At 37.7% G+C, this 72,089-nt stretch overlaps 3 protein-coding genes across 3 annotated transcripts; 2 read left to right on the top strand and 1 right to left on the bottom strand.

Annotated features, from left to right (window-relative positions):
- The first annotated feature begins 17,606 nt into the window (after positions 1–17,606).
- Positions 17,607–25,850, top strand: aqp3b (aquaporin 3b). The gene is made up of 6 exons (XM_058414887.1): positions 17,607–17,834; positions 20,782–20,908; positions 21,262–21,399; positions 22,473–22,591; positions 22,815–23,032; positions 23,570–25,850. The coding sequence occupies exons 1-6, from the start codon at positions 17,727–17,729 to the stop codon at positions 23,745–23,747; spliced, it is 888 nt and encodes a 295-aa protein (XP_058270870.1). The 5' UTR covers positions 17,607–17,726; the 3' UTR covers positions 23,748–25,850.
- A 4,429-nt stretch (positions 25,851–30,279) lies between these two features.
- nars1 (asparaginyl-tRNA synthetase 1) lies at positions 30,280–43,514 on the bottom strand. The gene is made up of 15 exons (XM_058415702.1): positions 43,332–43,514; positions 42,140–42,222; positions 41,906–41,971; positions 41,693–41,785; positions 41,501–41,590; positions 38,788–38,866; positions 37,558–37,628; positions 37,020–37,106; positions 36,294–36,515; positions 34,975–35,174; positions 34,669–34,804; positions 33,888–34,001; positions 33,432–33,563; positions 31,613–31,744; positions 30,280–30,633 (listed from the first exon to the last, which is right to left on the bottom strand). Exons 1-15 carry the CDS (start codon positions 43,372–43,374, stop codon positions 30,502–30,504), a joined length of 1,680 nt encoding a protein of 559 aa, XP_058271685.1. The 5' UTR covers positions 43,375–43,514; the 3' UTR covers positions 30,280–30,501.
- An 803-nt stretch (positions 43,515–44,317) lies between these two features.
- txnl1 (thioredoxin-like 1) lies at positions 44,318–51,719 on the top strand. The gene is made up of 8 exons (XM_058415703.1): positions 44,318–44,539; positions 45,053–45,149; positions 46,984–47,157; positions 47,394–47,516; positions 49,568–49,637; positions 50,942–51,114; positions 51,319–51,423; positions 51,527–51,719. Exons 1-8 carry the CDS (start codon positions 44,442–44,444, stop codon positions 51,554–51,556), a joined length of 870 nt encoding a protein of 289 aa, XP_058271686.1. The 5' UTR covers positions 44,318–44,441; the 3' UTR covers positions 51,557–51,719.
- The last annotated feature ends 20,370 nt before the right edge of the window (positions 51,720–72,089 follow it).

The following is a 72,089-nucleotide window of genomic DNA, read 5'->3' on the forward strand; positions in this document are numbered from 1 at the left end:
AATTGTAACCTACTGGATCTCTAATTTAAGGATAATTAGTAGTTAGTTAATGAGATATAACTCTACAGAGACAATTAAACCTTTTGCTAAAAACAATTAAAGCCTGGCTCGGGGACAAGTAACACATTTTTTAACATTTTTGTTAAGTATCCCTTAATTGTGTTTTAGGTAGAAGAGAGAACTCATTATTGGCATTTAGCGGATGTCCTTATCCAGAGCAACTTACAATTTTATCTCTTTTTTTTTAACAATTGAGGGCCTTGCTCAGGGGCCCAGCAGTGGCAGCTTGGTGGACCTGGGATTCAAACTCACAACCAATCAATCCAGCACCTTCACCATGAAGCTACCAACCACATCTCCCAATTATAGCTACAATGGATATCAAATATCTACACACCAGTTAAAATTGTAGGTTTTTTGTGATGTCAAACCATGAACCAATCACATGCAATCTTGTGTTCAAAAGTAATTATTCAGCTGTCATCAATGCAATGATTCCTATAAAGATTTCTGCAGAATCTTCTTGGTCTCATCTGATAGAGCCTATACCGTACCACTGAGCACTGTAAAGGCTCCTTTTATGAAAAGGACAAGAAAAAACTTACAAGGGAGGCTAGCAGTACTGATTTCTCTCTGCATGTGACAACAATCTCTCAGTTTCTTCACATATATTGGCTATAGGGCAACAAGCTGTTTCTCACAGAAAACATCCAAGTTCAACTAAATCACCTCAAATCATTTGGAAAAATGTGTTATGGTCTGATGCCACCAATTCTAAAGGTATAATAAGTCCAAAGGTATGTTTGGTGCAAAAACCAGAAGAACATCATACCTACAGTACAGTGCAACACGATGGTGGCAGCATCGTAGTCAAAAACTAGGGCTGGAAAAAAAAATCTATGAATGAAAAGCCACAAATACCAGTCAATTGTAGTACAAAGCCTTCAGGTGCCTGCTGTTAAGCTTAAAAATGAAAAGGAATTTAAAATTTCATGAAGACAGTGACCCAAAGCATACATCCAAATCAGCAAAGGAACGGCTTAACCGAAAGATTATCAGTGTTTTTGAGCCAAAGCCCAAATGCGAATCCAGCTACAAATCTGTGAGGTGGCATGAAGCAGGCTGTGCACAGGAGATGCCCTTGGATGGCAAGAAAGAGGGAAAATATTGCCAAATCACGAGTGGCTAGAAAAAAATTAATTAATTAATTAAAGCGTGCTTCAACAAAGAATTAAAGGGGTGTACATACCTTTATTATTGTAATAATTGTTCTATTTTCTCAAAAATGTTTCTTTATAATAAGGGTGAAAAGGTTCTGATATGATTCATCTCATTGTAAAAGGGGTGTGTAGACCTTTTATGTCCACCGGATATGTTACACACACAGTCGACAGGTTCATACACATGTAAGTATGCAGTCTGTCAAGAAACTTCTTAAAACAAACTTTAGTGCTACTTTATTCATGCATTTTCAAAAAAATTAAATTAAATTTTAATACACAGACAGAGAGACTAAGCACAGAGCGTATAGAGAAATGTTTATTATTTTATAGGAAAAATATTTTCCCATCCCATCCTTCCTGCCATTCTGTATGAACATAAAGCATGCAAATGAATAGATTTTCTTACAGAAAATCTATTAAATACACCAAAAGCCAGCAAATGCAAAAACATTATTTATTACCTGAAATACACCAGGCAGATCTGCAAGTCCTTCAAATAACCCTAATATCAGAAAAACTTTTTAATTAGTCATTAATAAGTTAATGTCTTATGAGATTCAATCTATGTATAGCTTTAAACGAATTACACAATGTAATGTACTGATGTTAAGATTTAGTGATTAGCTAATTATTACATAAACACTGTTCAAGTGGAAGTTTTTCCAAGAATGGAAAAAAAAAAACATTTTATTTTATTCCTGGTGAAAGATACGTTTTACTTTATAAAAATGATTTGCATTATTTATATTTTGACATCAGAGCGGAAAGAGAGGAAGGTTAAGCAGACGTCATGACGTTTTTGCCCCAGTTGCATTCTCATTTGCATATTTTTCATTTCATTCACACACACTTCACATGGAGTTCTGCCGAAGAGCGTGAATTTCTATATGGTCTACATTAGCTGGATGGCAGTTAATTATTTATTACATGCTATAATGTCTCCAAACTGCCTTTACTTAAAATACTGTTCATTTCTTCCTATTACAAGCTGATACCATTTTTTTAAACCTTTTAAATAAACCATGTGAGTCTGCCTAGTAATAATACTCTGTCAAATCCCACTATATATACTGGAACTATGTCAATTTGCCATAAAAAACATATTAAATCTAATGTTATACTCTAATGTTATATAGGCATGAATGAGAAAACAGACAAAAAGGTTAATTACTAATATAAACCTAATGTATTGCAAGCATCCTGCAAAATGAAACGTTATCAAATGTATCTAATATTTCCTATTATAACATTGCTACTAAACTATGTCGACGTATTTTTATTACCAGTTTCAAGTTTGTTTTATTGGTGAGTTATGTTTCTGTCAGTTATGCCAATAGAATAAGAAGTTTTAAAGTTGGAAAGTAAAAGTGTGGATATTCTTGTATATAGTTTATGCAGTATTATTTTCATGTTGTGACATATGAAAACGTGTCGATAATCGAGACATTTTTGTGTGCTAAGTTTTAATTATTTTTGCAGGCTACAGCACCCAAGCATCTGTCACACAGATACAATACATATTTTTCAGCTCGCCATGGTTTCCAGATATAAACACTGTAAAATACGGGCTGACAGACTCCAACTTAATGTTAAGGGATGCATAAAGAGCAATATTGAGGAAGCTTAATGATGATGTAGAAACTCTCTCAGTTTTGCAGTATGTAACAGTGAAATACCTTAGTGTGGCACTTTGTATCTAAACTTTGCTAATTCAAGAGAAGTAATGTTGTTTATAGCATCTACAAAAGTTTGTCCAACATCACTGTAATGCCTTGGTGTCTGGTGTTACAGTTGGTGCATAAGCAAGCTTGATTTAAACAGAAATATAGAAGATTCTGAGAAGGGATGGAATAAGATTAAATGGTTGGACTGGATCTGAGGTTATTTGTGGTTTTAAGGATCCAGGATGACCAGTTGAATAGTAAGTTCAAGTTTTCTGTAGGTGTGTTCTGTTGTTCCTGGATAATTTTAGGTTTCATCCAGGTAACATGCATGTAGGTGTTTTATCGGGTTGAGGTCAGGACTCTGTGCAGGCCAGTCAAGTTCATCCACACCAGACTCTGTCATCCATGTCTTTATGGACCTTGCTTTGTGCACTGGTGCACAGTCATGTTGGAAGAGGAAGGGGCCAGCTCCAAACTGTTCCCACAAAGTTGGGAGCATGGAATTGTCCAAAATGTCTTGGTATGCTGAAGCATTCAGAGTTCCTTTCACTGGAACTAAGGGGCCAAGCCCAGCTCCTGAAAAACAACCCCACACCATAATCCCCCCTCCACCAAACTTTACACTTGGCACAATGCAGTCAGACAAGTACCGTTCTCCTGGCAACCGCCAAACCCAGACTCGTCCATCAGATTGCCAGATGGAGAAGCGCGATTCGTCACTCCAGAGAACGCGTCTCCACTACTCTAGAGTCCAGTGGCGGCGTGCTTTACACCACTGCATCCGACGCTTTGCATTGCACTTGGTGATGTATGGCTTGGATGCAGCTGCTCGGCCATGGAAACCCATTCCATGAAGCTCTCTGCGCACTGTTCTTGAGCTAATCTGAAGGCCACATGAAGTTTGGAGGTCTGTAGCGATTGACTCTGCAGAAAGTTGGCGACCTCTTCGCACTATGCGCCTCAGCATCCGCTGACCCCGCTCCGTCAGTTTACGTGGCCTACCACTTCGTGGCTGAGTTGCTGTCGTTCCCAAACACTTCCACGTTCTTATAATACAGCTGACAGTTGACTGTGGAATATTTAGGAGTGAGGAAATTTCACGACTGGATTTGTTGCACAGGTGGCATCCTATCACAGTTCCACGCTGGAATTCACTGAGCTCCTGAGAGCGACCCATTCTTTCACAAATGTTTGTAAAAACAGTCTGCATGACTAGGTGCTTGATTTTATACACCTGTGGCCATGGAAGTGATTGGAACACCTGATTCTGATTATTTGGATGAGTGAGCGAATACTTTTGGCAATATAGTGTATCTGTGTCTGGTATCCTGTTATAGACTGAGATCCCACTGAGGGTGTATTCTCACACAAGGCGATGCCCAAGGTTCCTTTGATAGGCTATGGATCCTCCATGACCCCGATCAGGATAAAGTGGCAACAGAAGCAGGAAGCATTTGGCATGGAAAACCAAACATTTGCCCCAGTTGCCACCTAGATGAGAGCAATGTGGGTGGTTGAACATTCAAATGCTCCCTTGATCTGTGAGCTAGCTCTCAAGCTTCATGCAGCCCTTGGCTGTGATTTAAAGTTCTTTGAAGGCTCCCACAGAGTCTGTTTCACAGTTGGATCTTCTGTTTTGCTGCTCCTCTGATATTAAAGGAGCATCTAAGCACATTAATGGAATTGAACATGTCTACTGAATTTTAACCTCTCCTTGTGTCTAGCTTGTGTGCTTATACATGTGAAGATAAGAGCACAGTGTTTGCACTTTACCTTCCTTTGAAACAATGGAGCAACACAAGTCTAATACAGGTTAAAAAAAAAACAAATTTGTGCTCAGATCCTGTACAAAATTAAGATCCTGCAGGCCCTTGGCAAAACCTTTTGTTGGAAAATTGCAATATTTTCATGGATGTTTGATGCAATTTTTTTAAAAAGAAGCTTAGACTCAGTATGCTTGTCTTAAATTGTTCTTTTGGCTTTTGTTACAATGGAAAAATGCTTAAAGCTACCATCAATGTACCATCAACTGTCTTATTTGAGCAGCAAAAACGCTCTCTCCCTCCAAAGCTATTCACATCCGGCTATAAATTGCCACATCAATGTCTTCTGTAACAGTGCAAAAATACTTAGGGATACCATCAACACAGAAATGTCATTCAACAAACAATCTTGCTTGAGCAGCAAAAACACTTTCTCCCTCCACAGCTGTCCACTTCCGGCCATAAATTGCTAAAGCTAATGAGAGATGATTACCAACATCATTCAACTGTATGTGGTAATCAACAATCTGGTGGTCATGGAACCACAGGAAAAGGAGCTAGTCAAGCATTTCTGTGGCTGAAGAGCTGTGAAACACCTGCTGTACAGAATAGTAGAGGGCTGCAAGGGTTTGAATGAATAGTGAACCCTAATATTAAGGCAGACCTCAGCACAAATGGTTGCCCTCAAATGGTGGAACTGGTTATGGATGCCTGTTGACCTTTTCCATGAAGGCTACAAAATGGTCTCACATTTCAGTTGTCTGTTTAGTGCCAGAGTATGTCTGGATTGTATAGGGCTCATTATGTCAAAGAATGCAGATCTAGCCAATTTTAGCCAACTCATTGCTTCGTTCACCTAGCATCACATATACCTGTACTTGTTTCTGTGGATTTCTTCTAGATATACATCCAGATGTCTGAGGCAAAACCAGCATCTCTATTTTATATGTTGGGTTGGGGGCTAGATTTGTTGATATGTTGGGGCAGTGGTGGCTCAAGTGGTTAAGGCTCTGGGTCACTGATCGAGAGATCAGGGGTTCAAGCCCCAGCACTGCCAAGTTGCCACTGTTGGGCCCTTGAGCAAGGCCCTTAACCCTCTCTGCTCCAGGGGCACCGTATCATGGCTGACCCTGTGCTCTGACCCCAACCTCCAAGGATGGGATATGTGAAGAAAGAATTTCACTGTGCTGTAATGTATATGTGACAAATAAAGGCTGTTTTTGTTTCATTTTCTGCAAAGCAATATTTCTGAACAATCACCTGTATCCTATAATAAAAACAATTCTAAGCTCATAGCAGTAGTCTTGTCCAGAAAGCGCCCTCATCCACGAAGTTTGGTTTGAGGATAAAAATGGTGTTGTTCTTTCGGCTGCTCCCTGTTCAGGGTCGCAACAGCAGATCATCTGGTCCACATATTTGGTTTGGCAGACGTTTTTTTATGCCAGATGCCCTTCCCATTTTACTCAGGCTTGAGACCAGCACTGATAGTTAACTCTTCAGTGGCTGGGTTAGCTCCCTGCCCAGGAATCTAACCGAGGGCAAGACAGTGAGAGAGCAGAATCACCGCTGGACCACCAGGAGGTAATTGTGATAAAAAAAAAATTTAAAAAAAGGTGTACACTACAAAAATGTCTCAAAATGTCTAAGAGAACGCTATGGTAGAATGTTCATCTTATACAAGATCTGAGATCTGAGTCCTTCTGTACATATGGAAGTAGCTAGGGTCACCTTGCTCCCTTCTGTGCTCTATGGTAGGTGTGTTGGGCCACTTCAGTGCCCGAGTGTTCTTTGTTCTTACATTCCTTCACCTGATGTGTAGCTCTAGCAAATGGTATCCTCAAAATATAAGAATAGGTGACGTGGAACACAACTGCCTTAGTGTTTGCTGGGTAAATAAACTTGTCTTTCCTTGCTTTGCTCCATCTTACACCATGAACAGTGACTGTGTAGGTAGTTTTTCTATAATGGATTGACCCTTCTGTCTTTGTCAATGAAACGTCTCATGTTGCTGCTTCAATTTCAAGGGACAATTCGACAGATTTCATGGTGCAGTTTACCAGGTTGTTAAATCCAAAACCCTGTTTATAGGAAACCAGTAGGTAATTTGCAAGAGAATCTTCCATGCTAACCATAAGACATATGCAACCATTTCCAGATGGACTGCTCTAATCTTTCTAATCTATTCTGTTGTGGTGACTCAATACTTAATAAGAAGATAAAACTTATCAGTAGGTGTAAAATTTAGGTCTTCTGTTGCATTGAGCATGCTGGAATTTTATGCTAATTATTGTTGGTTGATTGTCATCATTAAAGTGAAGTGGCTCATAATTAGACAGGTCAGTTTTTGGGAGGTGGTTATGATTCTGCTGCATAATTACGGTACACCACTGTGACTGAACATTTTCTTCACATTACTGTTAAAGAATTAATGAATTTTACTGGATTTTGCTGTTGTGGGAAGTGAGGTGGAGAAGATTAAACACTCTTGAATTAGTGGACTGTGACTAGCACATCAAACTGTTATGTGTAACTGGTTAGCGTCTTCAGTGTTGAGTTGATTTGGGGTGTGATTTTGCTGAGACGCTAAACAAGTTTAGGTATATTTGTCAAATGGTGATGTGATGAACCGTAAGTTAGTTCACGATTTTCTTCAAGTTCTAGTGACACAGTTACAGAACCTTCTAGGCAAACACTTCTATGACTTTACATCTTATCTGTGCTTTTTTTTTTGTAGCTTTATTTTTATTTCACATTTTGCATATGCAGTTGTAGTCAGCCTTGGCAAGTACATGAGCTGCAGCCATGCTAGCTAAGGATAATTGGATACAGAAGCCAGTTTATGACAGTATTGCTAAAAGAAGGACTACATGGATGCCATTTTGTACTCCAATTGAATACAATTACAAGCATTTGATTTTGTTTTTGTCTTTCCAATACCAAATTGAGTAACTGTTGTAATTTGTAATTTATCAGTCAGGGCCATCATGGAACATTTTATGCAGTGGGTTTTTGGTCTGTGTTGCTAGCAATGAACTCTGAATGCTGGGTTTTATGTTTAAGATGTTATGGTAGAAGCGTCCTGGGTTCGAGTCTCGCTCCAACTCACTGTGTGTGTGGAGTTTGCATGTTCTCCCCGTGCTTGGTGGGTTTTCTCCGGGTGCTCTGGTTTCCTCCCACAGTCCAAAGACATGCTTCAGTGCTGATTGGAGTCTCTAAATTGCCCATAGTGTGTGATTGCGTGAGTGAATGAGTGTGTGTGTGTGCCCTGCGATGGGTTAGCACTCCGTCCAGGGTTTATCCTGCCTTGATGCCTGATGACAGGCTCCCCATGACCGATAGATAGATCAGATAAGCGGTACAATGAAATGAAAAGAAAAAAAAATGTTATGGTAGATGCTGGGAAAGGAAGCATGTGTGACTCAGTGATCAAACTTGAAGTGCTCTCACATGTGACAGTTTCTCTGCATGCTCATGTCACCGTGTGTTGCGCAATTCACAGCACATTTTTCCCGACCATGTTACTGCTCCATATAGTCATCATACACTTATGTTCACTTACTGCTTTATATGCTCATATAGCCATGGTACACTTACTTACACCTTATACGCTTATATAAAGAAGATACAATCAATTTAAATGATATAAGATGATTTATCAGGTTACTTTATATTTTGTATCTACTTACTTGTTGACATTTTCACATTGTAATATTATCCGTTTCTTTTTTCATTAGTGTCTTAACATACTTTAGGTTTGTGTTATATAACATTATATTATAATATTATTGGTAAAATGTCATTTTTATCACTGTAAATATGTATAAGTCATCGTCAAGGAGACGATGTTTGCAGCAGCATCTTGTGACCATATATTGCAATAGAAATGATTCTGTCCATCACAGAAACACTGTCTGCACTTCATTCCGTTTCATTCTGGTTATTTGCTGCAAAACAAGATCACGAAGGTTGTGAAGTAGTCTTAATCCAGCTTAATGTGGTGTACAAATCGTGAATCTGGCAGCCTTGTCATTAAGTGTCCTGCCTGCTGCTCCTCCACCACTGAAAAGGCTCATAGAGCATGCACGGGGCAGCATAAAGACGAGCAAATCAATGGAACATCGATTTATATCTCTCAGGTAGCAACCTTGTTTTTAATCACTGGTTACTCAGAAGGCGTAATTAGTAATTAGTTCAGCAGAACTGAAATGTATGGAGCTGTAAATGTGACTTTATGGAGATTAGAATTTGCACTTTTGCTCTGGGGATGAGTCATCAATGGATTTTTGCTTCTAACGTTTAACCTGAAGGAATGGCATGTCCTCTTTATGCTCGAACGCTGAACTTTGCATGTAAACACACTTTGCTAGTAGTTAGCCTTTAATTTATTCAGATAACAAATAAAAGTGCATTCACCTTTAAGCAGTGATGACTATATATTATGCTAATGATGGAGAATGTAGCAATTACTCCACTATTTGAAGTAAAACCTTTCGTTTGGTTTGGTTAGTGTGGCTTGGTTTGGATTGGTTGGGGCGTGTTTGCTTTGAATAATGTGTTTTGTTTACTGGTTAGATTTGGCTTGCCTTTGGTTTGGCTGAGTTTGGTTGTTTTGTTTTGGCTTGGTTTTGCGTTATTTGTTTGTTTTGCTTTGGTTTGGCTTGGTTTTGCGTTATTTGTTTGTTTTGCTTTGTTTTGGCTTGGTTTGGCTTTGTTTGTTTGTTTTGTTTTGTTGTGGCTTGGTTTGGCTTTGTTAGGTTGTTTTGTTTGTTTTGTTTTGTTGTGGCTGGGTTTGGCTTTGTTAGGTTGTTTTGTTTTGTTTTGTTGTAGATTGACTTGGTTTGTTTTGTCTTGCTTGGTGCGGTTTTTATATAGTATATATTTATTCACTACATTTGACACAGTGGGGTGTCATTAAAGCACAAACACACTGTAGTTCTCTGGGATAATTTGGATACCATGAAGATCCATAACTGTTTAGAGCATTATATACCATTTGCCCCTACTTATCTATTGTTAGGGTATTGCCACAACACTCTGCTGCCACCTAGAGATCAAACTGGATAAAAGTCTTGTTTTTAAATTATTTATTAACTAGTTCAATAAACAGCTAGTGGGGGAGATAACAAAACACTTAAAATCCATAAATCATTTCAGAAACAGTTTGATGCTTCTATGTTTAGAATGTGTGAGAATGCTAACTTTTTTTTTTGCCTCTAAAAACAGATTTTAACTGTTGATAAAATCACTATTAAGATAAATGAGAGCTATTAAGTTCATTTTTTTTTATCCTGCTTTTGATTTCATGTAACCCCTGAAGGATTAACACATGACATACGCATTCATAGCAAACGGCTTGAAGACCCTCCCAAAACTTTCTTGAAAATGGAAAAATGTTTCAAAAATACTTGTGCTTTAGTGGCATTTTTTTGTTTCAGAAAATAATTTACAGAAGGTCATGCATCAAGTAAAAAACACATGGTGCTTACTTTGTAGCCTCAATAAACTTCAATATGTTAATTATTGTTAAATATACACAGTGTCACCTCAGAGGCACAGTAATGTAGATTATTTTTTTTAGAATGGTTTTATTTGGCCTAGGTAGAGGCAAATAGCCATTAGGGAAAGAATTGTATGGCTATAGCTAATGTTAATGCAAACATTTCCCTGGCCTGGTCTCAAGAATGACCAGTAATATTAGTCTAAGTAACATTACTGCAACACACATGGCTCTGTTCACTGTATCCTCAGTGCCCTTTCCAGAACTCTCTCTCTTTGTGCATGCACACTAAAAGAACGAAGCAAAGAAATGAATTCGTGATTCTGCTGGTTCATGTGTTAGTGCTTATTTTCAGTGATGTTTTTTCCCCCCTCCACATTATACAATGACTCAGCTACATTGTGAATTTTCTACATCATGAATCTTGAGTCATCTGAAAACTGGCAATAATATTGAAAAGGCTCATGTTTTATTTATGAAATTGTGAAATACTTCTTTATGGATAAACAAGGAGGATAGATTCATTATACTGCTAATGCTGACAGAAGGGATCATTATTGCCAGGTACAGTATCTACTACAGATATTGAAAGGTGAAATCAAAAAACAATAACAAAACTGAGTTTGTTGATCTAGTCCTGAATATCACATCTTGTCAAATCAGTTTCATCAAATGTGTCGAGCCAATCGTATGTGTTTGGATATTAAGTTATAGGCTTAACCTGACTAAAATCCTTGTTGCATAGTAAAGCATGTGTTTTTAGTGTTAAGAACGCTAGTACAAGGCGGTACAATAAAGAAAGTAGTCCCATTTAGCGGAATATGTTAAATAGGGAGATGATATTAAGTAGCTAGCTATCTGTTTAAACAAATGAAGCTGGTCCCCATGAGGAATAATCCATTAAAAAAAACTGAAAGAATTAAATGGTGTCCTCTTGGTTACTGAGATTAAGATTCAGGTTAGATGTAGGTTTAGGCATAGTATTAATTAACTGCATTAATAATTATGCCAGCTGAAGGTCTTCACAAGGAGAGTAAGATAGATTTACGCAACTGGCTTTCTGCATTTCCGCTAATAACAATATATCAGCTGTTAGTCTTTGCCTAGAGGCTTTCCTGAATTTTTAATTGAGAACAAGACAGTTATTTCTCACTTTTTGCTTTCATTGCCAGTCATTTCCCAGTCATTGCCAGTGTCAGTCTGTCAAACTTTTCCTTAACTTCTGAAACAGCATAAATGATGCCGTATGTCCTATAATAAACAGACAAAAAGCTTTGTTGCATCAGAGACGACAGATAAGTATAGTTTTTTCCTTTTTAGTGAATTCTATTGCAGTACATCTGTTTATGAAGAACGAGAAAAACACCCCTTCCTGTTTTTGCTGTTCTTGAAATGCAGTCATAGTCAGATATACAGAAGTCTTGGAATATTTCAAAAGAGTCTGTTCAATAAAAAGAGCCTTTGAATAAATCACTGTAGACAGCAATATGATCTCCTGCTCTGCTCCCAGACGTGAACCAGAAGAATACAAAGCTATATCTGAGGCTACTGGGTGAGAACTCTGAAAAGTCTTTTTATAAAATAACCAAGGAACAAAGGTACACTTCTCCCTGGAAATTATATGATCTATTTTATATAGTTTTCAGGACAATGGTTGGTAACAACCTGCTGCAATTATTGATACAGTTTTCCTTCTAACAAATACTAGTTAGACTAGTTAGTTAGTAGTTATAACACATTCAGTGAATGACTATAAGAACATATATTGTAATAGCTATAAGGGTCAAGGGTTTTTAACATTGTTAATGCCCCAGCAATGTTGAATTCTTGATTCTGATTGGTCAAGTAGGTGTAGATTATTGACGTTGAGCCAAAGGCCCTCCATCTGCACTCTGATACGTTATCATCACATGGCAGCTGACCTCACCAGCTTCCTAGATTGTCTCTGACCATCCATTTGGTCCCTTTCTCAATTTGAGCAAGGCCTCTACTCGGGATACTTCCACATCAAACAATGCCAGTGCCTGCAACTTCCAGCTCCCAGCTTACTCCATCTCCTCATGGTTCTCTTGGCCCTACCAATGATTGCAATGAAGTCACTGATTTAACTTCTGAGTCACCTGAGCCTACTCTCTCCTATCATTCACCTGGTTACACTCCAACCCTAAAGCTCTAAGTGTGTTCTAGAAGAACCCAAATTATTATACATACATTGGACATGACCCTTGCAACAAGGAGCTTAATTACTGCTTATTCTCATCCAATTCCTTTACCCTCACCACCCTTTTTGGATTCTCAACTCGAGGCCAGCTACCCAAGCCATCTTCTGGGGCCACTCCTAACCTCCCAGGCCACAGATTCAGTTATAAAACAGACTTTGCTTAAACAGGTGTCTGCTTATCTTGTTTTTTGTTGTGGCCAGCCTCTAAAGCCCAGAAGACGTGTGGTCCCAGTTCAGGTTGTTGGGCCTTTTTCTGGCTTGTCGAGGTCCCGGCTTTCGTCACCAATAAATATTGATTCAATTTGACCCGTGTTTCAATTCAAAGTTTTTTAATCTCTCATTCTAATATGCTGTGGACTCCATAGCAACAACTCATTCACTGGGAGAGGTATGGTGGATGCTTCCACTTAGTCCAGACTGATTAATAAGTGGATTAACAAAACGTGAAAAAATAATTTCAATCAATGAGATGATGTGCTATTTAATGGCGCTTTAAATCTATCAGTAGTTGTTTTCTTTTTCTATTTGAATGAGAAAGTTTTCAAGACAGAGTGTTAATTCCTGCTTTCTATTTTCTGAGTAACATGACATGCTATGGGTTTTGTGTCATTTCAAGAAAGGGAAAAAGTGAGACTGTTATTATACGATAATTGATAATATGAACAGATTAGTGGTTTCAAAGTACAACATTTTCTGCAAAGTTTTAATCATTCACTGTGGCATATAAGAGGAATAAAACATTTCAGGTCACGCTGTTAGAGGAAAACAATTAACTTCTAGATTGGTAACATCATTACATAGTTTACAAATTTGTCAGATGTCTTTAACACAGTTTTATTCCCTGTGGTTTGTGGTTTTGAGGTGCATTGTGGAATGTGAAGAAAGTAAATTCTCAAGGAACTAGCTTTTTTTTAACTGTTTAACAAGCTCCTGGCCTCAATGTGTTTCCCAAGATTTAAATCAATACATGAATCAATTATTTTCCTGCAGTGTGTGTGTGTGTGTGAGAGAGAGAGAGAGAGAGAGAGAGAGGGAGAGAGAGAGACTTTTTGGAAATCATCTGAATCTTCAATTACATAACTTTAAAAAAAATATATACTCTGACTCAGTTGTGTAGGTGTGAGCAAATATCTACATGAACTGCATTTATTCCAAGTTATTAAAGTGTCACACAGGCTTTTATTATCTCTGACAGCCCACATTTCAAGTCTAATACCGTCTCGAATAACACAACACTTCTGCATGTCAGATAAAAACAATATACAATGAAACAACAATACGACACTTAAGACTGGCCGTTGTGGTCAATAGGCACATCTACAGGTTATATAAATATTTTTGAGTCTGTGTAATCACTCATGCTCTCTTATTTGAGTTGTCCTTTTAAAATACCACCTTTTTCCCCAACCCTTTCACAGAAGAGTCCTCATTAGAGGAAAACTGTCATCATTAGAGGTTAAAATGGGATTTACGAGGTGGGCGAGCATTGCTTCTTCTTTCAAGAGTGCCAACAATGTGGGAACAGTTCACTTTATGGGTTATTATATTTTCTCAGAGTTCTCAATGTTCTCAGTGAAATGTAAATAAAATAAATAAATAAAAAATCTTTCCTTATGCCATCTTCTGATCTAAAGTGAACAAATTGCTTGAAGGTGGTTTCATAACAATTTATTCACATAGAGACAGACTATATTAGGTTGAGATGTGATTTAAAAAAAAATAGAAAAAGAAAAGACAAAAATCTAGGCTGCTTAAAGATGAAGGAATCACGAACTAATTTCGTCAGACTGTTTAATTAATATAAAACAGCAGGAAGAGTTGAAAACATGTTAAAGCAGCATGACTAAAAATCCAGAGGAATATGAATATTGGAATTTGAAAACTTAATATATACCGGTATTTTTTTCTATTAAATATTATATGACATGCTTGAGAGCTAAAACATCACTGGAGGTGTTTTGCACATTGTGTATTTATCACACATTAATAACACTGTCATTTTTTGGCACTTGTTTATTATTATTATTATTTCCATGCACTGATCCCTGTTTTTAATTAATACAGATATCACAGTATTGGAAATCAGCCAGTACTCAATACTTATCAAGTACTGTTTTTTACAAACATCTGTTGCTGAACACACTTTCACACACATGCACTACAGAGATGTCACTGAGCCTCCGGTGCATGCCTGTGGACTTGGGGAACAAGCAGGAGTAGCCTGAGGAAACCCCCGAAGCCCACAGAGCGGAGCTGGCACTCGAACCCCAAACGCCAGAATTCCATATCCTTTCTATTGTATTCTTCCAAGCTATAATAACTCAGTTTCTATTTGTTGACTGTATATCTTCTTTGCTTTATCATTTTCATTATCTGTTAAACAGCATTATTGCCTTGATGGGATCTCCAGGTATATGATGTGTGTGTATTTGATTCAACAACACCTTTTAAGCCTGTATATTAAGCTATGATCATATTACTAGCAAGAACAATATGTTGTTTTCTCTGGGCCTCCCTGCTCAATGCTGGTCATCCTGTTTCTCCAGGGCTTTGAGACCTTTAATCTGCTCCAAATATCCCCTGCAAGACTGGAACTATTGAGTAGAGGTGGAAAGACCAGAGGAAAGTAAAAGTGGGGCAGGGAGCTATTCTTTTCACCTAAGGCATATTTGTAGACATTAAAACAATATACCTCTAAACATTTATTTTAAACTTTAATCCGAAGCCTATATCATGTCCTTGTCCTGTCAGTGACGGTCAATATACACAAATAACTCAAGTTATTTTTCCCAAGCCGTAACTAAATATAATAAAAATTATATATTATATAAAAATAATAAAAATAACTAAAAATATGAAATTTAGTTTATACAATAATTATACATTTGAAATGCTTTTATGGAGTGTCCAACAACCTTACAAGTCTTTCCTCTGTATTACTCTATTGTCATTCTAGAGGTCATTTTCGCCAAGAATTAACCAGAAGATCAAGAGAGTTTTACTAGATAGATAGATAGATAGATAGATAGATAGATAGATAGATAGATAGATAGATAGATAGATAGATAGATAGATAGATAGATAGATAGAAAACAGTCATCTACATATACAAGTAAGTCTTCTTCACTACAAGTTTCAAGAAAACTGATTTGGGTATAAAGCAGCTTAATAGTGATTTGGGTTTATTTTAGAGAAAGTCTAGGAGATCTCAGCCTCTGAATGACCCCACATGTGGAAGAGGCAAGAGTCAGTCTGGCAAAAACATACAGATATTGAAGAAACCTAATTGTACGAAAGCAACAGTGGGGGTTCCAATAATAACCTTTGAGCTGCCATCTGCTGAAAGGATATTGCTGCATAAATCCCTTGGTGCATACAGAGTGCCTTATCATGTTCCTTCATGATTTGTTCAAGAAGACTTGTGCAGGTGAGCAGAAAAGGACGAGAGGCAAAATCTCATAACCTTTGTAATTGTATGGGGCAATTTATCATTTCACCCAGTCCTGTTCAGAATAGATCGGCACCCACATCCAAATGGTCTCTCTTTCTATCACCTTCTTTCCTCAACCCCATAGAGGAATTCTTTTTCTTCCTTTATGAAGGTGAAAGGTTTATGAGCACAGTTTGGATGATCAGATGTCACACTTAGCTGTGGTGCTTGCATATATCTCTGGAAGGTTGCCAAGACATGCAAAGCATTTCATTTCCTGGTATTTAGCTAGAGATAAATTAAGATGCAATGTGTTTTAAATATTAATAAAAGTTTATAGCCAAATGTATATATAGGATAAAATATATACAAGGCATTGTTTAGTCTGTCCAGTTTTGGTGAGTTTTACTGACAGGAGAAACCTGGTGTGTCCTGAGAAGCTTGTTTTGAATTACCATAACCTTCCTGTTAGTGTGGACCAGCCTGGCCATTTTCCTCTGACCTCCCTCATCAACTTAAAGGCCAATGAGATCAGGTTTTTGATGTAAACATAACTGAAGCATCGTGGCTCGTTCGTATGATTGCCTGAATGGGTAATTGCCTGAGTGAGCAGTGGTACAAGTGTCTCTAATAAAATGTTTGAGTGTAGTGGAGTGTAGTCATGTATAAATGAAGCATGGCATGATTTCTGATAGATCCTTGTTACTCATGTACTCTATGGTGGTAACGGGTTGGGTCTTTGTATAACTTTAATGATTTAATATAATCTTTTCCATAATGATACCAGATGAATTTCAGGGACATTGTATGATGAGGGGCAAATAGATCTTGATGAGAGACACTTGTTAGTGTATGATTAAATGATTTGATGTGAGATATATTTAAGGGTTATAATCAGAGTTGGCTACTTAAGTCAAAACCATGCTTGAAGAAATGTGGTAGCTTATTGGTTAAGGTGCTGGACTACTGATTGGATGGTTCTGAGTTCAAATCCCAAATGCACCAAGCTGCCACTGCAGAGCTCTTGCTCAGCAAGGCCCTTAACCCTCTATTGCTCAGCTAAGATGAGATAAAAATGTTAGTCGCTCTGGATAAAGGCATCTGTCAAAAAGACATACATGTGGGGGATGTGGTAGCTCAGTGGTTAAGGTGTTGCACTAGTGTTTGTTGTTGTTGTGTGTTTGAACCCCAGGTCCACCAAGCTGGGCCCCTGAGCAGCGCCCTGTATAAAATACGATAAAATGTAAGTAGCTCTGTATAAGGGTGCTGTAAAGGTGAAGAAATATCTAGGACTAAGTTAAAAGACATGGCTTCTTAGCGTGTGTGTATATATAATTAGGAGTTCCCATAGGTAAGGAATTTATTGGCTGTTATTTGTTGTAGGTGTCCCAACTGCACTAAAAATAATTTATTTCCATGTGTACCATACCTGCACTGCATATCATTCCAGGACCGATATAGACAGAGAAAACTTGAGGCCCCCATGTGCTCTGTATTTCTTAAAATAAGAAAGACTTTTGACTCATCTTCCCTGGATAAGGAGAAGAAAACAAAAATAAAAGAATGAAAAATTAAAACACAAGATGCATAATTAAAAACAAATAACAAAATGAATGCATCAAATAAACGTAATATAGTAGTACTTATGCAGAACCTGGTCTCTCTCTCTCTCTCACAAACACACACACACACATACAAACATATCCACATGAGGGGAAGAAAACAAATGGTGTGTAAAAGATATGGGTGGAGGCAGAGAAGGAAGAAAGGGAGTGCTCAAAGGTATGTGCATGTGTGTGTGTGTGTGTGTTCTCTGTTTAAAAGCAAGGGATGCATGTGCCTCCCTTATGAATTGACAAAGGTATTGTGGGCTGTTTGTCATCTTCATCTTTACCTGAGGTTCTGAATCCTACTGTGTCTGTGGCATCATGGGAAGGCAAAAGGTTTTCATGGACAAAATGATGCAAATGTTTCACATCCGAAACCTACTGATGCGTCAGGCTCTTGCGGAATGCCTGGGCACCCTCATTCTGGTGGTGAGAATTCGACATGTTTTTATCTTACATTTTTATCACTGATGATAGTTTGGCAATGTATAATTGATAACTGACTGTCTCTATTTAGCAGTAAATCATTTCTAAAACCGCCACAGACTGGATTTTGTCCAGGAAAAGAAGGACTTAGACTTTATAAAGTCATATATATTTCTGAGTTAAACTAATTCTCTCGTTTTGTTTGTTTGTTTGCATTTCGTCTGCTAAAAAAAAAGCCCAACTAAAGAAGTCTGGATCGAATGCTAATTATAAATTTAACAAGACTTGGCCTAGATAAAAAAAAAAAACTTGGGTGTGACACCCATTAAAGAAATAAAAAAGACTTCAGAGTACTTCCTTATTACTTCCTTTAAGAGTTCTTTAGAGATCAAGTACAAAAGATTACAAAATGCCCCGAGGAAACAGAAAAGCGTTGCAATTAAATTGAATTAGAGAATGATTGAAATATAATAAGACAGCTCCCACAGGAATAAAGCTGATAGACCTATTTATTTAAATCATTATATTTCAGAGTCGAGACATTTCTTTCTATTATAACACGCATGGTTAACTGCTGCAGATTTATATCAACTAAAATCGGAACCTGACTTTATTAATTCCGTCTCCTGTTGTGTTTTATTACCTCAAATGCTTTCAGTCAAAACGAACACGCTTATTATATTAGCTTAGTCAAGAAGGATTGGTTTCCGTTTGAGAAATATGACCTAATTTTAATTGGTTTCGAATAACATGTGAGGTAAAGACAGTTCTTGCTCATGTCAGGCTGATGTTAATAATATAAAAAAGCATAATGGAAGAAAATGAAAGGTTCGATAATGTGTATTTCAGTTGGTTAAGGGAGAAAAAAAGTATTTCATTTGAGTGTATCCCTTTGTTCTCGTCACCAAGACACACACAAGACTTTCGACTATGCAAAAGAGTCACTGATAACCTATATTTTCTGGTATAAAATAGCTACAGGAATGTTACAGCTTGAAGGAAAGTATGCAGAAAGATTAAAATTGTTCTGATAGTACATTAAACTAAACATTGTCTCTGGCTATATGCTCGTATGTATTTTATTAGCTCATGGGATGAAAGATCTTAATCTAGTTCAGGTGGTGACTGAGACAGTGATATGTTTCGTAAATCCTTTCTCAGCCCATGTTGTTTTCAGTCTGTTAAGGGTGGATTCTTTTGATTTTTTTTTTTATTACACAACTTAGCTGGGGTTTGGAGCCTTTTAGGGGGATAGAACAGGTATTCACACACACACACACACACACACACACTACCTCTTACCTACACATGGTATTTATAGCTTCACTTCACATTCTTCAACTGTCCAGGAAAAACAAAGCATGCCCACTAAGCCAGACATAGCCTTGCAAAATCATAACCATTTCCTGGACTGTAAATGCAGGAATTTTTGCTATATTATAATTCTGGGGATATTTTTATGATGTGTTTCTATCTGAGGAATGTGTAAACAACATTACACTTCGATTTCAAATCAGACTTCATGCTGCTTTAACAATATATCAGATCATGATACGCAAATCTCAACTAATTACACTATAACGACACAATGCTATTTCTGAGTTAAGTTACATATATACATTACTGCACTGTGAAATTCTTTTCTCACATATCCCATCCTTGAATGCTGTGGTCAGAAGCAGGAGCAGGGTGGGTTGGGCAAGGGCCCAACAGTGGCAGCTTGGCGATGCTGGGGCTTAAACCCCAATCTTCCATTCAACGACCCAGAGCCTTAACCACTTGAGCTACCACCGCCCTGTAGGGAATATAATTTCCTTCTGTCATGGATCACCTTAATAGCAAATGCTATCTCACAATATAAACACTAAACACACACACACACACACACACACACATATATATATATATATATATATATATATATATATATATATATATATAAATATATAATGTTATATAACAACATGTAGCAATTGACTTTGATTTTCTCTCTTACTGTATAAAACGTTCTCTCTATACTGTATATATTGAATATGAAATGGAGTAGAAATGCTGCAAATGATTCAATGCTATATTTTCTGCTTTTTTATTCAGTAAGTGCATAAAAAAATACAATGCTAATTCAAAGAATGCAGTAAAAAAATACTGATAAATATTTATAGACATATACATAAAACATCTATCAAGCTCTAAAGACATCCTTCACTGAAATAATGAAAAAATAATGCACTGAATTTCATTTAAATGAGTCATTCATGCTATGTATGTACAGCACAAAGCATAAACACACATTACCACGCTCATTGAGAGATGGGAGGAGACCGAGTTGAAGCCCATGTGAACACAGAACAATCTCTGAACAATCTGTAACCTGAGCTAAGGATCGAACTCTGGATCTGTGAAGCGGCCATACCTTTATTCAGTGTCTTTTTTTTGCACTGAAAACCGATCCACAGTTGAATCCACACTGACAGCTGGCTTGCTAATGTGTGAAGAATTTAGAAAACATGAGTACAGCTTAGAGAAATACATGTGACTAATTGAAAAACATGTAAATAGGAACAAGTTAAACTTAAACTTGTCTGATATGCTAAGTCTGAGTGCAGATATGTGACAATATTTCCTCAAATCAGAACATTTGATCTGAATTTGTACTTTGGTGGAAAAAAATGCTTATGTGTCATATTGTTTGATTAGTTTAGTCCGACATGGAAGAAAGCTCCTCATGCTGAATCACAAACTACATTTTCTTGATTGCATTTAAAATACATTTTCTTGAAATGGTTCACCAATTTTAATTTTAAAACGTCTTCGAATTAAAATCAACTGCTGCTGCATGATACTGCTAATACTGTGAATGAGCAAACAGATCAGAAAGAGTAAAGTAAAGAACATTTTTCACTGAGGTATGTTGAACATAACAGTGTCACCCCCCCCACCCCCAATCCAGATGTTTGGCTGTGGAGCTGTTGCTCAGCTAGTCCTGAGTGAAGGTTCGCATGGAATGTTCCTGACGGTGAATTTCGCATTTGGTTTCGCTGCCACACTTGGGATTTTGGTGTGTGGCCAAGTTTCAGGTGAAGTATTATGCATGCTGTTTGATGCACTGGATACTCTGAATTGCCCCCAGGTATGAATGAATGTTTGAGTGCATGTGTGTGTGTAACTTTTTATATATATATATATATATATATATATATATATAAAGTTACACACACACATGCACTCAAACATTCATTCATATATATATATATATATATATATATATATATATATATATATATATATATATATATATATGTACAGTAAATATTTAACTTTGTTGCTTGATAGTTGTTGCTTTTTTTTTATGAAGGGTGGCAATAATTTTGCTAGTTTGCTAGTAAGATTAACTACAATTACCATTTTATCTTTCTTGAATGTTCTACAGGTGGTCATCTGAACCCAGCTGTGACCTTTGCTCTTTGCATCCTTGGGAGAGAACCATGGAAAAAGTTCCCTGTGTACTTCATATTTCAGACTGTAGGTGCCTTCCTTGGATCTGGAATCATATTTGGCATGTATTTTGGTGAGTAAGAGTTTTAATAAATGGCAAAATAAAAATAAAAAAATGCTTAATGTGTGAAGAGTTCAGAATTGGTATAGTTAATTACAGTAGCTGGTAATTATATATACAAGTATAGTAGTGCCCCGTTTTACGTCGCTTTACACAACCTTATGTCAGTCCCTCTGTCGTATAGTAACAATGAAAAATGGCTAATAAAACCAAACTAAACAAAATTCTTTTTAGAAAATAAGAAAATACATATATTCAATCATAGTGTCATGATAGGGAACATATACAGCACTTTATAGGGGCATTTCCAACTTACAGCGCAATTCAACTTATGTCGCGTCTCTTGGAACCAATTAACGACGTAGGGCGGGGTATGACTGTATCTATAAGCCTAGAAGTACACCGATCAGGCATAACATTATGAACAGTGACAGGTGACGTGAAGAACACTGATTATCTCCTCATCATGGCACCTGTTAGTGGGTGGGATATATTAGGCAGCAAGTGAACATTTTGTCCTCAAAGTTGATGTGTTAGAAGCAGGAAAAATGGGCAAATGTAAGGATTTGGATGAGTGATGGCGCTGATAGACAACTGGATGAGAGCATCTCCAAAACTGCAGCTCTTTTGGGGTGTTCCCGGTCTGCAGTGGTCAGTATCTATCAAAAGTGGTCCAAGGAAGGAACAGTGGTGAACCGGCGACAGGGTCATGGGCAGCCAAGGCTCACTGATGCATGTAAGGGAGACGAAGGCTGGCCCGTGTGATCCGATTTAACAGACGAGCTACTGTTGCTCAAATTGCTGAAGACGTTAATGCTGGTTTTGGTAGAAAGGTGTCAGAATACATAGTGCATGATGGGTCAGGGCTGTTTTGGCAGCAAAAGGGGGACCAACACAATATTAGGCAGGTGGTCATAATGTTATGCCTGGTAGGTGTATATAAACATTTAATAGGTAACCTTTACACTCCCTTTATCAAGTCCTTTTCCCCTCTCACTAGATATCCAGTTTATATCTGTTAGTAGCTCTTCTATAGTCAAGAGATTGTACACCTACCTAACTCTGTTCACTTTTTGCAATGGCAGATGCACTTTGGGAGTATCGGAAAGGCAGTCTGATTGTGTTGGGTGAAAATGCTACAGCTGGAATATTTGCCACATTTCCATCCAAACATCTCAGCCTGGTCAATGGCTTCTTTGACCAAGTAAGACACAAGAATTTCCCCACATTAAATTTTCCAGAAATCTCAGCTTCAGTGTGACTATTTCACAGAAATAATGACTTGACAAATTTGATGCAGTATATTATTATGAGAATATAAGGCATGAGCTGAGAAAATACAGAGTAGCAGTGAATAATAGTGGTTTAAAAAGACTTAAATTCCCATGAATTTCCATTTTAATAAGATCTCTGTCCATTTTGCACAGGTGATTGGCACAGCAGCTCTGATCGTGTGTATACTTGCCATCGTGGACCCGTATAACAACCCAATCCCACGTGGGCTAGAAGCCTTCACTGTGGGCTTTGTGGTTTTGGTTATTGGCCTTTCTATGGGATTTAACTCGGGTTACGCCGTGAACCCAGCCAGAGACCTCGGACCCCGAATCTTTACCTCAATTGCAGGCTGGGGCAGTGAAGTCTTTACGTCAGTACTTAACTAAATTAAATAAATACTACTTTACTAAGTAGACATGATATTTTAATGCTTCATTATTGCTTTATATGCAGTGTCTCATACACAATATTAAGGTACCACTGCACTCAAAAATGAGTTAGGGAGGCTAAAAGACATGGTGACATTTTAAAATTTACATATTAATACATTTTCATGGACACTTGGATTCTTAATTAGGGTAAAGGTGCAGTTTCTTGGGTATGAAATGAAACAAATGAAATACAGTGCATGGTATATAAGGTTTTATGTGGTATATAAAAATATATAGATGCTTTATGCTTCTAGCTTTTGATCATTGCCTGCCTTTTAAGCATTTACACCACTCCATAATTTCTGTTCACATTTTTCTTCTGACTCATTCCCAGCACACTGCAGACATTCATTGATTAAAACCACAATGATGCTGAATCAAACCCTACATTTCTCTGCCTATATCTTGTTATGCTAGGTTTAACCATCTAGAAATATACTAATTGCATCTACTTTCTCATTTCTCTCCTGCTGCAGAGTGAACGATTATTGGTTCTTTGTTCCGATCTTCGCACCATTTATCGGTGCCATGGTGGGCGTTTTGGTGTACCAGCTGATGGTGGGATACCATTTGGAGGGAGAATCCCAAGAGAGGGAAGAAGCAGAAACCCGCAAAGAGAAAGTAAGGCTGAAGTCATGCAAAGCGTCTGGGTAAAATGCCATAGTGTAAAATCTCACTTATAATTCTTTTATTGTTAAAGTCATTTCTTACGGTCCAAATCCCAGACAGTTTGTCTTCATGTTCCCTTTGACATTTAGAGCTCATAGTCCCTCTTCTCTCCATTCGAAATCCCAGACAGCATAAGTCCCATGTTTTCTTTGGCACATAACATTTCACTGCCTGTGTACAGCCGTCTGATTGCCCTGATGTCCTACCTAAATCCCAGAATGTTTGTCCTCTCTTACTCACTGCTTTTAATGTATAACCAGACAAGTCTAGACATGGCTAAATCCTGCACTAAACCCACAAACCACAAGATCCTTATTTCTGACATATTAATCTTGTTCAAGAACAGCTGTGTCTTGAACAGCACTAAAAGCATATCAAAATTCATTTGCATTTTTTTTTTTGCATTGTTACTTATATATTTTTCCCTCTTAAAGTGTGTTGTTTCTTATCTCACATATGTCTGTATTGACATAATTGAGATTAAGAAGAAGATAATGACTTTATATCATATTTCAGGTAACCACAAGAAGACATAATTAGAGAAGCAGAGTAATATACAGTATACCTATGGATAGAATTTCCCACTGATTAAAATATGTCTAAAAATAACCTCCATCTCCACCTATAACTTGTTTATTTTGCATGTTGTACTAATTGTTGCATTTATTATAAGAAGGAATAACAGAAGTCAGGGGTTATCATGGTTAGTATATTTGCCTTGCCTGGGGTGTGCTTTCTTCCCTCTGCCCTCCCCAAGTCCAGAGACATGCGTTGTGGGCTGATTGGCATCTCTAAATTGTCTGTAGTATGTTTTAAAGGATGTCTTTACTTTGCTTTGTGCTCCTAATCCCCTGGGAAAGTCTCCAGGTTCCCTGTGACCCTGTGTAGGAAAAGCGCTACAGAAAATGGATGGATAGATAACAGAAGTCCTAAATTCTAAGTTGGTGGTTACTTGTTATTTCGTCATTGTTATGTTGAATAATCTTTTGTGGTCTGCATATGTTGATCTTTTATTCATTTTTGTTTTTAATTTGTGATAGTTATCATCCAAGCATAAGGAACCTATTTCCATCTGTTGTATTAATTACTAACCTTTTTCCATTTATCGTATTAATGTTATCGATTTATGTATTCATGACACTTATCTGTGTTAATTGAGATGCTTTTTTTTCCCATTACATATACGTATCATTAAAGGAAATGTTGAAATATTAGAGATACAGTTTGTTGCTAAGGTTTGCATTGTCTAAATAGAATATTCGAAGCATTCCTTACATCCTAAGGGCATGTTCATGCATTTAGAGACTTTCACAGTAAATAAAACATGAAAAATGTCCAATGTGGCCCAATACACCAAGGCCGGCATTACGTTTCCTCTCATCTCTGCCAAAAAATTCCCTTTGAGCCTTGAGGCACTCATAAAACGCACTGTTTGAGTCTTTTTCAGCTTCATCAAGCATAAAGTGGACAAGTCGAAGGCCATTTTCAACAATGATGCCATAAATAAAACCTGCTTAGGTGAAGACTTATTTTCAAACAACACTACTACATGGGCACTAAAGTTTTGCCCTCTAATGGATTTTACATCACAGCTTTAAACAGATCTCCAACTTTTGCTTGATATTGATATTGCACCATTGGAAAGATTCTTCTGTGAGAAGGGTTTTTTTGTGCACTTGTGCCCTTAGAGCAAAGTTACACTTTAAATCAATATAAAGTTATTCTGATGGTTCGCCTTAATCCAATTATGAAATATTGATGGGAGTTGTCTTATCCAGCATGACTCCACATGGCACAAGGACACTGTATCGTTTAATGAGCTTGAAAATGGTCTAAATCGTATGTTATGGCCTTCATCGTCACAGGATCTCAATCTAGTTGAAGACCAATGGGAGATTTTGGAGTGATGTGTTAGACAGTGTTCTCGACTACATCATTAAATCTTTTATTGAGGGAATATCTTTTGGAAGGTGGTGTGCAAATACGGTATATGATCAAATGTTTTATGTGAAAAATGTTTACAGTCATAAAATCCCAAATGAAATGATGATATTCTATCTGACATGTTATTAAATTGTTGAGCATTTAATTGAAATATTAATTATTTAATTGACCCTGACAACATCTTATGTTAAACATGTCGTTTTTAATTTTGAATATTGAAAGATTTCTACTTTATATTTCTAATAACTCAGAATGAAGACCAAGGTTACCACTTTGCATGGAAAATTCAGGAATAAAAAGCCATCTAAATAGCCTGGTAAAATAAATAAAATAATCAGTGCATATTAAATAATGATCTAAATATACAGTACCCATAAAAGATACATTTCCATATAGTTCATTGTTGCTTGTATTTGAGTTTATTGGATCTAAGAAACCTAACAAAGACTAAATTTTTTTTTTAAATAAAAATACACAGTGGTGCTAGTTTTTTAGGAACATATTTCTAGCAGTGTGTTTGCTTTCTGTAGCAGTCAGAGCAGAAATTCACCTGTGGACGGATGCTATGAGATGCTGGATGTGTCGTGCCTGAATGTTGTACCTCTCAGGAATGAGCGCATTGTTCAGTTGCTGCAAATTGAAGTTGGTCAGCTGTGATGTTCAGATACACTGTGCTGACCAAATCTTTTTCAGTGAGTATCAGGGCTATAATGTGTTCCAGAAAAACCTTTCTCACACCGTCACATTGCCACAGCCTAAAGAATGGCTTAAAGGGCTTCATGTTGCTTGTGCTAAGCTCTCATCTTTGCGAAAGAAACAGAATGAAACCTTGGATTTTGGAAATTTTTTCACGGTTCATTCTGTGTCATGGGATGTTTTTACAGTATCCTTAGTAACTAGTACCTAGTCAGCATCACGGTGGTCTAAATTTGACTTCTGGTTAGTGAAAAATAAAACAAAAAAGGAAAGAAAATATCAAGTGATATAGCTGAGGTTGAGGAACTGAAGCCAGAGTTCATAGACCATGCTGATATTTCTGACTGACTTGAGTTCATTTCAGTGTTTCTGACATCATCCTTGTGGAGTTCCTGTTGAATTAAAACAATAAAAATTAACCTATTATAGGTTTAAATCCAAATACATACACAATTTTATTATGTTGCACTCTGGAATTTGGATGCAAACTATTTGAAGAGCACACAGTGTTTGTCTTTCCCCATTGCATATATGCAATATATATATATATATATATATATATATATATATATATATATATATATATATATATATATATATATATATATGAGGTGCTTAGAAGAAAACATGGTGTTAGCATAGCATTCTGGGTTGTTGTTTAGCAGGAGATTTCATTGTGAATGAGATGTTTGAGGACAAGCATAAGGAGTAAAGATGTATTTAAGTGATGTCTTCTTGCCACTCTTGGAAGTGGCCGTGTGTGTGTGTGTGTGTGTGTATAAGATGAACTGAACAGAAGCTGAGCGACAGAGGTAGCAACCAACCTGAAAAAAAAAGATTCTTTTTTGTTTTACTTAAAGAGTCTCTGAACAGCATGCTGCTTTCATGGATACACATGGCTTGTGCCAGTCACTGTCTATAAGCCATGGATGTCCATACACTCCCAGCAGTGCTAGTTTTAGGAGCTGGTACAGAAACAAGAAATGCCCTAAAGTCGGTCACTATACGTAATTATTGAGTTCAGTGCGGGTGATTATCTTGGACAGAAATCTTCATGGTCAAACGATCTCAGTGTTACAGAAGTATACTGTATTCGTTCTGCATTCGCAGCCAATTCACAGTAGATTTGCGTGATGCTCCAACCACCTCGCTGCACTTGTTACACTCTCTGACCCGCCTACACAAACACACTTACAATCCACCCTCTAAAGGGGGGAGTGGTAATGGCAAGGGGAAGTCAACAAGGGCCTATTAAAGGTGCCGAAATGTTCTTTTTAATAAGGACACAGCCTTCAGTGAATAAACTGTTTTGGTTTTTTTTATTTCTTGGTTGGAAGCAGTTCAAATAGCTTCAGAGATTGCAGCATTGGGTCTCTGTTAAATGCTCAGAGGCTGTTATCTAGAGCAGATATGATACGTTAAAAAGATGTCAGGACAAGTTCTGAGTGTGAAAGCATGACGTGTGAAACAACAGCTGGGCTGTGATTACAGACCTGGATACAGAACTTGCATGTCTTTTTAATGAGCTTATTTAATTTACAACTATTTTTAATTAATCTCACTGAACACAAACATCCCAAGCTCTTTTTTTTTGCAATCCTCAGTTGTGAATTCAAGTCTCCAGGAGCTTATGCTTAGATGAAACACTACATCATTCTCATTATTTCAATCATGTACTTTCAATTCTAATTAGAACTATAATATTTCCAAAAAGTAGTTAGGGGAGATTGTCAGAAACATGCTGCTGGTTAACAGGGCCTCGGTTAAAATACATAAATATAGTATCCAAGTTAGGAATAATCTGGATCAGTTCAGCGATGAAACATTTCTATCCTGATGCAAGTGGTCTTTTGCAGGACACAGTATATATTTTATCTGAAATCGAACTCCTTCCAGCCTGAAGTGATAATAACACATATTTTTTGTCCTTGTAATTAGAGAATTAGTCATTTTCACCCATTTTAATCATGAATCCACCCTCCATCCCCCAATAGTATTGTTCCCAAAATTGCCAACCCGCCTCTTTTATTCAAAAGCCAACTGAAATGTGACAGAACTTCACAAGGGAAAAGAGAAACCTGACATTTTCGAAATCCTCATTGACATGGCCTTTTAGCAGCGTGCATCACCAAATACACCTAATGTCAATCACAGATCCCGCCCACTTCTACAGAGCAAGGTCCCAGAAATTTGAGAACTTAAAATAGCTTTCATTCGAGTTTCCAGACTCGAGTGTGTGTGTATGTGTGTGTGTGTGTGTGTGTGTGTGTGTGTGTCTTTTAGTTCCAAGATGGACTAAACATGACGGTAAAATAAAAATAAAAAAAATCAGAATATTCAAATCCCTATATTATAAATAATGAAACATAGGAAAATGCCAAAGATCCAGAAATGTCATGAATAAACAGGATGCCTTTAATGATAAATTAATACTAAAATTGCTTTCTTCTCCAAGACACTGCATATAAACTACATGCAATTTTTCAGTTACAGATTGACTATAATGGACGGAAATCTTCCTGTGTATCATCCACCAGCTCCGTGTTTTACAGTAGCTATTATATAGTTATTCTGTGTCTAAATCTCCTAAAACCTAAACTAAAATAAAAAACTAAATAGTTATGCTTCTTCTCCCTCTTTTTTCTTATGCGACATCTCTTTTTAACGGTCAGTACTGAGTACAGTGTTGCAGTGTTTCATTTTATGGCTACACATTAAGGCATCATATTAACCTTGATGAAGAATAGACTTGTTTACTCAATGCTGGTGTTTTGTTTCTTCTACATTTCTTTCTTCTGTTTTCCTGGAAAAGATTTCAATGCACGGTTTCGGACAAAGCCAACAGTGACACCCAGTGAACAAAAGTCTGCACTGCACTGGAGTAAAGCAGGAGGTTAAAGAAAGCTTAAATATAATAAACAGTGTTTAATTTAGCACATACTAGACATATCTATATATATATATAAATAAGTGCCCTAAGACCTATTGTATTAGAATTGGACCTTCGGACCATGTTGTGCATCTTAACAACACTAAAGAACAATCTTTTCCTAACAAATGTCATGAATCTGTTACTTTTTCTAGACATGTATATATATTCTGATTTGTTTTTTGTTTTCATTGCTGTTTGACTCTTTTACCACTTACAATGTACTCATTTATTAGCATAACATTATGACCACATGTCTAATATTGTGTTGGTCCCCCTTTTGCTGACAAAACGGCCCTGACCCATCCTGCACTGTGTATCCTGACAACTTTCTAACAGAACCAGTGTTAACTTCGTCTGTTGGGGCCAGCCTTTGCTCCCCATGTGCATCGATGAGACTTGGCCACCCATGACCCTGTCACTGGTTCACCACTGTTCCTTCCTTGGACCACTTTTGATAGATACTGACTACTGCAGACCGGGAACACCCCACAAGAGCTGCAGTTTTGGAGATGCTCTGATCCAGTCATCTAGCCATCACAATCTGGCCCTTTGTCAAACTCGCTCAAATCCTTACACTTGTCCATTTTTCCTACTTCTAACACATCAACTTTGAGGACAAAATGTTCACTTGCTGCCTAATATATCCCACCCACTAACAGGTGCCATGATGAGGAGCTCATCAGTGTTATTCACTTCACCCGTCACTGGTCATATTGTTATGGCTGATCAGTGTAGGTGTTCTGGGAAGTTTTGGAAATTTTGTTCCAAGCATGTATTTAAGTCATGATATATGCCTAATTTATGCCAGAATAATGAATCTATCTAACTAATGACTCCTATTATTATTCCTGTAACTACAGAAATCTTTCTTTACTTATGACCCAGAAGGATCTGACCTGAGAACAGAACCAGAAAAAAAGAGACACAAATAATAACACAAACACATGAAGCAGCTTGTATGTTTATTACCGCACAGAGTGAATAGGCCATAATAAGACTCCATCATCTACTTCAATGTGACTAAATCTTTAAACATGGATGTAGAAATATTGCATGCCTCAGACAGCATATGAGAAAGGAGTTTAGTTTTTTTTTTTTTGGCTATGTGCTGGACAGACAGATAAAGCAGACAGGGCAGAGGTTTGTGTGTGTGTTTGCTGAGGACATTCAAGGCCTGCAACGCTGAATGAAGCGTGGGTAGAGGCACACATCTCGAATGTGATGGCGATTCAGCAGCCAGGTAAGGAAACGCTCGAGGCCAAGCCCGTATCCACCATGAGGGCATGTGCCATACTTCCTCTGAAATACACAAAAGAAGCATGTTGAGGTCATGATAAAGTCCAATAAAATCAGGTAAACTATGTTAAAGCATGATTTAAATGCATTGCAGTGTGTAAAGCATGTTATTCATGTAAAAGGTACAGCCGAGTTAAAAAGCAATGCTAAAGCACTTTACAGCTTGTTAGTGTGTGTTAATGTATGAACTAAACAATAAATCAAAAACGCACATGACTTCAAGTCGCTGTAGCATGAAGTCGCCACTTGATGTTCCTACTACTGGTTGCCATGGTAATAACATTTATCAGTGAGTGGCAATTATTAGATTTCTTGCTGCTAATATTAGGCATTCTGGAGGGAGGTCTAACATTTTTATATAAAATTCACCGGTGTATAGATGCACTGCATCATATATACAAGACGAAGGTGAAGCAGTGTGAACTCTTTGACAAGGATTATGTGCACACTCTTGTCCTCACTCCCACTGGAAGTTGCTGCATCAAGTCGCTCCATATTTGCATAACGTTAAACTTTTCTCAACATTGTCGCATCGCTGAACACGCCCGCATCTCGTCGCCAAATGTGGTCAGCTCTCATTGAAGATGAACGGTCTCCGGTTGCTATGGCACTACGGATCGCTACGTGTGAACGCAGCATAATTTGAATCGTTTCCAATAATAATCTCTAATAATCCTTTCATTCTTTTATAGTTAAGGCTAATGCCATACACCGCCTGCAAAAATTACTTACATCTGAGCAGCTATAAACATTCATTCCCTCGCCAGCCTCTTATTAATGAGACATAAATAACGCAGGTTGCCATGAAATAAAATAACAAGCGCATTAATATAAAGCACATGATCTGAATTACAGACGCCACCCAATTAATTAAACTCAACACCTCCTTAATAGCATCTCGAAGTACATTAGAGGAAACCGTTTAGAGCATGTAGCAAACACAATGGCACAGAATACTATTATGCATATATCGTACACACACCTGGTCATTGTACCAGTAGTAGGGAGTGGGGTCGATGCCTTCTCTCTTGTAGCCCTCCAGAAGCTCCTCGGCATCCCAGATACGCATCGACCCTCCAACGATCTCACCAACGTTAGGCATCAACACGTCAACCTGCACATACACACACATGCACAAAACATTTCCATTAGTAAATATCTACTACCAAGAACAGATTTCAAGCACGAATACATTTTACTAGATTAACACGTAAAACACCTCAGATATAACATTAAATTTTGTCATCTAACACGACATTTGATATTGCAAACCTAATACAAACATTCGGCTTTCATTCACCAACATTTCTGGACACGCGCAAGTGAGGAACTGAGTATTAGTATTAGTATAACTAACAGTCATTCATTCATAACTAATACATGTGCATATAAGAAGCAAATACAGCAATTTAATAACATTAGGAGCCTACTAGTGTTTTAGGTAGTGTAGTTATCTACGTCTTCTCAATAACTACACTTTCTGGAAACGATTGTGACCCTTAAGGCAAAGTGTTACTCTGGCTGACGAACATAAAGATAAATTAAACAGTGGATGAGACATAAAACTACTGAAACTAGTTCTTTCTAGAATTATCTAGCCATTTATTCAGCACTGGCTCGGCGTTCTCTGTGCTCAGGTGACTCTTGTTATGGTAAAGATTTGCTTTGCTTTTTGCCGTTGCTGTTTGTCTTAGCAATGAATGAAAGTTTAATGAGGATGTTTTACATATTTTTCAGTTCTGGAGTGCTTGTAGGATTTTTAATACTCATATTTTAATACTTTTAATATTATAATACTCAAGATGTCGTCAAAATGTTCAAAAGTTAGAAGTTTATATACACTCGAAGTTGAAGTCAGTAAAAACTCTCCACAGATTTCATATTAGCAAACTGTCGTTAAGAGGTTTAAGACATCTATTTTCGTATCCTAACAATTGCTTACAGACAGATTGTGTCACTCTATCAGTTCCAGCATGTCAGACATTCATATACACCAAGATAACTGTGTTTAAACAGCTTGGAACATTCCAGAAAAATTAGGTCAAGCCTTCAGACAATTAGCCAATTGGTCTCTAATAGGCTAATGGGTCAACTGGAGGGTCTACACGTGGATGTACCTTAAGCCCTACATTAAGACTCGGTGACTATTTGCTTGACATCATACGAAAACGAAGAACCTCGAGCCTAGAAACCTCACTCAGTTCCAGCAGTTCTTTACAGTATTTTACATTCTTAAAATAAAGCAGTGACCTAAGGCTAGGAATGTTTTCTGATGAGTAAATGTCCAGAATTGATATTCATAAACTTCTGTATGATAATGACGTCTACTTGACTGTCCTATTTTCAGATTTTTAGCAACGTTTCCTTTAATACGTCAAACATGTTCATTTTCTTCAGTGCAACTCAGAATTAGTGAACTTGTACCACATTTTTTACCCAGTACTTTGCAGTGCAGTGCACTTTCTACTAAACACATAATTAAAAAGTCATTAATGTATTATTTGTTTATAGACTGTGTGTTACAAGAGTGTGATAAGAGCACAATTACCACGCTGCTATTATTGCTAATCACTAATGTTTAATTAGCCTCTGCGTTTCCAGAAATCGTAGTTCTAATATTCTAATGCAAACCAGAGAACAAGAAACTGCTGTATTCATTCCTTAATGAATTCTAGTGAAATATGTGACTCATTATACTGAAAAGTTACTTGTATGAGAAGTTTAATTTAACATAAATATATTAGTGCGTGTTAAGTGATCAAATCAAACTGTGGATTTGGTTTATCATCCGTTTTCCTGACCGATTCAGTAAGGCGTCGATCTTCAGGACAGCGCTGCATGTAAAATGATTTAATCTCAGCTGGGAAGCGGCACAGCAGGATGGTCTCGTTAATGCTGTCCGTCATCAGCCTCTCGGGGGCTTCGGGGATATCCTACAGCAGAATCAGTGAGAAAACAAAAACAAGGATGTCAAATTATGTAAGAGATATCTGCATTAGAACCAGACTGAATAACAGTCATGGATTTAACATCCTACATGGGAAAGCAGGCATGTCGAAACGAGACTTTCCGGATTTCTGTCTTTCCAGATGTTTTAAACAAATTCACATTTTTATTCTGGGTGATTAATATGTTCTTGGCGCCTTGATATTTTTGTCACGCAAAATAAAAAGTGCTTTCTGTTCTTCAGCATCTGTTATACAAGCTGCTGTGAAATGAAGTTTAATAAGTTTACAATTAATTTAAAAAAGACAAACCTCTCCAAACTCGTAGTAGGTCCCATCATCTTTTTTAATGTCATGTTCTTGAAGCCATTTAATGGCATCGGTGTAGTTCATCCTCTTAAACGGCCTCTTAGGGGGCTTGAAGTTCTATATAGACACACAAACACACAAATTACATTACAGGAGTCATGATCATTGAATAAACCCTCTTTTTTAATCCATTAACAATTTAAATCTGCTATATTTCAGTTTGTTGTATCTTCTCGTGTAAATGGACAATAAACCATCCTAAATGCAATTAAATAGAAATACAGATGTATTTGTTGGCACAGGCTGCTGTAACACATCAATAAAGTCTATCTATCTAACAATATAACAAAATATAGCAGAAAAATACTAAAATACCCAAATTAGGGTACAAAAATACAACAAAAAATATATCAAATAACAAAATATAAAATATTACAAAATATAGCAGAATATAACAATATAAGAAAATATAGCAAAAAAATACTAAATACAGAGATTTAGGAATAAATATGGAGAATGAGATATTGATAACAATATAACAATGAAAAATGAAGAGATGAAAAACAAGTAATGTAATAATAGATAATCTATCTATCTATCTATCTATCTATCTATCTCTCTCTCTCTCTCTCTCTCTCTCTCTCTCTCTCTATCTATCTCTCTATCTATCTATCTATCTTAAAGAAAAACTCCACATTGTCCCACTCCTAATTATTATTTACATCTTTTCAATTAGAAAATTCTACATGTCATTTGGTTAAGAAAAAGGAATTGCAAGTCATACAGGGTTTATATCATAGAGCAGCGGAGCAGCAGGAGACTTCAGGACTCGATCCACCACATCACACACTAGGTCCTCTAATCTGTTCAGCAGATCTTCAAAGGTGATGAAGGGACACTCAGCCTCGATGTGGGTGTACCTGTGTTTATTATCGTGAAGGAAATTTGATCATGTCACAATTCAGTGTAGTGTGCTCTACAGATGATAATAATAGTAATAATATAGTAATCAGTTGCTAAATATTCAGACAGGAATTGTAAAAAGAGCTGTCTGTGTGTGTGTGAGGGTGTGTGTATATATACGACTCACTCAGACAGGTGTCTGCGTGTACGGGACTGCTCAGCACGATACGATTGGGCGATGCAGAACGTGTCACCGAGCGCAGGGATGCAGGTCTCCAGGTAAAGCTGCGACGACTGGGTCAGATACGCCTGCTCTCCGAAATAATTCAGATTGAAGAGGGTGGAGCCGCCTTCCACCTGAGTCTGCACCAGAGTGGGAGGAGTAATCTACAGAAACACATACACACACAAACATCTCAATCAATACTGTCCACAATGTCTTCCTACCTTTATTTTAGTTTTCATTTCATTCTTCTTTTTAATGTCTGAAACTTTAAACAAAAAAGATAAAGCCCAAAACAAAGCAATATTACTTAATTTCTCAAATTATACACACAGCTTGTTCCATTCAACCAAATTTTCAGTTATTAATGTGATACACTGACAATATAACAGACTCCCATGATACACCACATTGCCAAAAGTTTTAGGACACCCCTTCAAATCATTGAATTCGGTTGTTGGACTTGGCCCCTTAGTTCCAGTGAAAGGAACTCTTAATGCTTCAGCATACCAAGACATTTTGGATAATTTCATGCTCCCAACTTTGTGGGAACAGTTTGGGGATGACCCCTTCCTGTTCCCACATGACTGCACACCAGTGCACAAAGCAAGGTCCATAAAGACATGGATGAGCGAGTCCTGACCTCCAGAACTTGACAGTCCTGCACAAAGTCCTGACCTCAACCCAACAGAAAACCTTTGTGATGAATTAGAGCGGAGACTGCAAGCCAGGCCTTCTTGTCCAGTATCAGTGCCTGACCTCAGAAATGCGATTCTAGAGGAATGGTCAGAAATTCCCATAAACACTCTTCTAAACTTCACGGAAAGCCTTCCCAGGAGAGCTGAAGCTGTCATAGCTGCAAAGGGCTGGCCAACTGTGCACGTAAAAGCAGACATCCCAGTTTTGGCCTGGCTCGCAGTCTCCACTCAAATCGCTCATCTTGCTTTGTGCACTGGTGTGCAGTCATGTTGTAACAGGAAGGGGTCATCCCCAAACTGTTCCCACAATGTTGGGAACATGAAATTATCCAAAATGTCTTGGTATGCTGAAGCATTAAGAGTTCCTTTCACTGGAACTAAAGGGCCAAGAACAACCCCTGATAGACTAGACCTGAACTGAATGATTTGGAGGAGTGTCCCAAAACGTATGTTTATGTCAAGATTCATCTACATATCTTTTTTAAATCGTCTCTAACGTATGTTTTGGTATGATATCTTTATGGTCACATAACTTAGAGGTAATTATTCTCATATAAGCAGATTCATTTTTCCCCACAGCCTCACCTCATAGTAGCCACGGCTGAAGAAGTGCTCCCTGAAGCAGTGCGTGACTGTGGAGCGCACTCGCAAGATTTTGGACACGTTTTCTCCTCGGATCATCATGTGCCTGTTGTTGAGCTGAACGTCCACATCCGACTCCTCATTCAGCAGATTGTCAGCGCCGCCGGCTGGAGCGAGACCGATCAGCTCCCAGAAATCACAGTGCAGCTCATGACCTCCTGGAGCCTAAGATGCAGCACCAAATTCATTCATAATAGCAGTGTTTAGTATGTTTTCAATATGTGTATTGAGCTTTAGGTTTTTTGTTTTTTTTACACATTAAGGTGTGTCAAAATATAATAAATATTTTTATACTTATTGTATTGTAAGCCAGGCAAGTACAAATACAGTAATATCAATGGCTAAATGATAAAATGGCATTTTGTTGTTAAGTTATTCATATAAAGGTAGTAGAGGATGTGTCATTTTGATGGGTGGTGTCTCTATTAGGTGTTTTCCTTTTTATTATGATAAACGTCCTGATACTTCTATAGTGCATTTGCAGGGCATTTTAAATTAATAAAAATATATATTTGTAAACTGCCCCGGTGCTGTAGTATAGGAGTAAACAAACATCTATCAAATCAGATATTAATAATCGTAATTAACTAGAGTAATGTATTTCATTTCATCTGCAACACTGAAAAACTAATAGAACAACACTGCATTGTTTTTCCTAAAGCGTGGTACCTGTTTTCCCTCAGGAACCTGCTTCACTGTTCCGTACAGAGCCACTGTGCTTTCCGTAGACAACATGAGCCCGTTATAACACTGACACTAAAAGAAAACACATACACAATCATTAATTCACCTGAATGTACAGCACACAAGTACACGAGTAGAGTGAATTAAATAAAGACATGCATTAGAAAAAGGCATGGCTGTCTTTCAGCAAGTTTCAGCAATCAATCCACTGATTTTATTAAATCCAGATACGAAATACGACTAGAATATTCAATAGATTTCATTTAACACTTTTCAGTATAAACTCTCTTATATAATTACATCAACGATGCATTTAAATAGACATATAACACTTTTTAATATATAGACATGTAACACTTTTTTAATTTATGTCATTAGGGAAACCCAGAAACCCAAACAGGTTGAATTTCCTTAACAATTTGCATATTATGAGGTAATATTCTAGAAAGATATCAAGCACTTTTGCAAAACCACTACAGTACTATGATAATACGATACATAATGATCGATTTCAGGTGATTACCAGTTTATCGGTGAGCACACACTGCAGAAATCCAGTCCCATCTCTCAGCACAATGAACAGCAGGTTCTTTCCTATTATAAAACACACACAAAATAGGCAATTTGATTAGAAAACAAACCACTATAGTAATAAAATATTCAACTGCATATTCTATAAACTGGAGATATAGCATAAGACACGGATGTCATAATAATACCTCGGTATTGAGCTTATATGATTAAGTACAGGTTGTAGAAGTGTCAGGTTTCGGTTTTTGATTTGATAAGACATTCCTGAACTATATTTAACCACTCCAGGGTAGTTTTGACAGCATGCTTAGGATTATTGTCCCACGAGATGATGAACCTTCACCACATGTCTCTTGCGGATTCCATTTTTTGATGCAGGCAACTCTGTTCAGTTTCTCAGTCCCTCCCTGAAGATATGCATTCTCACAACAAGATGCTAACACCACCAAGCTTCACTGTGGACTCAACTCTTTGAGTCATGAGCAGTGTTGAGTTTTTATTAAATTCTGGGCTTCAAGTTCAATTACGGTCTTCTCTTCACTCTTCTAGCCCGGTTTTATGGAGTGTCCAGGCTCCTGTGGACAGATTTTCCTATCATACTCTCCCATGGGACTCTCGAGAGCCTTCAGAGTTTTCCTTAGCCTCTAGATTGTGTCTCTGACTAACGTCTTCTTCACCTGCTCACTGACTCTTTCTATTATTTTTGAGTTTGCTCTCTACTTTGTCACAGAACTGTTTTGAAAGCTTTGCAGGATTTGTATTGTGGTCTTCGTGTGCTCTTTGTCCAGGTACGTTATCTTTTTAAACTCTTTTCTGAATTTCCTGAAACAAGTGTATTTATATTCAGCTCATGTACCAAGGTGACCAAGGTTCAGCTGATTATGTCGACGTTTGATGATACACTAGTTGATAATTTAGGAAATGATTTGAAGTGTTTCATATTAAAGGGAGTGAATACGAAAATTATTATTATTATTATTATTATTATTATTATAACATAACTTTCCCTTCACTTACAGCCTACAATACTATGGGTCATTATGTATAGATTCATGGCACATAGTCCCAATAATTCATGGCTGAATTAAATGAAAACAAAATAATATACTGTGAAAACATAATTATAATGCAACGCAATGCACAACCTTGACAAACTATAATATTAATACATTATATTACATTATTTAGAGAATGTGTCTGTGTGTGGTGTGGTGTGTGTTACCTTGACGGCGTAGCCTGTGCACCCAGCCGAACACTTTGACTCTCTGTTCCCTCAGAGGTTCCAGCTGATGGATCTTAACCTGACACACACACACACACACACACCAAACCATAATTAACCCCTACACTTAACCACTTATAAGATTTATCATAAAAAAACACTGTTGCAACACATGCTCATACTCATTTCCTACTCAGTTCAACTCTCAAGGCTATAAGAACACACAAGATCTTATTTAACCTAATTTAAAAAAGCAAATAGCAAGATTTTATTTAATTATGTGCAATTAAACACAAAATACAGAGAAAGCCAATAGAGAAAGGCACGAGTTGAATCACTTACAGACTCTAATCTGTTTTCTAAGAGGAATTTCAAGTTCTTCCAGCAGAGCATGTAGTTTCTTCATGGTACAATTTTATGGTGTATTGTTTTATTTTATAAACAGTTTTCAGTCTATAATCTTTTCAATACCACTTCAAATGTAATTTAAGACCTAATATGCATTGATGATTATTCAAATATAAAATTATTTCTAAATAAATCACATAATAAATGATTTAATTAAATCATTATAACTACAGCACCCAGCAGTACCTTTACATTTCTGGCATTTGGCATGCACCCTTATCCAGAATGACTTATAAGCTTATCTCATTTTTCTACAACTGAGCAAATGAGGGCTAAAAGTCTTGCTCGGGGGCCCAGCAGTGGCAGCTTGGTGGACCTGGGATTCAAACTCATAACCTTCTGATCAGTACCCCATCACCTTAACCTTCCCACAGTATACACAATACTCTGTATACTGACATGTTTCCTTTCAAAACAGGAAGTCAGAGTGATGGCATGTTGAACGGCTTGAGTGATTTACACAACAGCCAGTTGTGTTCAAGATACCACCCACCACCGTATCTACAAACCTTGCAGTAACTTAGTGAGCTAGCTAAATCCGGAGAATAGCAAATGATGGAAAAACGCTGATGGTGTATAAAGACAGAACTGCATTCCTGATCAAACTGAAAATGAAACACTGACAGGCCCCAGATTACAATTACATTCCTGGCATTTGGCAGAGCGACTTATGGGAACTCGTCATTTTATATACATATACACTGTATACGCCAAACCCAGACTCGTCCATCAGATTGCCAGATGGAGAAGCGCGATTCGTCACTCCAGAGAACGCGTCTCCACTGCTCTAGAGTCCAGTGACGGCGTGCTTTACACCACTGCATCCGACGCTTTGCATTGCACTTGGTGATGTATGGCTTGGATGCAGCTGCTCGGCCATGGAAACCCATTCCATGAAGCTCTCTGTGCACTGTTCTTGAGCTAATCTGAAGGCCACATGAAGTTTGGAGGTCTGTAGCGATTGACTCTGCAGAAAGTTGGCGACCTCTTCGCACTATGCACCTCAGCATCCGCTGACCCCGCTCCGTCAGTTTACGTGGCCTACCACTTCGTGGCTGAGTTGCTGTCGTTCCCAAACACTTCCACGTTCTTATAATACAGCTGACAGTTGACTGTGGAATATTTAGGAGCGAGGAAATTTCACGACTGGATTTGTTGCACAGGTGGCATCCTATCACAGTTCCACGCTGGAATTCACTGAGCTCCTGAGAGCGACCCATTCTTTCACAAATGTTTGTAAAAACAGTCTGCATGCCTAGGTGCTTGATTTTATACACCTGTGGCCATGGAAGTGATTGGAACACCTGATTCTGATTATTTGTATGGGTGAGCGAATACTTTTGGCAATATAGTGTATATATACACACACACACGCGTGCTAAGAAGCCATGGTTTCCAACTTAGTCCTAGATATTTCTTTACATTTACAGCAGACGCCCTTATCCAGAAAAGCTTACATTTTATCTCATTTTATACAAAAGAGTAATTGTGGGTTAAGGGCCTTGCTCGGGGGCCCAGCAGTGGCAGCTTAGGGGACCTGGGATTCAAACTTACAACCTTCCAATCACTAGTCCAACACCTTAACCCCTAAGCTACCACAAATCCCCCGGAAAAAAAACAACTTGACAAAGTGGCTGAAACATAACCGTGACCTACTTCCTCAAAATGAATAAAACCCAACCGTTATTCTTCTCACGGTTGAAGCACAATGAAAAATAAAGCAAAACTCATAACGAGAGCAGAGCTTGTATTGATGTAGGAAACACTTAATAGGACAATCAAGAAGTTGTGCCTAAATACAAATCATAAAACATGTTGATTGCTTTCCTGAAAAAAAAAATAACATTCAAATGTGAATATTTCCAAATTTTTATTTATTTATTCTTTTTGTTTTTCAGGTATATTATTGTATCTATGGCCATAGAACCAAAAGGCAGATAGATAAAGCTTAAATTTGATTTCAGGGCTATTGTAAAGCATGTCTGCACAGGAAGCAGAGACTCAAATTTAGCCACAGATATTTCCTGTTGAATTTTGAATTTGTCTTTGGGTATGTTTTCATATTCAACTGCATAACAAATAAGTAAAGAAATCCAATCACTGAACCAGAATTTTATATAATACAACATATATTAAGAGCTAGAATCTGTAAAAAAAAAAAAAAAATATATAAAACTTTAATAAAACTTTCTAATGACCCATGGATGATTTGGATGATTGCTTTCACTTTGCTGCATAGAACTTTTGCTTATGTCCTGAATAAGAATTAGAGAAAGTAGAGAAATAATCTGAGTTTTGAATTTACCGTTTTGGGCTCTGGGAGGCTGGAGTCGTTCTCAATAACAATCTTTTTGGCTTCCTCAATATTCTTCTCTCTCCTTTCGGCATCTTCCGCCTGTCAGTGATCACATGTTCATTCATAATTCATCGTTTATAGAAAAGTTCACTATTAAACATCAGCAATAGAAGAACACTCCAGCACTTTGCAAGGGATTACCTCTTTCTTGTCCTTTGCATCTGTCTTCATTTGTTCTCGGTGGTAGAGTTTTTTCACATTCTTCATCTGGGTTTTAGAAATCACAGCCCAGCGCTAGATAGATAGAGAGAGAGAGAGAGAGAGAGAGAGTGAGAGAAAGAGAAAAGAGATCAGGTTGGAACTGTTGCATAAAGAAGAGGGCGAGTACATTTTTGCTGAATTTTTCTTTCTCACCTCTCCTTCTTTCTGAGAATCCACATAGATGGTTGGGAATGGTTCTTTTCCAGCAAATAGCAGGGCCTAGAAAAATGTATATAAACATTAAAATCTCCATTACTGTGCTCACAACCCGGCAGAACTGCAAACCTATCACATATCACTTACGCACAAAGTCTACAAAATGATATTAATATTATTTCTTTTTGCAAAATATCACTTCAGTCTCCAGAAGCTATCTATCTCGTTTACCTTCAATGCCGTTTTGAAAGGTTTCTGTTCCGTCCCATCTCCATCCTGATCACTGCCCTGTTTATCAGAGACATACAGCTCCCCTGGAAAAAAACAAAAAAAAGCATCACAACATGATACGCCGAACTCCCCCTGTACAATTCATTCATAACAGCAGTACAAAAACAAACTACTATGTTCTGCTTTCGCTATCCATCAGTGAAAGTTGTGATCATGCAGATTATGGCTGGAATTAACAAAAACATTCTTCAACGTGAAGGAATGAGGAAATGAAGATATTTTTATGACAATTAGAAAGTTTCCTTTGCGTTGTCATTACTGTATTACTGTATTTACAGATGTCAAGTGAGCTTTGCAAGTCCTTCTTGAGCAAACAGTCACATCTGGAGATTTTGATGAATTATTTCAGACGCCAGCTATCTTTGCTCGTAAGGTCAAGTCGCATTATGTATTCAAAGACTGACATCAACTCGCAACCAAAGAGGTTTTTACAGGGTGTGGTTTTTCTTTGGTGACACCAAAACCAGGATGAAAATCACACAGTGTAAAGCTGGCTTTATTGCTGATAATAACAGATTTTCCTATAGGTCTTGGTTTAGACTGCAGTATTTTCAGTTCAGCTTCATTGCAGTATTTAAACAAGGTTTTTGTGGGATTATTTCATTTAGTGTGGCATGAAGACAAACCCATACTTAGAATGCTGAAAAGAATTTGGCTAAATCCCAAACACCTCCCTAAAACCAGGTCAATGCCTGATATGAAGCCTGGCATTAGTATGTATGACTACACAATACGTCTGATCTGTAATAATGGTGTCATTCTCCCTATGTATATGCAATAGATATGTTATGAAATAATAACTTATATACTCTATGTAAAGGACTGTTACTCTATTTGGACCCTACACCATGCATTCATAATTATATTCCCATATTAATTTATCACATATGGTATTATAATTAGTGAAACCTTCCTATAGACTTCTGATCAATCATTGTTGCAGATGTTTTATGGCTTTGTTTACGTGCACGGTGATATATCGATGGACCTCTGGCAAAAATGATGGACACAATATGAAATTATAGTTATACGGAAGTGCGCCGATGCTAGGCTAAAGCTAATGCTGATGCAACACGCTGCGCCTTTCGCTGCAATAGCACAGATTTTGTTGCATTTAAGAAGCCATACTCACGCAGAGATATTTGTTCTGCGCCCTGGCTCGCTTCGTCCGCCATGGATGTGTCCGATCTGTGGGTGAATCTCACACTGTCAGTAACACTAAAAAACCCAAATAAACTTCAGGCTTCAGTCGAATGTCAGGATCCACCGGCTCAGTCTTCAGACACACACTCTTTCAATGAATGAGAGCGCGCATGCGCGGGGTGATGCTCGGCGACACGCTGCTTTGAGTGGACAGGATTTTGGACTCGATGATTGGGTAATCTGGAGGCGGGATCTATAAGAAGGTCATTGCTGATTGGCTTTTTCAATATTGAACCGACGTTATGACTGACCAATATTCAAAACCGATTTACATTAGAAATAAAATGATTTTTTTCTTAGAAAGAAAGTGACCTGTGCAATGCAAGGAAGGTTCGTGGTTATTTACAATTGTATCATGCTCTCTAAATTAAAAAAATGTTATGTCATGGCATGAAAATATATTAATATTCAGAGTTGATTCTTTTCTAAACACACAATAAAAAATGAGCATTACTCAGAAAGCATACATCTTCAATATGATGGTAATGTGATGGGGATGTGGTTAATGGTTAAGGCGTTGGACTACGGATCAGAAGGGTGTTCGAGTCCCATGTCCACCAAGCTGCATCCACTGGGCCCCTGAGCAAGGCCCTTAACCCCCATGGCTCAGTTGTTTAAAATGAAATGAAAATGTAAGTTGTCCTGTTTTGCCAACATGTTGTACATCATCGGAAATATTTTGATAGAGCGTTGTACATTTTATTTGATCGATTTTAACGGACTTTTCGTGTCATTCTCAATAATCAACAAACGTGCAAATGTTAATAGGCAGCACACGTATGTATATTTACGACGATATTGTTTCACTTTCTGTATCATTCGCGACCTCTCGTCAACACTTTCGGCCATGCTTTGCCATGGAAACGGAGCATACGGAGTTTCTCCGTTTTTGATTGGCCAACGTGTCGGATGTCGTCACGGGCACGCAGGAAAGCGTACGATTCGAGAAGGGAGTTGATCAGCATTTTTCTGTTGTCCCATTAACTGTAACAGATCTGTGTCCAGTTGCGCCGCTCGGACCACTATATTTTATTGTATCATGGTTGGGGTGAAAGTAATCGGAAGCGATCCGGAATTCCAGCCGGAGCTGACCGGTGCCGGCTCCAGACTGGCCGTCGTGAAGTTCACCATGGCCGGGTGAGGAGCTGGAGAAGTCCCGGTCTGGGCCTTTAGCTTAGCGACAAGAATAGCCTTAATGCTGCTTGCTGTAGTACAGAGACTGTATATGACTAGCATTAGCACCGGTGTTTATCTTCTCTTAGCATTAGCACATGTGTGCGTTTCTTATTGGAAAATCTCTTCGGCTAACCGTGCTAGCCAGCTTAGCCGCACAGTGCCGGTTTTTAGTATGACTTAGCAAAACAGCAGTGATTAGCTTTGTTAGCTAAATTAGCTTCGTGGCTAGTTAGACAAGTTGGGTAGTTTAATGAAAGCGCTTTATTTTGTAAACACGTACTTAATAACACTATGTGTGTAAAACAGACTAAGCACAGACTTTATTAAGCTAGTTACAGGCAACTAGCGTGACTTTACCTTACAGTTTAAAGCTAGTACGAGTGTAGCTATACCATCTAGCCCTAATTTCCAGCGCTGAATCTGATTTTCTGTGATTAATAAAATGTTTTTGTTTTTTGTTATTTACATCACCAGGTGTCGCCCATGTGTCAGAATAGCTCCAGCTTTCACCATGCTGAGCAACAAGTACCCACATGTTGTTTTTCTTGAAGTCGATGTCCATGTTTGTCAGGTGAGAGGATTCATCAAGGAAGGGCTCTGAGGCTGGAAATGGATGAAGTTTATGGTTTAAAAGCTTTTTCAATTCCCTTTTATGTCTATGACATTGTTTATCAAGGGTAATACTGAGTGTCTTTAAATACACCAATCAGGCATAACATTATGACCACCTGCTTAATATTGTCTTGGTCCCCCTTTTGCTGCCAAAACAGCCCTGACCCCTTGAGGCGTGGAATCCACTAGATCCTTGAAGGTGTGCTGTGGTATCTGGCACCAGCAGCAGATCCTTTAAGTCCTGTAAGTTGTGAGGTCGGGCCTCCATACTTACAGGACTCAAAGGACACTTCAATAGATACTGACCACTGCCGACCGGGAACACCCCACAAGAGTGGCAGTTTTGGAGATGCTCTGATCCAGTGGTCTAGCCATTACAATTTGGCCCTTCGTCAAACTCGAACACAAATTTTTCCTGCTTCTGACACATCGACTTTGAGGACAAAATGTTCACTTGCTGCCTAATATATCCCACCCACTAACAGGTGCCATGATGAGATCATCGGTGTTATTCACTTCACCCGTCACTGCTCATAATGTTATCCCTGATCGGTGTATTTTAGCCAGGAATTATCCTTGAAATATGTGACATTCATTACAGTTGATGCAGCGGTTAAAATAGATTACTTTGCTTCAGATTAAGCTTTGGTACATAAACTGGGCATCCCTAATTATTTATCATTTAATTTATGGAGCAGAAATACAAGGCAAGGTTCATATATATCTTTTTCTTTCAAATGATCTCAGTGCTTTAGACGTTCGCAATACAAGTGGACTCGGATCTCCTTCTGGACCTTTTACTGATGAGCTTTTAGACCACTTGTTGTTTACACCATGACTTCTTTAGACCTCGGCGCTCAGCTGCATACCGCTGAATTATAGATGATTTCATTCAAAATGGTTTGAAAAAAAGAGTCTGGCAACAGTGAGGAAAGGGAATCAAAACCAACTCAAGCTTCATGCCTGCTTGTAAATGACTGACAAACTTTATCAATATTAGTGTAGTATCTTATTATTGTTATTGTTGTGACTACTGCTTAACTACTTAACCTCAGCTGCATTATTCTCAGTCATGTCGGCACCTCACACTGCTTACTTTGTTGTGAGACGACACGACCCCTTCGAGGCAGACCTTTGAAGATATTCTCAATCTCTGATTATCTGTGAGGTGATTAAACTAAACAGCAAGCCTCAAATACTTCATCAAGCCACAAACCCACGTTACATTACATTGTAAATGACATTGTGGTTGACTCCTAATGTATGAAAAACGGAGTTCTCAAGGGTTGCATTCAAGAAGTCGAGTCAAGAAGCTTTTATTGTCATTTAAACCCATATATAGCTATGCAGTACATAGTGAAATGAAACAACATTTCTCCAGGACCCTTCACAACATTTCTACAGCATTGCACCTTAGTTTTTTGGCTCAGTGTATGTTTAGTGCACCACTTAATCAGCTTACGTCTAATAAATGCTGTAAAAAGTGATGAGTTTGCAACCCAAGACACACTGCATGTCCTGCCGTTTGGTCGATTCAGAGTTGACTCGTTTTGTCACTGCTTTCAGAACCAGGCAGTCTTGGACCGTTTCTTTTAGTCCATATGAGTGTGACTGCTATTGATCTATGACCTGCCCATATAAAGTTCCCTGCACTGATGAGGGGAAAACTCAGAACTGGATTTAAAGAACAGAACAAACTTTGTACATAAGAACACACCCATTCATTTCCATTTGAAAATATTGTATCATGTCAGTTTCAGCTTTCACTCAGATTCCTGTGTTGTGTCTTGAAGGGAACAGCGGCAGCCAACAACATCTCTGCCACACCGACATTCCTGTTTTTCCGAAACAAAGTGCGTGTGGATCAGTATCAGGGAGCGGACGCCTCAGGCCTCGAGGACAAAATCAAACAGCATGTGGAGAATGACCCGGGGAGTAACGAGGACTCAGACATTCCCAAAGGATACGTAAGTGCAATCAAGATGATGATGATGATGATAAAATATTGTTATTTATTAAGTCTGAGATGAGGAGCAGCATCAAAGTGGATGCTAGTTATTATAATTGATTGACAATTAAAAATTCAATCAAGTTTTGTTTGTTATAGAAAACTATCGATCATCATTTATTACAATTTGACTGATGGCATACTTGATGTAAGTTCTTGTCCTGTGTGTGTGTCTGTGTGTGGGTGTGTGTGTAGATGGATCTCATGCCGTTTGTGAATAAAGCCGGATGCGAGTGTCTTAACGAGAGCGATGACTGTGGCTTTGACAACTGCTTAATCAAAGACTGTTCCTACCTAGAGTCGGACTGCGATGAGCAGGTAACATACACAGAAGCACTTATACCTGAGTCTTTAAAGCCAAGTCTGAAATTCTGATTTTATTGACACAACCATATGCAATGAAATGCTTTTTATGACTGTCCAGGTTACGAAAACAGGGCCAAAGAAATATGAAAATACAGTGAGTGATGATGTACAGTGATGTGAATATAGAATGACTGTTATGAATGCATAAAAACATGCAAAGTGTGCCATCCAATCAGTGACCATTTTGGCATCGCTACTGGCCAGATATTCCCAGTAATACAACGACCTGTATCCTGTCTGCTTGCCTGGGGAGAGAGCGCTAACCCCTAAAGCCAATCAGCAATATAATGGCGTATAAACAGTGTCAGTAATTCATTGACCCCCAAAATGCATCTGGACGTTATTCTGATGATGGCAACCATGATTATTTTTGAGTTATGCAGAATTTCTGAGCTGTCGTCCAGCTCCATACATACATGAGCCACCTTCGGCTAATATAAAATAATATATCTATCCATCATGAGAACTTCTGTGGCATGAGTTAAAAATTAGAAAGGACAGTGATGACAGGAACACTTTATATATCTGCCCTAGGTGTCAGTGTAAGGCTGTTTTTTCAATGACTCATTTGTTAGTAATATTTAGGACAGGTTTTAATCGATGAGTAGGACTTGCGTAATACCGTCTCCAGATTGCATCAACTCCACACTTTCTCTGGCTGCACTCATGACACGGTGTGTGTTTGTGTCTGCTTTTCAGCCAACCGTAGATGAAAACAAGGTTTAGCCACAATTATATTCATTTCCTGTTTGAATAATAAAAAAACAATATCTTTTACAAGCTTTCCCTTTCACTTTGTACCTCTTGTTCAGGTTTTATTTTTTATACATTTAAAAATGAAAAGAGATACTGTTGTTATATCGAGTGATTGAGGTATGAGTACGTGAGCTAGCATTATAAAGGTTCGTCACCGAGCCGGCTAGTTTAAAACAATTCATTTAAACTTCCTATCACATTTCTTTTTGGTGTGGACTTTATTCAGCCATGAGCGTGTCAGGAAGTCTGCACTAAGAATTAGCGTGTGACTGAAATAGAAGCGAAAGTAAAACTGTAATTTGAAGCATAAAGTTTCTCACCGATTGGATTTAATGGCAAAAGCTTATACTGAAAGTGTCATATGATCAGTGTAAAGGTAAATTTAGCTGAGATGTACACCTCAGTAGAACTGTTGATGTGCAATTCAATACTAAGTGATACAAACGAGGATGCAGAGTGTGTGCACTCGTGAACTTTTCCCCAGACGCCTGTCAACACACAAGACACAAGATTTCACTGTTTACTCTGACAGACCATTGAATATGTTATATATAATTAATAAACACTATATTGCCGAAAGTTTTGGGACACCATTGAATTCAGGTGTTGTTTTTCAGGGGTTGGTCTCAGCCCCTTAGTTCCAGTGAAAGGAACTCTTAATGCTTCAGCTTCATACCAAGACATTTTGGACAATTTCATACTCCCAACTTTGTGGGAACAGTTTGGGGATGACCCCTTCCTGTTCCAACATGACCGCACACCAATGCACAAAGCAAGGTCCATAAAGACATGGATGAGGGAGTTTTGTGTGAAGGAACTTCAGAGTCCTGACCCCAACACAATAGAACCCCTTTGACAATTAAAGTGGAGACTGTGAGACAGACCTTCTCATCCAACATCAGTGCCTGACCTCACAAATGCGCTTCTAAAGGAATGGTCTAAAATTCCGATAAACACACTCCTAAACCTTGTGGACAGCCTTCCCAGAAGAGTTGAAGCTGTTATAGCTGCAAAGGGCGGGACAACTCCATATTACATTCACGTGCATGTAAAAGCAGACGTCCCAAAACTTTTGGCAATATAGTGTATATTATATAAAGCTCTGAAATGGTTATTGTGTAAGTGAATATAGAAATGCAGAGAGCCAACCACATTGCAGCTTGTGACTGTGTGCTTGGTTATCACCATGTTCATCAGAGAAACATGCCTACTGTAGTAATGTTTTCCGTGGTACTTTCTCGTTGCAGCTCCTCATCACAATCGCCTTCAATCAACCTGTAAAGCTTTTCTCTATGAAGCTGCAGGCGTCAGATTTGGGTAAGACACTCGGTTCATCTCAACATTTTTGTGCGTTCCTAGATAGTCAGATTTTGGCACGGGTTCAGCCTCATACTCACCAGCACAAATGTCTCACCATCATCAGTGCAGTGCGGAGGTGTCCCAAACTACACACCCTGTTTCTTACATAGGCAATGTCACAAACCTCATCAGCCATCTGTGATGTCCATGTCCCAACATATTTAATCATGTCAGGATTCAGCTGTGCTCTGATGCCTTCTCTTTTATTCTGTCTGCACTATAGCTTGTTTACTGTATTTACACTTTTCAGATTTGAGTCATATTGACTAACATACATCAGGGTTGTGGTGCATCACAATTGTTTTTCTGGTCCACGCCTCCTGTCGGTTACTAACTGTTAATTACGGCTATAATTAGGGCACAATTCTGGCATCTAACCACATGATTTAGTATCGCCTACCTCACCATGCTATTAAGTATTTATTTCTCCTGCCCTTATTTAGGAAAATGTTTCTGAATTCCAAAGCACTAATAATAATTCTAACACATTTTATTAGAGTAGCAGCTTTCCACAGCTTAGAGACACTTTAAATTCCAAGCTGGCAGACATTTTATGGCGGACACAAATGAACAACAATAAATAATAAACCGGTATATTGAAAAAAAAAACTGGTTTCAGTTGCGTTAAATATTTCTGTTCTGTTAAGTGAAGACTGAAAGTACAGAAGAAATTCACTTGTTTTAAGTTGATTTAAAAGTTGAGATGGAAGTCATATTTCAGAGGTTTTAGAAGAGTGAATTCCAAAGATTTGAAGCAAATGTGGAGAAGAGGAAACCTGATACCGTGGGTAGGCCTGTATCATCGGTCCTGAGAGTCCATGTTGGGATATAAGGATGCAGGAGCTCAGATAGATAGCTCAGATGGGATATAAGGATGCAGATAGGGAGCAAAGATCAGAAGGAGGATTTTGAACTGAATCGTAGATGCTATAGTACATCACCTTGGTCATCAGAGGTGCTTTATTTTAACTGCTAAAGAGTTATAATGGTGAGAGAATTAAGCAAGAAGAGTTGGAGAAGTCTAGTGAAACAGTATCAGATCACCAGTCTAGGCAATTCTATAGGACAGTAGATTTTTCCATTTCTTCCCTTATAAGCATCATTATTCATTTTAAAGTTTACTTCTGCAAAGTTATACACGATTGTGCCCTGGTATATGTGTCTGTTATGTTGTTTTGGAAAATTATTTTTAGAAAATTTTTTTTTTCATCTCCCTTCTCTCTCTCTCTCTCTCTCGCTTTTTCTCCCCTTTTCTTCCTCAGCTCAAGCACCAAAGTGTGTGAAGATCTTCATCAATCTCCCCCGCTCCATGGACTTTGATGACGCCGAAAGGAGCGAGCCGACGCAGACTCTGGAGCTCTCAGAGGAAGACTACAAAGACGAAGGCCTCATCTCTCTCAGATACGTCAAATTTCAGAACGTCAACAGCGTCACCGTACGTTTCTGTCATACTCTAAGCTGAAAATGTATTTTTATACCATTTTTATACCATTTTGTTACAATTAACAGTTTTCTACCGCCCTCAACACTAGGATAGTGCTGCCCCCTAGTGATGAGACTCTGAACAGCACGTCAACATCTTTAGAGTTATCACATAGTTTGTTTGTTTTTTAATTGTTTGTCGCTTGTATTTTTCTAGATGTTCATTAAGTCAAACCAAGGGGGCGAGGAAACGACAAAAATCAACTACCTGACGTTTATAGGAACCCCAGTGCAGGCCACCAACATGAACGACTTCAAACGGGTAACACAGCCTCATACTCAACAGTGACAGAAAAATATCAGTTCATCAGCTTGTCTCTGTGTGTGGGATTTAAAGTGGCTTTGTTTTGTTTTGTGTAATGTAGGTTGTAGGGAAGAAAGGAGAGAGCCATTGAAGAGGAAGACTGGACAAATACAAGTGCGCAGGAACTGTTTCATTACTCTCATCAGAGAGTTAAAAAAAATTAATAAGGGTGAAGAAAGGAAGTCTCGATCTGCACATTTTTATCTGCCACACACCCAAAACTTGTAAATAAAGTAAATCCTTTTTCAAAGGCATCACGGCTATTATTCGTCTGTTGTACATGTCCAAAGGTATTACTGAATTCTATTCACTTACTACAATTTCTGTTACCACTATAAAAATTGACTTTGAATAAATACGGTTACAACATCTGCACTGGTTTTTAATCACACAGATCTGATCGAAGTATACGGGTCACATTTTTCTCCCCTCTCTCTTGCCATATTGTCAAACCATTCAGACATTCCTGACTAACTGTGGTTATTAGGAGTCTACACACAAAATACTGGAAACTAAATCAACTGGCAGGGCTGTACGAGTTGCTTTATTAATTATGTCCCAAAGATTTAACACTTTTATAGGATATTTTGCACATTTTTCATTACCCTAACCCTAGTATGAATAATATCTTAACCCTAGGTAGAGTAGTTCTTTGAGTGTTCTGGCTTTCAGCATATGCAGTATGGCCAATCAGCATCACACCCACATTCGTGGTTCTTCCCTAAACTGGTTCTGTTCAAGATGTCTTTATGCTGTAGCAATACATTTTCCCTTTCACTGGAACTAAATGCCCCTGTGCACAAAGCATAAGCTACATGATTTACCAGGGATGGAGAGGAAGAACACGAGTCCCCTCTACAAAGCTCAACCTCAACCCCATTACACACTTTTTAGGATGACGTTGAATGCAAACTGCACCACAGGTCTCCTCGACTGGCATCAGTGCCTGATCTCATCAGTGTTCCTGTGGATAAATGGACGAATCCACATAGCTATACTCCAAAAATCTAGTGGAAATCCTTCCCGGGAGAGTGAAGGTAATTATAAGAGCAATGAGAGGAATACATTTAAACTGGATCATTCGAAAAGGCACATATGGGTGTGATGTCCCGTGAACCTTTGCCCATATAGTGTACATTCCTAGTTTACTTCCAGCATGAGAATGATTAAAAAAAATAATATTCAGCTTTCTCCCATGTTTATGGAGAATTAAAACTGTTCAAAGAGTAAAGTAGACTGGAGTCCACCCCAGTATCTGTATCTAATAAAGTGGCTATATATTCTATTGTATGACCTAAATGCCTCAACTTTTAGGTGAAATGTTAAATGTATCGCTGTCCTTGTCTACGTTTGTACAATTAAATTAAAAAAAGTCACACAGTTGGACAGTGCACCAGTTATTTTAGGGTTATTTCTTAAATATGCCTTAAATATCAATGCCTTAAAACTTGAATCTTAATCAGAAGTGGATATTATCCATGAGGAAAATCCAGCCTGTCTCACAGGACCTATTTGTAATATGCTTTTTGTTGCATTTACCAGCCCATTGTTTTCTGTTATTATTATTATTATTATTATCATTATCATTATCATTATCATTATCATTATCATTATCATTATTATTATTATTATTAAAACTGCTGCAATTTACTAATTGGCCACATGGTGGCAGCAAAACGCTGTTTACTCCATGTTTCTTTCAATTTCATGTAGTCTGTCTTATCTCTCACTAAATGTCTCTTCTCACTAAAAGTGTTAAACTCACATCCTGGAGGCTCACACCCCTGCTTTGTGCTTTCTCTCTTTTAACCAACCAACTTCAGACTACGAAATCTATCTATCTGTCTGTCTGTCTGTCTATGTATGTATGTATGTATGTATGTATGTATGTATGTATGTATGTATCTATCTATCTATCTATCTATCTATCTATCTATCTATCTATCTATCATAAGACCTCATCTCTGCTGTGTTATTTTAGGAAGCCGATCAATATAGGAAAGTGTTGCTTCATCAGAAAATATACGATCCTGTCAAGCATGTTATATCATGCACGTTTTCTGTTATTACACCTTTATTACTCAAGGTAGAAGTTGATGTGCATTATTATGAATGTATTATGAATGTGACGATTTATTAATATTAACACTAAATTATTTTAATAGATAAAATAAAAATAAAAAAATCCAGTGCACGGGATATTACCTAGTATTTTTGCTGTTTGTTTTGTTTTTGTTTTAATGAATCTAATGTCGCTTATTCTTCCGCAGAATTCACGTTGCATGCAAGACATGCTTAATTAAAAGAAATAATAATAACGTCCATATGTAAACAAAGTCAATAGAACATGGAAGATGATTGTGGTTGAAGTCGGGTGAGATGTAATTACAACGAAAAAAAACTTAGACACTGGTACAAACACAGCGCATTCGTGTTTGTTCAGGTTTCCCCATGTTGATGTTATGAGTATCATTACAGTACAAAAACTCATTACAGTGTAATTACTGTACAAACATTTTGCAGCTACAGGCTTTATGATTACCATGTTGTACATTATGATTAAATAACGTTCACAGTATAAAAACATGGTAGTGTGTGATTTAAAGGAATCTCTGTGGAGTTTACACTTTAGTCAGGTGTCCAAAGGGTGGGGAGGGATGGGGAAATAGACATAAGGTTTGGGGGAAGGAATAGCAGCAGTATGAATAGGCTTTGTAGAGTTGTGATAGTCGTGAATATTTAGGGAGTGCAAATATCTCAAATTCAGAGTTATATTGAATTGATATATCGAAAGTATATCTACGTATATAAACATATACTGGCATATCTGAAACGTATGGACAAGTTTCAGGATCTATGAATTGACAACAGAAGCTATATAACAAGAGAAATCCTGAAAACACAAGAGTATCTGTTCTAATATACAGCACTGGATGCTTTCTCAGATGATAAAGCCTTCACAAAAACCTTCTTAAAGTTTAAACCTTAAGTATGATGGGTAACAGGAAGTCATCTGGAAGTGTCTATTCAGAATTCAGGAAAGAGAGAGCCCTCTGCTGATGGGGAGGAGTGCTATCACTAGCAGGCTAATATCTAGTCAACGTTCACGCTCATAATATTACAAATGATAACAATATCTGGTCATTGCTAAGCTTGTAACTAGGTGTTTATTTAGATATGTTAATCTATTCACTTACTAGTGATAGATACTTTAGGTTTAAAATCAAATTACATTATCATTAAACCAAATTAAAAAATATCAGCGAAAATCAAGGGGAAGGTGTACAAGGCAGTGGTGAGACCGGCCATGCTGTAAGGTTGAGAGACAGTGTCACTGAGACAGAGACAGGAGTCAGAGCTGGAGGTAGCAGAGCTGAAGATGTTGAGGTTCTCTTTGGGAGTGACAAGGTTGGACAGGATTAGGGACGAGTACATCAGTGGGACGGCTCATGTTGGACGTTTGGGGGACAGAGTTAGGGAGGATGGATTAAGATGGTTTGGACATGTCCAGAGGAGGGAGAGTGAGTATATTGGTAGGAGAATGTTGGACACGGAGCTGCCAGGCAGGAGGCAAAGAGGAAGGCCAAAGAGGAGGTATATGGATGGAATAAATGAGGATATGAAGCTAGTGGGTGTGAGTGTTGAGGATGCAGAAGATAGGGATAGATGGAGGGAGATGATTCGCTGTGGAGACCCCTGAAGGGAAAAGCCGAAAGAAGAAGATAGTCAAGACTTCAAGTGTTTTAGGAGTCAGGTTGTTTTAAATCATGTCACATGTGAATTAGAATGATTCATAATGGAACTGAAATTCAATTATAAATAACATTTCGTGTTTTATTTTCCCCCCAAATTGTGATAATATTGTGAGCTCTGAATAAAGGTTAAACAATTATCATGTGACAATCTCACAATGTGCATGAGAGGCGATCATTACATAGTATGTAGAATAGAGTACAATGAGGCTACATGTCTGTGTGTGTGTATTATATTAATGAGATATTCTTAGATTAGTGCCACGTCTTCTATTGGCAATTACTTAAAAAGAAAATATCTTCACAATGATCCTCATATACAGTGTGTCTCCTGTTACCGTGGCATTCTTTCGATTATTACTGCATCTCTCATCACTGAGCTATATGGAAATGGAATCAGCTTTTATATTCTGAAATACAGTATTTTCACATTGTTGAAATTAATCTCGCTTTTTCCAGCATGCTAGGCTTTCATTTACATGAGATCCAGTATTATTTTTAAAAAAATGTAATGTGGTGGGTATACTTATTGGTCTTGGCTTTAGACATGAAAAAGATGAACTTTGATTAGATATTCTAGTAGAAACGCTTTGATCAGTGTTCAGGGAGCAGAGAGCACTTAATTAAACTTGCACAATGTCATGCAAAATAATCAGATGATGATTAAACGCTACACAAACAAACAAGGTGAAAAAGATTTTTATTTTGGCCAACAGAGAAATCCTGAAATCATTTCTAGACTGGTTTACACGTAACTGCTAAACATAGTTATTAGCCTTTAAAGAGATAGAGCTTACAGACGTCTTGATATACATAACATAAAAAAATACTCTTTGTACAATGAAAGCAAACAGGTATAAGGAATATTGGCTCAGGTATGGAACAGAAAACCTGCGGGGGGGTTTTTTTTTTTTTTGCTGTTATTCACTTATCTTTAGTGCTTTCTCCTACCCTAGACTGGTCAGACATAATAACTGGTAGGTCAAAAGTTTCTGCTGGAGCAGAGTTACTTCAGAAGTAGGGAAAAAAAAAAGTATCATGCACACTTTAGCACGCTAGCTCTTCCAGTTCCATAAGAATACATTTTTTGTCTAAAGCATGCTGTAAATTGTGAAAAAATGTCTGAACAGACTCAATAATCCATGAGTCAATAATGAGCCTGTTTGTAATGACATCCACTAAAAGGATTTTTCGTGAAAACGTAATGCCGAGTTGGACGAAGACAACAAGCAGTATATACCGTAAAAGTTAGACTTATAGCAGAAGTTCATGGACATGCAGAGAAGATTAACCTAGACTGTAGGGAAGTGTTTGTTGCAGGTAGATATGGGCCACCAAACGCTTTCACGACCCGCTAGTGAGTGGTCAAGACCTGAATGTAGGTCAACACACCATGCAAAGATTGAAAGAAAGAGAGAGGGAGGGACCAAGCGTATTCAGTAATTAGTCTCAGCATGTGGTGTTGGGATAGATGTGAAGCACAGAGACACGCAATCTATTGATTTATAGAGCACGGTATTTCATGCTAGTCAACTCTGCATGTAGGTTAAGGACCCCCAAAAAACTATTTATTTGTATTTAGATTTTTTTTCCTAACCTGAAATAGCATACTATACAGTTTGCATCAGATAGAAATCTGAAATATAAAATATATAATGGTTTTTAAAATTACAGCCGGACATGTAGTGTCATTTAGCATTAATATTGCAGTCAGAGCCACATAACCCTCAAGGCAAAACAACAGGACCTTGTGGTAACACTGGACCAAGGAACTCGCATCACCTGACATTCCCAAGTCCATTCACCTTACCACCCGTGAGGCCCACAGAGATCTTTCACCTGCGAATAAAGGTCTGTTAAGTTCTCTTTCTCAACACCAAGTTTGTTTGTAGACTTTTCTCTATCACTTACCCTGGGAAATACTGCTCTATGATAGCTACAGGTTCTCCTCATTTAGAGCATTTAACTATATAGAAGCTTGTGAATGTGGGAATGACATGGTGATTCAAGGGCACACTGTTTTCTTTAGACAAAGATTTCTAAAAGGTCCCCACAGAGGTTTCCCTCCTAGTAGTGATAGGAGTAAGCATTTAATGAGTCTTCAACAAAGGAAACCAATGACAGCTTGTTGAAGGTACTACTGCCATGGCTTCTTGTGGTCCACTTCCTGTCCACAAGCTCCACAGTCCATTCTGTCCACCCCGTCGCTCTGCCCAAGGCCTGTGCAGAAGTCTTAACTGCTCTACCCAAGGACACCATCGCTACACCTCCCGCTGACAATGGCGATGTCGTCACTCCGACAGCACAGAGGATACTGTTGCTATGTTTTTTGTCTGTGCCAAGGACGGGGTTCTGTCACAGTTTCCTCTTGCATCATGGTTCCCATGGCAAGGAGTTTATGCACTTGGCTCCTGTCTTATCACTCTGTACTCTAAAGTAGGATTCTAACATTGTTTCAAGTGACATTTAAAAGCCCTTTCTTTCAGGCTTGTTTATTCTTTCTGATTTAAGGCTAAATTGATAGAATCTCTCGGCATAAATGTTTGCTGTTTAGATGTTTGAAATATTTTATTTGAGAAAATGTGATCGTTTTAAATGGTCAGTTCTCGGGGTAGCAATGTAAAGTTATAGAATATTACCACTATCTGGCTCAAAGGAAAAAAAAAAAAAAAACCCACTCACACACCCTACCCCATTCAAGACTGAATCCAGCCATCTGCTGCTCTGCAGATCCTCTGTGATATCAATCAGAAGCTTTTTTTTGACATGTTGTTGGCATTTTGGAACAATTTAAACCAATGCCCCATACATTCCATTTTCTACACTAATCACAGTCATTGATGTTACAATAATAACATCAATTGTGCTTTCACTTCCTCCATTCACGGTGGAAAAACATAACAGCACCGTGTGTTCTGAATGGCAGTAATCCAGCTAGCGTTTACGGATAGTTAAAAATGCTCGTTGTCATAGTACAGTGGCATGAATTCATAATCACTTGCTATGCAACTGCCTTTCTCCTTTACTAGAGCAAATACATTTATCTAAAGCACCCCCTCACTGCATAATATTGTAATTCCTCTATTGTAATTATGTAAAGTCGTACTGCAATTAAGTGGTATATTTGCATGTGTTTACATCTATACTGTGTGATACGTATAGCAGTCACAGCTCTTTCTATAGACATACCTAGTCCTATTTCAGGGAACCAATTCAGGCATTGACATCTGGAATTGTTTTACATCTGCAATTGTGTTGCATCTGGATCTCAATCAAAACGAGGACTAAAGAAATGTCATTGCTTTCTAAATAAATGATACTAAAATAAGAATGAATCTGTTTTTAAAAAATCAGCAGTTTGGTACACTGGATCCAAATAATAACAGGCTGTTCGCTTACTTATATGAAATTGGAAATAAAATGTTGACAAGTCAGCAACTTTTCAGCAATTATATTAAGTTAAGAAGGCACATATACACAGTGAAATTCTTTTTTCACATATCCCATCTTTGGTGGGTTCAGAGTGCAAATCCTGGAGAGTGGGGGGCCTTGCTCAAGGGCCCAACAGTCATAGAGTGGGTGTGCTGGGGCTTAAACCCCGATCTTTAACAACCCAGAGCTTTAACCACTTGAGCTACCACTGTTTGTGTTATTAAATACAAACACACAGATTTTAACATGACCAATATTTACTGCAACCACATTTAATATAATATGATTAGCTAACATTAACAGGTTTCGTGGCTACTGTTAAATTACTTGCCTGAAATAGAAGAGAAGTGGCTGGACAGGAAGATATGATCAAGTTTGCTTCAGTTAAAAGTGAAAACCAGAGATCTGGCAAAATATATTGAGCATGTGCTTAATATATAGCACCAAAATAAATAATAACGCTAATTTGAGTACACTTTAATGGAGGTCTCACTAACTAGTATCTAATATCTCTTATTATTAGACATGTGATATTGGATATTAAGTTTAAGTTTAGTAGTAGATTAATATTTGAGCCATAATATAGAGTCAAGATATAAAATATAGCATCAATGCAATATGGCAGAAGTATAATCACTGATTCTCTCAAAAAATGTCTAAAATATTTTAAGAAATTGAATGAATTATCATGTGATGAATTAGCTTTTGAGACGATGGGGTCAGCTAAAGTGAGCCAAATAAATGCTACCTGTGTAAAAAAGCACAATTAAGCACAATTTGCAAAGAAATATTCCTTTAATAACTGAATTTTCAACATCACACAGAACATATGGCCCATATGTCAGGTGACATGATGATCCGTTAGCTTTGTATTTTCCCGTGCATTACATATGTTAGCACCGATTCTTCACTTAAACATCCTGAGAGAATACAAATGCTTCAGAAAAAAACCCACCACCACCACCATCAACCACAAAACAAATCACTTAGGTAAAATCTGACAGCTAGATCAGTAACACTGATGTTGTGAAGTCTTTTCTGTGCCTGTGTCAGTTTTCTTTCTCAGATTCACAAGTTGTCCCTCATTGTGCTAGTCTCCGAGACCTTGAAGATGAGACAACTGTACACACATCAGTCAAAACAATGCAGAACACAGTGCAGATGCGATCTTGGCATCTTTTTCTGTAATGTTCGCCAGCTCTGTCTTTAAATGCAAAGAAAAAGAGCTCCAACTTTAGAAGCTGTTTTGTCTAGTCCTACTTACTTCCCAGAAAAGGAGGATAAGGAATTTGGGTCAACAATGGCCCAAATAGATCAAGGTAGTTTTCAGGCCAAAAATGTAGGGGTCTTCTGTGTGATTTTTAGAACCTTTATTCGCAGCTGTGCTCTGTGTGACACTGTGTATGCGTATGTGTGTGTGTGTGAGATAGAGCTTTTGTACTTATTGTCCACTTTATTTTAAGAAAGACAAAAATTACTGCAAAGAGATGTTAGATTTACCAAAAATGTCATAATTTATGATATTAATTCCATTGATCACTTATACTAATATACATATTACACATCCATCATAAGAAAAACATCCATTCCATTGTTATATCCCTGGTCGTACTCTGGGGTTTTGAGTTATAAGACGTCTCTTTCTTCTCCATCTATCACTCATGTGATCAGAACAGCCTGAAAGTGAAGCGGATTCACTGCTGTGAGAGAATAGATCCGCTTTCCTATATATATATATATATATATATATATATTTATTGATTGTAAAAGATGAATATCTGATTAGGATTCTGTGAACGTTTATGCGAACAGAATAGCTCATCATGTAGTGCACTGCTGCCAATCAGGCCATTGAGAGGCATTGATGAGACACACACACACACACACACACACACACACACAACCATTTAATTCCTGCCAAAAAGGCAGTGGGCCAGAAGGAGCGCTGATTGGCCATTAAATTAAAATGAATATCCCTACAAAAACTGTTATGTTGCAGCCCCATGTAAGCTTTACAAAGCAGATCTTGAGAGACTCTTAACTCTGCAGGTAAAATAAGAAAAAAGTTGGAAAATCTACCCACTACAGTATTCACTACTATATGTGAGTCATGTCCTTCATATTATTATTATTATGCTAAACAGTGATTCTGAAATGAATGTGACAGTGAAAAAGTATATTCATGCTGGACATGATTGATTGTTTGAAATCACTATCTAGTTCATTCCAGGTTCATCGTTATCATTTTTATCCAAATCATGAATGCACTTATGAATCCTGATTATTCAGTGTCATTATTTTGTACAAAAGCATAATGAGCATTGTAGATCCTCCCTCTCAAGGATTGCAGTTATGCTCTTTATCCAGAATATCTGAGATGCTGTCAGTTCTGAGGATCGTGACACACTCTCTCTCTCTCTCTCTCTCTCTCCTTCTCTCAAGGATCACAGATGCTCCCACTCAGTCTCACTCATGGGGACAGTCCATCTCATGCTCTTTGTTGCTGTCTAGGATCATGGCCATGTTCCCTTTTTCTGCATTGAAGTATGCATTTTGTTTGGTCTGTACTCTGTCAGGTAGCATTAGAAACATGCTAGCCAATAGCAAGTTAGCTATTGAACAATACCAAGTAGCAAGACTAACAAGCTAGCCAGTTAGTGTTAGTGATAAGTTCAATATTGGTAATTACATTCTCAAAACAGCACTTTGGCCAGTGTTAAATATTTAACTAAGTACATTTACTGTGTATTAATTGATCTACAGGTAATACTGCACTTGGGGAAGTGGTAGATTAAGGTGTTGAACTAGTGATCGGAGGGTTGTGAGTTTGAATCCCAGGGCCACAAAGCTGCCAAGGCTTGACCCCTGAATAAGGCCCTTAACCCTCAGTTGCTTGATTGTAGAAAATGAGATAAACTGTACATCACTCTTGATAAGGGTGTCTGCCTACAATGTAAATGCTACAAGCTAATTTAATTCTAGGTGTACTTTACACTCTTCACAGTCTGTGCAGAAACAAAAGAGAAGGTTGAGAAGACTAACACAAGTTAAGGAGTTGAAAGATATTTTCCGTGGCATTTACAGTGGGGAATTACATCTCAAACTCAGCATTTCTCTATCCACTTTATCCAACCCTCCCCATTCATCTCAACCTCCTCCCTAATCATCCCACCCCTCTATCCCAATCCATCCTAACCCCCTCTCTCTATTCATCCCGAGCCCTCCCTCACACATCCACACCTCTTCACTTATCCCAACCTCCTCCCTCATTCGTCCCAATCTCCTGCCACCTATTCTTCTCAACTCTCTCCCTCATTCACCCTGATCTCATAAATCTGGCCACTGCACCATATCTAATGTGCTAACTCTTACAGAGCCCATGATAGATAGAAATCAAGCATACACTTCTACTGCAGTTTACACTATGATGCTGCTAAAGCAACCCTCAAAGCTACAGGGTCATTGTCCTATGCAGGCCCTACTCCTACCATATAGAACCTTACCTGGAGGATCAAGCCCCTGATTCATCTTTATCAATTAACAAATAGAATTTTGTGCTTCTTAACAATTTATCCCTAGTCATTTAAATAGGATATCATCCCCCTTGATGAACCTCATTTCCTTTCCGAGATGTCCTACTCCATTATCAAAGGGAACCTTTTCTCATTGATGGAAAAGGTACTGTGATCTGAAGGACCTTTTGGGGCCAATTTCAATACAGAAGCAATTTAAAGTAAGTCTTCTCCCTTAGTGGCTATGTTCATCCTCTCAAAACCCCATTTTCCAACCAAACAATTTCATATAAAACATGGTTCTCTCACAGAAATCAAGTTTTGTCTCTTATTCAATTCCCGGCATTCAACTGCCTGTCTTTCCAACTTGCCAAAAAGCACTCTCTTGGGTAAGGCAAGCCTTTAACCCAGAGGATCATTAACATAGCATCCTTAGAGCCCTTGGGTGACTTGAACAGTCAGGCAGAGTCATTCTAATATTCTGATAATTGATCAAATTTTCCTGGCAAACCAGGATGTCTTAATTTGTGACCCTAAAGCCATTCCTTTGCTATAACACTACCTCAAGTCTGAGCTTTTACTACTCTACAAGTCCATCTGGCTTCAAGCAGGATCTCTTCAAGAAACAGGGCTTCACAAAAGGCTTACAAGATACAGCATGCCTCCATTTAACTTGTTCAGTTCCACAATTACGAAATAATGAGAGTAGGTTCCTGCCTTTTCTATTACAGTGTGTGATAAGCTTGTGCACTTTCAATTATGTAATTTTGCTGCCCTTTTTCATGACATTATGAAATAATAGAACTTAATAGGGGAACAAAAGACCATGCCTGAAGGTCCACCTTTGTGCTATGAATTGCATTTTCCTTCCTTTTCTAGTATTAATGATTTTTCTTCTCTCCTTCTTTCTACCCTAGAGTCTTTAGTGGGATACCTGGCAATGCAGAAGGTCCACATTTTTACAGTTTCTCAATTACTCTTCATGGTATTTACTAGAAGATGTGGTCTGCATTCACAAAATAACGTTAAAGTATACACAGACCAGGCATAACATTATGACCACCTGCCTACTATTGTGTTGTTCCCCTTTTTGCTGCCAAAACAGCCCTGACCCGTCATGCACTGTGTATTCTGACACCTGCATTAACTTCTTCAGCAATGTGAGCAACAGTAGCTCGTCTGTTGGATCAGATCACACGGGCCAGCCTTAATCTGCACTTAATTCACCACTGTTCCTTCCTTGGACCACTTTTGATCGATACTGACCACTGCAGACCGGGAACACCCCACAAGAGCTGCAGTTTTGGAGATGCTCTGAGTCCAGTCTAGCCATCACAATTTGGCCCTTGTCAAACTCACTCAAATCCTTACACTTGCCCATTTTTCCTGCTTCTAACACATCAACTTTGAGGACAAAATGTTCACTTGCTGCCTAATATATCCCACCCACTAACAGGTGCCATGATGAGGAGATCATCAGTGTTATTCACTTCACCTGTCACTGGGCATAATGTAATGCCTGATTGGTAAACGTACATGCTTATAAAAAAAATGCAAAGGTCTGCCTATACTTAGATTCCTAAATTATCTCAATTACCTATTTATCAAATTGTGCATTTTAGATATTAGTAATGATATCAGTTGATATTCTGATTTTTTACTTAAACTTTCTTTTTGCTATGAGTCTTCCATTCTCTCTCTTTTTTTTTCTTTTTTTCTTTCTCTTTGAAAAATCAACCTGAATTTGAAGCCATCTCAGACATAGACAGGAAGAATCAAGGTTGTTTTCTTGTGTGTGTATTCCTATGAGACTGTCTCTTTGTTGAGTCTGTCTTCCTTTGGTGCAAAAGGTCTGTCAACGTCTTTGCCACCTTAGATGCTTAAGGGATGTTAAACTGCCCTCTAAGGTGCCTAGAAACTTTTACACCTGCACCATCAGAAGATCACAGCCTGGTTTGGGAACAGCACTGATAAGGAAAGTGAGCTCTCCAGAGTGTGGTGCGATCCACACTGAGCTCCCTGACCTGCAGTCTATCTACAGCTAGTGGTGCTGGACCAAGGCCAGGAAGAGACTGAAAGACATCACCCAAACAATAAACAACTCCGGTGCAGTCAGGGACGTGCGTCCACTCCTTGAAGGCCAGCGCAGACAGAATGAGGAGGAGGTTCATCCCATAGGCCCACAACCAGGACAACACACAGGACTAGAGCTTGGACTTGTTGGACTTGATTTTTCACAGCATATACTTCACAACCAACTGCACATATACTGTACTTTATTCAAAATAGAATCATTCTCAATCTGCCACACTTTTATATATATATATATATATATATATATATATATATATATATATATATATATATATATATATATATATATTAATATCTGTCCTTTTCTGCTGGTGTAGCAGTAAATTCTGGTTAAGTTATATTTTTATGTCAGACATTTGTATTTTTTAATTGAGTATATATTTTATTATTCAAGATTCAAGAGTTTTATTGTCATATGTGCGTGAAATAAATGAAATTCTTACATTGTTTTCTCCTCTTGAGAATGACAGGGTAGAAGGGGGGAACAAGAAAGTTATGTGGACATTTACTGCTGCAATAAATGTTGGCTGGTGTTGACTAAAAGAAGACAACACAACAGACTAGATAGATAGATAGATAGATAGATAGATAGATAGATAGATAGATAGATAGATAGATAGATAGATAGATAGATAGATAGATTGTACAACTCAGTAGTATCCACAAACATCAGTAATAAGGTAATAAATAAACAATAAAATAGAAAATATAACAAAAAATGCTAAATACTAGATATATGGATATAGGTAATGTGCAAAATCCGGGTATGTGCAAAACCTGCATGTTTTCAATGTATCTTGTGCAAATCTGAGTGTATCGAAGAGTCCTGTGCAAACCGGAGTGTACAGTGCAGTATATAAGATACACAGTATATAAGATACACAATGAAAATGCAGTTAGGTCCATGGGAATCTATTTATTTATTCATTTTTATTTTTATCTAAGTGCTTTATCCTGCTCTGGTTAGCAGTGGATCCTGAGCCTATCCCTGGATACAGTGTACAGGTACAGTGCAGGATTTCACCCTGGATGAGACGCCTGTCTATGGCAGGGCAAGATGTACACACACTTTCACACAAGAGGCAATGTAGAGTAGCCAATCCACCAACTTGCATGTTTTGGGAAAGATATGAAACCCATGTAGACACATTGATCCCCAGAGTGATCCTCCAAGAAATCAGATTTTTGCCAAATGATCATTAATTTCATGAATTCATCTCTGTCATTCGTTTTTGTTTATATTGATAGAAAGCAGTAAGGACTGCTGATGTATAAACTCCCGAACTATTTGAGTCAATATCTGGTCTTAGGGTTGTGTTTAGAATCAAGTTACATCAATATTTGCATGGAGTAAATTAGCCGTATTCAGGGTGTGTTTATGCAGGTGGTAAAGCTGATTTTCAGGACGACCCATTCAGATGATTAAAATTACCTGTTTGTGGTTCACACCCCTCTGAGGTTGCCAGATTTCGTTCTTGAGTGGAAGTGTCTGAGACACGGGGTTTCAATAGTGTCTAGACCACCACCTTTAAACATAAGCACTTGCCTTTTAGCTAAAAAAAAAAAAAATAGAAAATGCAGATTGAAGAAGCAGAAGCTGTCAGCTGTAGGGTGATGTATTATGTAAGCAGGAGATAATATAAAAATAAAAAATAAAAATAAAGATTAATATGATGATATATATAAATCAGAAGACAGCAAACATTTATATTAACATATAATAGAAGTCTGGTATATTGGCACATTGATATTCCATGTCATAATTATCACACTAATCACTGCAAATTTGTCTTAATATTATCATTATGGCTTCCATCATCATTACACTGTTTTCTAAAATAATTCTGTCAACTCAATCCACCACATTTGTTTTAGGATACACTAGAAGCTTATGCAGTGATGGAAGTCATTGTGCAGACCATGAAAAAATGCCAGGTTCTGGATTTTTTCACCTCTTGCACACAACTGCACAATTATCCAAAAAATTTGTGTGTCCATAGTTACTTATGAGGTCTGAATGGAGATTTCCGGATCTGTGTAAAGCTTTTATTGGTTTTCAAAGGTTGTAGGTTTATATTCAGATATAATATCAGTTCATAAAATAATGTAAGCATGAATATCAAATCCTATGTGTAGGTAAGTGATTTTAATTTTCTGCAGTAGGGAGAATATGTGAAAGAAATACACACACACACACAAATATTTGTTTAGTCACACACATGAATCTCATATGCTTAGTCATATGCATTCTCATCCATGGCTGTGTGTGTGTGTGTGTGTGTGTGTGTGTGTGGGCATGTCGGAATGCCTGCAAAAAAGTATATAATATAACAAGCATGTTGTAACATATTAATTAAGTAATAATACACAGGTTATTACATGATCAACATTTTTTTTTTTGGACAACACACTTTCTTGTCTTTTTAAATATAAAATGTATATAAAGTTCACAGTGTTCTTACATCCCACAGTACATCATGACATTTATATCGACAGGAAATAAATTTTATTTGAAAAACGGTGTGCTGTTTTTAATTCATATCCATATTACATAACATATTTTAAAGAAAACAGAGCTTTTTCTGATGTCTGGGGTCCATTTAATGAGGGTTTGGATTCTGTGTGTTTGTGTGTGTGTGTGTGTGTGTGTGTGTGCATATTTAAAGGTCTATTCTGGCTGTTGTGTAGCAAGGACGTTATTGAAGAAGCCACATCGCGTTCTGCCAGCTGAGACCCGCTACTCTCTCATCGCTGCACGCTCTCCCTCTTATCCATGTCTCCCTTGCTTTTCCCACTCCATAGCTACAGGGTTTGCATCTCTTTCCTCTCACGTTTTTTCATTATGCCGACTTTCATCATGGTACGTGCGCTGACCTCCACCTTTTCCCTTCTCTTTCATGGTTCATTTTTGTTTCCAAGAGCGAAACCACTTATCTCAATCTGTAAGACTTTCCTAAAAGCATACATTGCTTTATTTAATTTATTCATTTGTTTCATTTTTATTTTCTCACAGATTACACCAAAACTTTATTTTCTTTGACATGTGCGTCCGCTATTAAAGCAAATACAGGACTGCTGAGTGCTATTTCTCAAACCTTCTTCACTTAAATAAGTCCAAAATGAACTGACTGATAATACAACCCCAGCACTACCCCATCGAGGGCTATCACTGTTTGAGTCCGTCATAAAATAAAAAAATAAACAACAATTAGCAGGGTGTGTTTGGAGAGTGAAAACATTAGCATCTGAATGAAAAAATTAAACCGATTGTGTGTGAACAGGATATTTACATACAGTAGATATTCATTTTTATTCAAGGATCTCTCAAACAGCTAACAATGGAAATGTCACAAGCTTAAGTAATATATTGTTAAATAATAAGTATCAGTTGAGGATTTTTTTGTTTTTTGGAACAAAAGCGAGTGCACGCTTCTCCAGTACAGGAGAAAAACAGCATTCATTAGTGTTTCCTTGATAAATGGCCAGCTGCTGATAGCCGATCCAGCTGATCCAGTCTATTAATTACCATGATTACACTTTACCATGAATACCTTTATTTCCTTTTTTTTTTCCCCTCCTCCTTTAAAAGGCGAGGTGGAGGGAGTGTTTAAATAATAAATAATGCATTACGCAGGAGAGAGCGCTTCGTCTTCAGGAGCAAGATAATGAATATTTTTTCTGTAACACTTATCTCAGGCTGAGATTAATTGACTGGTGAACGAATCAGTATGGTGCGCAGGAAGGCCAAAAGACTGATCACTTTGTCTCATTGGCACAAAAAGAGCTTTTATTGCAGCCAGGTTGATCTAGAGAAAGAGGAACAATCCTTACAGAAATTCTTGAATACTCTTGAATGCTGGGGGGGGGGGATTACCTACACTATACTGTTCTATAGGATCGATATGCCAGAACTGGAGAGCAACCAACAACTGATTTAATTATATCAGTTTTCTCATAACTCTATTATGCTTTCGTGGTTTGTTTTTAAACAAATATTTTCCACTAATATGTAGGGTGACAACACAATTCCGTTCAAAGCACATAATTGTGAATGATGCATTTTATAATAATAATTTAATCCTATCAACTAAGTACAATGTTTTAATTATTGTTAAAACAGTTTTTGGCAGTGGACTCTTATTCTACTAAACACTAATCTCTGCATAACCCTCTCTCTCTCTCTCTCTCTCTCTCACACACACACACACACACACATCCTCTCCTAATGCCTTCCTCCATCTCACCAGAGGGAAAGAGCCTGCGCATTTTAGAAAATATAAAGTAGATAATTAGGAAATCAGGGAGCGCATTAATTACGTGAACATACACAACCAAGGTGCAGAGAGGCGCTATTTGCTTACCTTGTCATTATGCAAAAAAAAATATATTAGCTAATTATTTTGAATAATGCAATTAAGATATGCACATTTAGCATAATTTTACAAAATGGAAACGTAGCATTCAGCAAAGACGAGCAGGAGCACATGTGATCAGTGACGGAGAGAGAGAGAGAGACTGACACATAAGGACTTGTGATGATGTGGTCGCTATTTTTTGTTTATCATCACAGTCATGTTTGATATAAAAAAACATGTACAAGGGTCTAAGTGGGTAAATTTTCAGTCCAGGTGCTGCTTGTCGCTTAAGTGCTTTAAACAGGTGACAAATTTCAATAGGAGTGTATTTTCAAATGTTTATGGGTAAAAGTGATGCCCTGGATTATTCTTCCTAGATTGTTAAATACACAGACATATATATATATATATATATATATAGAGAGAGAGAGAGAGAGAGAGAGAGAGAGAGAGACAGAGAGATATGTTGACAGAAAATAACAGAAATACGTGTGTGTGTGTGTGTGTGTATACAAGAAGTTCAATTTACTTTTCCATAACTAGTAATATTCAATCTCTCTATTCTGTAATATATTCAGAATTCACCGGAAAGCAGACGTGAAGGAGGAACAAGTGCCATATTATTGAATATATATTTATACATGATGTTTACATGTTACACCCTCACACACACACACACACACACACACACACAGAACCGAGCAGAGAGCAGTGCAGGTGTCCCAGAGGTGGGTTTGTCCCTCCTCTAGAGTCTGACAGTGCCATCCATAACTGCCAACCTAATGAGCTGCAGCTGTCTACTGCACTAAAGAGAGACAGAGAGACACTGGGAGGAGAATCAAGACAGATATTTATAACTTATCCCGTTAGAGTCAGAAAATAATTGTGGCTTGTCAAAATAAGCAACACTGTGCAGTAGCCAAGTCCGAATCCGAGTCCAGCTACTGTTATCGAACATTTCTAGCGTTACACAAGATTCAATAATCAAGAGGTTTCTGGTAGGATTTTGAAATCTTCCTAAGCATCATGTTCAATCGGAGTAATGTGTGAGCACATGTTATTTAAAAAGAAAGAAAATAATATAATAAATGTTCATGTGTCATGAGTCAAAATATCAGATAGAAGATATCAGATAAAATATCAGAATAAAAGGTTTTAGTGTGGAAAGAATCACATGTGAAAATAAATGAAGTGTGTAAAATAAATCTAATCTGAAAATAAATGCAAAAATCAGTAGAAAGAAGAAACAGGTGAGAAGAAATTAATTGTCTGTAAAATAAAGCATGTAAAAAAAAGAAAGAAAAGAAAATCATTTGATTAAAAACATTATATTTCGAATAATAATGATTCATAAAAAGCGAATGTGAAAGTAAATGAATTGTGTAATTAAAAATAAATAAATAAAATAAATAAATAAATCATTTAAAAGTCATGGACAGTGTGTAAAATAAAAAATGTAAAAAAAAAAAAAAAATGGACTGTGTGTTAAAGAAAAAGCAAATGTAAAAATAATTTAATCACATGAAGGGTCATATGTGGAAGCATGTGAATTATGTGTAAAAACCACATGTGAAAATAAACGATTTCCATGCAAAAAAAAAAAGAATCATCTAAGCAAATGATTCATGTGTCAAATGAAAATAAATGAAATTTTGTATTAACAAAAATGTTCACATGAACATTTCAGTGGACACTGAAAACAGCTGCAGTACATAAAGTCCACATGTGGAGAAAATGTGACAAAATACCATGTGAAATTTCTAAAAAAAATAACATCTAAATCTTTAATGTAATGTTTCACGGTTCCCATGTGAAACGTGTGTGTCGTTTCTGTCAGGGACATACGCTCCTAACACACACATGGTTAATTACAGTCATCTGTAAACATCTCACACTGACTCAGCAGCCCTTTTATGCATCGTGCGTCACCCTTCCCATCGCTTTCTGTCAATAAGAACTTATTTTGGGAATTGTATTATTAGTAAAGTATGATGAAGTCTTGTTTGATGATGATGCCTCCCAGTGATTTCAGAGTTTGTATGTTCTTGCTAACTCACCTCAATTTAGCATCAAAATCTGTTACAGCGGCACGGCAGCCATCTTAGATCATCGTTTAACGAATCATCCAATCAGACGTCTTTATCCTGTTTAAGGTGGACGCCTCGGCTCTGTTGTTCTCTCCAACAGCCTCGTGGCTCGGTGCTACCTTAACGGCGAGGCGAGCTTTGTTCAATCTGACAGGAATTGGCAGGCAGCCATTTTGTTTTACGCATTTACATAAACGCCAAATGGCACCCTGCTTCCTGTGGCTCCTTCCAGCTCTTTCTTTTGAGCTTTCGGATTCGTTACAAACTGCTATGCTGATGAACTCGACACAAACACTCGCAATCTCAGATGCATTTTGCCATACCTTAATTTAGACGATTAGTGCTAAATGAAGCACTGACTCCATATAGAGAATAAAAAAGCAACTTCCAGTGCATTTCCTTTTTTTTCCCCTCTCTCATTCTTTCATTACACCACCACAGGCAAAACATATGTGTGGTGGGAAAGCATTTAATTGACAGAGAGAGAGAGAGAGAGAGAGAGAGAGAGAGAGAGGAAGTGCATATTCTCCTTCTCTCCTTTCGAACAATTAGCAGTCGATCTGATGAAGTCACCTCATCACTGTTTTGAAAAAGATGTAACAGACACAAATGGGTGCAAATATGAAAATGCTGAAGAACTGAAGGGTTGTGGGAAAGTAGACGGTCAGAAGGCCTAGAGTTTTCAGATCGTCTAGCCGGCCTCGGCTGTCATTGTTATGATGGCAGACTGAAGTGTTTCAGTGTTTTATTGACATGAGAGCAGATACATATACTGTGTACAAGCTTATATAATAGACAGGATTATCTGGTTGTACTGTGTTGTGTTTTATTTTTTATTGTCGTGAAGCCATGAATTTTATTAAGAGGTATATGGTATAATGTTTTTATGCTTATTACAGTGTGATTCAATTCAAAAACTACCATCTGTTATAGAGGTATATTTTTGTATCTATTAGATAGATAGATAGATAGATAGATAGATAGATAGATAGATAGATAGATAGATAGATAGATAGATAGATAGATAGATAGATAGATAGATAGATAGATAGATAGGCACTATTATTATAATTATTACTACACAAAGAACAGTGAAGTATCTAGGTATGTTTTCAACAAGTTCTCATTGTCTAATACCTTGTTATTCTGTCCTATCAGACACACCAGTCTTTGTCTATCCTTTCTGAGTGTGTGTGTGTGTGTGTGTGTGTGAACAGGTCCCAGAGGGTGAGATTTTGCAGCTGCAGACAGAGAGTGTGACGGCTGGCATCTGCTGGCCTAACAGCTGTAGAGTGGGCCTTCTACACACACACATATGTCTCTCTCTCTCTCTCACTCTCTCTCTCTCTCTTTCTCTCTCTCTCTCTCTCTCTCTCTCTCTCTCTCTGTCTA

Source organism: Hemibagrus wyckioides, linkage group LG18 (assembly GCF_019097595.1).
Source record: "Hemibagrus wyckioides isolate EC202008001 linkage group LG18, SWU_Hwy_1.0, whole genome shotgun sequence".
NCBI lineage: Eukaryota > Metazoa > Chordata > Actinopteri > Siluriformes > Bagridae > Hemibagrus > Hemibagrus wyckioides.

What these genes read in the sequence shown, in the direction of transcription:
- nars1 (XM_058415702.1), bottom strand. Translation starts at nt 43,374, where the DNA reads ATGGCGGACGAAGCGAGCCAGGGCGCAGAACAAATATCTCTGC. An exon ending in ATGCAAAGGACAAGAAAGAG is followed by an intron (nt 41,591 to 41,692) that starts GTAATCCCTTGC and finishes GATCACTGACAG; the next exon opens with GCGGAAGATGCCGAAAGGAG. An exon ending in ATCGACGCCTTACTGAATCG is followed by an intron (nt 31,745 to 33,431) that starts GTCAGGAAAACG and finishes GTGTATGTGCAG; the next exon opens with GTTGACGTGTTGATGCCTAA.
- aqp3b (XM_058414887.1), top strand. Translation starts at nt 17,727, where the DNA reads ATGGGAAGGCAAAAGGTTTTCATGGACAAAATGATGCAAATGTTTCAC. An exon ending in TGGGCACCCTCATTCTGGTG is followed by an intron (nt 17,835 to 20,781) that starts GTGAGAATTCGA and finishes CCCCCAATCCAG; the next exon opens with ATGTTTGGCTGTGGAGCTGT. An exon ending in GGTGTGTGGCCAAGTTTCAG is followed by an intron (nt 20,909 to 21,261) that starts GTGAAGTATTAT and finishes AATGTTCTACAG; the next exon opens with GTGGTCATCTGAACCCAGCT.
- txnl1 (XM_058415703.1), top strand. Translation starts at nt 44,442, where the DNA reads ATGGTTGGGGTGAAAGTAATCGGAAGCGATCCGGAATTCCAGCCGGAG. An exon ending in GTGAAGTTCACCATGGCCGG is followed by an intron (nt 44,540 to 45,052) that starts GTGAGGAGCTGG and finishes TTACATCACCAG; the next exon opens with GTGTCGCCCATGTGTCAGAA. An exon ending in TCGATGTCCATGTTTGTCAG is followed by an intron (nt 45,150 to 46,983) that starts GTGAGAGGATTC and finishes TGTGTCTTGAAG; the next exon opens with GGAACAGCGGCAGCCAACAA.